This window comes from Diadema antillarum, unplaced genomic scaffold, assembly GCF_040938485.1.
Source record: "Diadema antillarum isolate AM-2024a unplaced genomic scaffold, OU_Dant_1.0 seq00000234_RagTag, whole genome shotgun sequence".
Lineage (NCBI taxonomy): Eukaryota > Metazoa > Echinodermata > Echinoidea > Diadematoida > Diadematidae > Diadema > Diadema antillarum.
Window position 1 is genome coordinate 1,707,317 of NW_027271283.1, and position 72,089 is coordinate 1,779,405.

The window sequence follows — 72,089 nt, forward strand, 5'->3', positions numbered from 1 at the left end:
AGTGATTTAAGGTTAGGGGATACCCACAATCATGCCACGTTGCAGTGTCAGAACAAGTTAGGGTAGCGAGAGAATGATTTCAGACATCTTGTGAAAAGAATTTTTTCGTAGGATTAAAAAGAAATCGGTCATTCATCCGCGGGAGAGCTGCAAATAATGACGGTATCGAAGTGGGTGATATAGCTGGATCAGAAAAACGTTCCAACGAAGCCTATGTGTCGATTGACCCCCGGTCTCCCGTACTTTCCACATGTTAACCAGTATTATCAAACATCTGTACTTTTGAAGGGGACGTCAAAACCGTATCAGGCAATGCACGCAAGCGGCATCATAAGCAGAGTTTCTTATATACTAATCATACCTTTCGACTGATAAATCGAGCGTTGTCAGGTATATCTTCATGGCTACCTCTTCTTCTAATGAGTATATACGTCAAAATGTCTAACAGAAGATGTACTTTCATTTGACCCCAACAGCCCATAATGATTATCAATACATCTCTATGAGGAAACTCGATTAGAGCATAATATGTGTGGTAGCATCAGGTTGGTACTTCAAGGAAATGGTACTCCAAGGTAAGAAAGTGACTCGTTGAGAATAGACATGCAGGTTCGTGTAATATCACCTCCGGCAGCACTCGTGGACTTAACCTTTTTCACCATCGTTGCTGTTGGAAGGAAATACCCAATTAGTTATATTACAAAACACGAGTGCAATAACCTTATTTTGCTTCACATTGTTTTGGTATGGTTACTTGAATAAAGGCTGGGCGGACTAGTTTTGCGAGGAAAAGCTTTCGATAGCGTTAATACACTTAGTGGACTTTAAAAAAATAACTATTACACTTGACGTATTGAAGAGGATCAATTTTGGAGACTTGTGGTGTAAAGTCGATTGGCGCATTCTATACCGCTATTGGAAAATTACGTTACAAATAATTGTTATTTTCTGTTGTGGATATAAGAGAGCACAGAACGAATGTACGATGATTCTATATTTGGTGGTTTACGTACTGTAATTGACGCTTTATAAGTTGTTTGTTTTTTGTGTATGTATTGGGTTTTTTTTTCATTCACCCAGAAGGCGCGATGGGTAACATATTTACTGAATAAATTGTATGTAACATCGTGGTTTTGCACAAATATCGGTATATCGTTGAAGTTAAAGTCGGTACAGTAGATTCTTCAAACAATTTAGGCCTCGGATGGAGGGTTAGGAATTGTTACTAGCTTTTCAAATCCCCCTGCAGGATGTCATTAAGTATGATTTTATAGTTAGAAATATTCCCGATGCATGGACACAAAACAAACCATGAAATGACAATTTGGATTTACAAAATACCCAATACAATATTATTCCCGGGCTGGAATCGTAAAGATCAATTCTGTAAATGATTAAGGTAAATCATAACGCATCTCTCAATCCCCGCTATACACGTACGCCTTGGAAATCATACCCTGGAAGTGGACTTTTAAAGTCATACCAAACTTATTTACCCCTCTGCATCGAAAAAGATGAACAGTTTCTGGGTGAAAGGCTCTGTACAGCTGGGGCATTTTAGTGGAACTTGTCCATATTTAAGATGTATTTCAAATGTGTCAATGGAAGAGCTCACTATTACGTAAGGTGTTAGACTGTTCCATTCTGTTATCACTCTTGGAAAAAAAGAGTGTAGCCTCAACTTTGTCTTGAAATGCTCCTTCGAGATCTTAAATGGATGAGCTCTTTGTTCGGCCGCTAGTAGATGAAAAGCCAAAGAAATCAGTTGACCGGAGAGCGTCAATTCCCCGTACACGTATCAAGATTTGTTCCATGTCTGAGCTATGACGTCTGCCATTGTCTGTATAGGCTGTAGTGAAGGTATGTGTTCAAGCCGTGATGCGTATTGCAGACGTCGCAGGAGACACATTTATGAGATAGACTTGGTGCTCGACGTTGCACGTGAATCTCTATTTTCACAGCATTTTTCTTGAGGATGCCACACGGAAAACATTGCTATAGTCTAAGTATGCATGTAGTCAATCCTCAACCTGTTATCCATAGCTTCGGACCTTCTGTCACTTCCAGCGGTTGAGTTATACATGATTTCCTAAAACCATGTTGGTCTTGAGAAAATAACTCGTTCTTTTTATGTATGCCGCTATCTCATTTCTTACAAAGGTTTCTTTATGTTGCATAGTGTACTGGTTATGTACAGAAGAGTTGTTAAGTCATCATAATGTGTTTCATCCTATGACTTTAATACCTGTCTGGATATAATCTTGAACAACGTTAAGTCATCTTGAATTTCTTCTTGTGTTTAAGCCTCAATACTGCCGAATGTGATAGAAAAAAAGAAGGGAATCTTTGTATGTCCTCTACAGTCAGCCACGCTTAATCTTCGTACACAATCATATATTGTATGATTATTATACTGACGGTAAAAACGAATGGCTGCGTTTTACAACTGAAGCTGTATTCAAATCGTCAGTCACAGGTCGACTTTCAACGTGTAATCAATCAACTCGATTCGTTCTGCCACAGGGATATATTTCAACTAGCTTTGGTGTTACGATTTCCAATACATGCGCGTCACATTTCATGTATCTTGCCTTTACTGAAGTAAGAAACCAATCACGCCAAAGAATATGAACAATCAAACTTTCTTACGCTTGTACATGAACGAGTCAAAATGATCATGACCTTACTGTTTTAATTGGCACCATCTCACAAGCCCATCCTTGGCTAATTTTATCTTAACGTTCGCATAGTTTGCTTGAACGCACAATCCCGCCCAAACCGATCTACAAATCGCCAAATGCCGCGGTACAATGAAAACTTCACTCGCAACTCCATGTCTTACAGAGAAATGGAGCAACCTCCGTTGCGCTGTGACTAAAGATGGGTTCTTCCAAGGACGGTTTTATGATAATTGTAACTGTACCGACTTTAACTTCAACGATATACCGATATTTGTGCAAAACCACGATGTTACATACAATTTATTCAGTAAATATGTTACCCATCGCGCCTTCTGGGTGAATGAAAAAAAAAACCCAATACATACACAAAAAACAAACAACTTATAAAGCGTCAATTACAGTACGTAAACCACCAAATATAGAATCATCGTACATTCGTTCTGTGCTCTCTTATATCCACAACAGAAAATAACAATTATTTGTAACGTAATTTTCCAATAGCGGTATAGAATGCGCCAATCGACTTTACACCACAAGTCTCCAAAATTGATCCTCTTCAATACGTCAAGTGTAATAGTTATTTTTTTAAAGTCCGCTGTTAGCCTTTCTAACAGTTTGAGGACATCTCCAAGTTTAAGTTCCTTTAAGAGTAATCTGACGAAAAATATTTTGAACAGTTATAAGAATTGTTGATTCTTTATTGGTTGCAAAGAAGTGTAAAATCCAACCTTATATTCTATTGGAATTACAGCTAAGCGGCTCCATCCATCCACTACCTCTCGTGTCCTTCTATTTTTTTTTGTCTCTTATCTTCACACCACGCATTAAGCTGCTTTCTCCCCCCCCCCTCTCTCATACACACACACACACACTCACACACACACACACACACACACACATACTATTTTGTTTCTCTCCTCTCTTTTCCGGCAACTAAGTGTATTAACGCTATCGAAAGCTTTTCCTCGCAAAACTAGTCCGCCCAGCCTTTATTCAAGTAACCATACCAAAACAATGTGAAGCAAAATAAGGTTATTGCACTCGTGTTTTGTAATATAACTAATTGGGTATTTCCTTCCAACAGCAACGATGGTGAAAAAGGTTAAGTCCACGAGTGCTACCGGAGGTGATATTACACGAACCTGCATGTCTATTCTCAACGAGTCACTTTCTTACCTTGGAGTACCATTTCCTTGAAGTACCAACCTGATGCTACCACACATATTATGCTCTAATCGAGTTTCCTCATAGAGATGTATTGATAATCATTATGGGCTGTTGGGGTCAAATGAAAGTACATCTTCTGTTAGACATTTTGACGTATATACTCATTAGAAGAAGAGGTAGCCATGAAGATATACCTGACAACGCTCGATTTATCAGTCGAAAGGTATGATTAGTATATAAGAAACTCTGCTTATGATGCCGCTTGCGTGCATTGCCTGATACGGTTTTGACGTCCCCTTCAAAAGTACAGATGTTTGATAATACTGGTTAACATGTGGAAAGTACGGGAGACCGGGGGTCAATCGACACATAGGCTTCGTTGGAACGTTTTTCTGATCCAGCTATATCACCCACTTCGATACCGTCATTATTTGCAGCTCTCCCGCGGATGAATGACCGATTTCTTTTTAATCCTACGAAAAAATTCTTTTCACAAGATGTCTGAAATCATTCTCTCGCTACCCTAACTTGTTCTGACACTGCAACGTGGCATGATTGTGGGTATCCCCTAACCTTAAATCACTCGTTACCATTACACCATTATGCTATAAGTATTTACGTTTACACACCGGCTCTTCTACTTATAAACTATAAAAAATTGAAGAACGAACTCACCTAATCATATAGATATCATGTCTTCAAATGCGTGATTATCAAATCTTTGGATGCCAACCCATCGATGTGAACACTATTTAGTCAAGTCAGACCTGGAATCTGTGTTTATAACTATGCGTGCATTGCATGTTGATAACTGAACCATAGCTATACTTGTCTTTTCTTTCAGCAGCATGCAGTAAAAATGCGCTCACTTTAATGATCTGACTCGTTGCAAAGGCGTTTCATGGTTCATCGCTGTATGGGAACAATGACAAGCGATTTGTTCATTTCTTCAAAATCTTCAATATCGAATACTTCAAGCAGAATGATGTTTGCTTTACAGAGCTAGCAGGGTGCACCGTGGTGAACGTTTATTTGACACTGACCGTTTGCATTTTTTAAAGACTAATACCAGTTATCAGGATGCATTTTTTACGTTTTCAGTAATGTTCAATGAATAATTCACTTAGAAAAATACATCCGCAATTATTATTTTCAGATTTTTCCTCTTATAATGATGTCAGTTGTGAATTAAATCATAGGTCTTGTAAACTGTAACAAAGTTGTACTTTAGCGCGATTTGTGATTTGGAAATCTTCAGCAACTACTATACGTTTGACCAATGCTGTTTTTTTTTTGTGTGTGTGTGTGTGTGTGTTGACGAATGTCTTTGCACGTGCTAAAGCTTCACTAAAATAAAATTCGATGGACGCGTATATATCTTATTCAAACGAGCGAGGACATTGAAATACAGTTATTCCATCTGTATAATAGGAGTAAACAATTAATGATAGCTAAACGTATGAAACCGAGTAATCGGTGAAGTTACCACTGGTTTTAACGTTCGAATTCAGTGTGTATAACATAATTTCATGTGAGACAGTGTGGAGTTGCTTTCAAAAGAACAACAACACCAAAAAAAAAAAAACAAACAAACAAACTTTGAACTACTAATGCAAAAAAAGAAGTGGGTGTTTTTATTAATATGAATGCTGTCAATTTGTATTTGCATTCTTCTTATGACAGTATAACAAACTGGATTTTCTATCACAAGTTTCATTATGAGTATTTTTAAACACAAAAGCAGAAACGCATATTTGCAAAAGGTGACTGAAGATCAAAGTATGCGTGGTTTAATCATCATTTCAAACGTAATAAACATGAACCACCGACGAGCATACTATATAGTGCAATGCGTGTCTAAATCTCGTACAAGGTAATACTTTCGATCGAATCTTTTGTCATCAGCTATTGCCGCGGCTAAATGCAAGATTACGTTTGCCATTATTACAGGATTTCTACTTCTGTTGGCTAACATGAAATAACGTTGATATAAGTCAAATCGTTACACGCCGTGTCACAGTAATACATAAATCATTTCATTTAATTGCAAGGACGTTAAATCTGTTGCTACCTGACTTCGGGAGAAATATTAATCAAATAAACGCAAAAAACAAACCCCAATGCAACTTTTGCCTTTCGTGTTTCTACTGTTACTATCATTTAACTGGTCATGCCAGTCTAATCATAAGGTAGGCTACGTCTGTTTCCTTCTATTGATTTTTTTTTTTTTATATACGTAAATGAAACCTTTTGCCCCGTCAGGCTGACTTCGCAACTATTGTTGCATTCAGAAAACAAACCAGAGAAATACAATGCTCGGTTACATTCTTGTTTTCAGATAAGCAAAGAACTCTGGCGAATCATATGAATTCTTTTTGTTTTAACAGATAGACACATCAAAGACTGCGTAGAAATATGTCCAATAAAGTTGGACAAAGCTATACTCATTCTGATACCATGCCATTGAGAAAGTTTAACGCATCAGTCGCAAAACCAACCTTGCCAAGCTTTACGAATGACTGGAAATATGCTGAGTTATTGTAAAGTGCATGCGTTTCGATAAGGGACATTCAACACAATCTCTGCGACTTCTACTTTTTGCGGTTAATGAAAACACTCTTAAAAATTCAATGATTGTGTCGCTCACAATTGTCATTGATCAAACGTGAACTAAGCTCGGAATAATACGTGTGCATATACTCGAACGATAACTGTGCTATTCCGTCGTTATGTTGGTCAAGATTCCTACCACTTCAAGTCGTGTTTTGCAATGTGTATCACGTAGGATTTTCAGAACCTTGATTTCCACATCGCCTTTTCACCTTTGAAACCTCTCATACGCCTACATTTCTGCAATGCAATATTGTTCTGTAACAATTTTTGAAATGCCTCTCCTAGAGTTTAAGGTGATTGCTTAGCGATACTCTATCCGTAATGATAACTGTACTATGAAAAACAAAACAAAAACGCTTTACTTCAACTTGAAGAGTGAAACGTCCTAACCTACTATATATCTTTTACAGGTATAATCGTTCTAACTGCGAACATGCCCACCAGTGACAACGCAGGTAAATGACTGGAACTGTTGTTTCGAATTGCCGCATTCATGCCAGGGGAGTGTGATGTATTTGCCGGGCAAGTCAAGAACATCTTCATCGCTCGTGACGGTTGCTCTTCCTGCCAAAGACCTGAGATCATACACCCATGTCAACGATTTACATTTTTCCCCTTTATTGGAACATTATTGGATACTTAGTATGTCCATGTCAGAAAAAATAGTTTCCTATCCTTTCTCTAACAGTATTTTGCAATGACGCGTCTGTTCTTCGCAGTGGACATGCCTGGCTGTAGACAAGCTGATGTGCTGAAAACTCACTTCTACTTCCTTGAGGTTCCAGTCCGCCGTTATGAAAATGATGATCCCACTGACCCAACGTTCCCCGAAAGAAGACGAAGCCCTTCATGATTGATTCCTACTCTGAGTCTTTAATGACAGCTTGAAAATGAACGCATCTCGGGGTTAAAATTCTGTTCATTCAAAGTCTTAAAGTGAATTGTGAGACAAAAAGGAAGAATTAAAGTTCTCTGAAAAGATCTTTATTCTTACCAGAAGCTACAGTTGAACACGTATGTTTGAATGTAATATGTTTTGGTGTTCTGACTATTCGTGTATTATAATTCGACACTTATGTTTCTTTCCAATGCAATTAATTAGTCACCACAGGACACACGATTTAGCAGGCGTCCTTGTCGTATAATCACAAACTCTGCATGCCACAAAACGACTCTCATGCATACTGTATATTGAATATACCTCCCATTGAAAACAAGGCATACACAATCACGTAATATCCCATACATATAAACTTTTTCTTCGTGTATAACTTGTGCATAAAATCATGGCGACATCGTAATCGCTGTATACATGGCTATACGTTACAACTCATTCGCCTCGTGAGTCAATGCAGTATTCAAATATTCCGCTCAAATAGTTTTATAAACAACCTCTGTGACGTGAACAACAGGGTTTTCGGTTGGCAATTCTCATTAGACCGATTCTTACAATTATCTTTCTATCATACGCCCCTGTTCTTGTACCAATAGTTTCACCCGGCCCATTTAGGCATGTAACTTTACTATGTACATGTACCATACACGTTTTGTTTCAGCCATCGCAGCATTCTGAAAAGTGCCTGTGGCCGGCAAGAAAAAAAAATGGACTTGTAAAGGCGTGTTAACAGCAAATTTATGGGCGAATATCATCCTTTTGAAATTATTCTATATCGACACCCAAGGAACTGGTGATGATGGTTGGTATGAGACAACGTTGATAGACCAGTGCGTAAGGTTGAGTCTATAATATCAAGCTATTATTGGTCGCTGAGACTTCATTGTGTTTTCTTCATCCAATGGGATATTGGATTTAGCATCAGCGAGAGTTGCTATTAATTCCGACCAAACGTTAGGTTTTGTAATTATTAACTATACGATTTGAATTACTTGTTCTGTTATACGTAGAAGTAACGATGTTGCCACACACACTATACACACATGCAGAGAAAAAACAACTACCCGCCCTCGAAGTGACTCTCGTTTCCCCGTCGAATCGTACTAGCCAGTGGTTAACCTAGCCAAAAATGGCGCAACGATCACTTTTTGCTCACTATTCTAAAGTCAGCGGCACGCGTCTGACACGATATGATACCCTTTATTTCTTGGCGACCTCAAGACCTATAGTGCGTGCATATTGCACAGCTTTTAGGAAAATGATGGCATCCTCTTAATATTGCAGAGCGTTTAGCTCAACCTTGACATCGCTATGACATTGCACCACATATTGAAATGAATGACGTCGTTTTTAAAAGTTGTGGCATGTGTCGGATGAAAATGGTGTGGGCTTGTGCTCTTCATCAACTAATCATCCCGACACTTATCTGTATTTGCATATTGATACCATCATCTACCCAAACTTCCCCCTTGGTAAACCAAAGATTCTTTGAAGAGCCACCAAGAAAGAACGAATAACGATGTCGTGGCATGCTATTATGGCAGGGCAAGATAAATGGTAAGTTCTATGTTTAAATAATCCTGTAAGAAATTCCCCGGTAGTCATTGTATAAAGGTTGCAGGCTCGTGTTCACTATCAACTCGTCATTGGGATATACATGCGTCTATATCTATTTATTGATACCATCATCGGCAGCTTGTGGGCTCCCCTATCGATCATCTCACTTGTACATACGACGCTTACTTGTCCAGTAAATTGACTGATATAGCTAGAAAGTGGCCAATGCAGCCGACAACACAGTCACATCGATGAAATGATAAAGCCTTGCTCTCTCTGAGCTGTTTCTCCGTGCCTCTTAATATTTGTGATTGCACCATCTGTACGCAACGCAACACCTGCAAAATGTCCCCAGGAAGTAAACAAACGGGTAATTTTCCCTATTAAACATCGCCATGACATCAGTTTCCCCCATTGGCTCACGGTCAAAGCTCATAATAGCAGCGGCACGCGACCGGTGTAACGATTGACCTGTTGACCCACCTCCTCTCGCTCATTTCTCGGTTGCCATTTGACCTCAGCGGCACGCGACTTGGGGGCAGAGGTTTCCGTATTATGGAGCTTCCGTTGTAGCTTCATATCCTCATTGAAAAAAAAAAAATGTCCCCTCTCTCGTTCACTTATTGCTCGCTCTCTTCAATTCACTTTCCCATCAGGCAGTATGTAAGGGCGTTTCTGCGAGCCACGACACTATCCACGATCAAACTAAGTGATGGCATTATGTTGCGCCATGTGTGGATGATGTCATTTTATTCTACGTTATGTCTTGGAATCGTTCATCTCACGATGTGCCTCGGCATAGTCTCCCGTGTCTTGTGCGCGACAAGCAAGACTTTGTTTCCTAGGCAGGGTGGTCTCTTACTCTTCTTCCCGGACCTAGTGGACTACCTTCGCGACGAGAACCGTCGGAAACTCAACGCCTAAATCTCTCGGGCTGTGGTAAGCCAAAGGCTCTTTTGAGAGCCACTACACATAAAAACAAACAAACAAACAAACAAACAAACAAACAAACAAACAAACAAACCGAATAATGGGTCGATACGCTCTCATGGTATGTATGAAATTATATAAAATTCCAGCAGGGATTACACCGACAGAAATTTCCCGGTAGTCGTTGTAGAACTGTCGTAAACGTTCGTGCTCATGATCACACTCACACATCTATCTAGGGCCTATATTTATTGATACCATCGCCATCTTACGCACACAATCTTACTTGTACTCGCTATTCTGTTATAGGTTAGATCCTACTACACGCGTCCGCAGCAGCGATTGACCGACGATTGGACCTCAATGGTATTGACCGTTATACTCCCTTTTGATAATCGCTTATACTTACATAAAAACAATAAAAATATATTTCTAAGCGCTTCGCGATACTCACCATTGCGCCACCTGTACGCAACGCGACTTCAATCTTCCCAGAAGTAAACAAACCGGTATTTTCCCACCATGACCTCAGTTACTCCCGATGACTCACGGTCTAAGTTCAGACGGTGCAACGATTGACCTCTTGACATAGACGACACGCGACTGTCCCAGTTCCGTAGCAGGCACAGCTGACCTCGTTACCAATCCTCTCTCCCTCTCTCTCTCTCCCTCTCCCGTCGCACCGAGACCGTAGCAGACCCAGCCAACCTCGTTAATGGCTTTTGACCTCTCTCTCCCTCACTCTCACTTACATCGCTCACTCTCTTCAATGCACCGACTATAAGGATGCTGCTATATCCTCATCATATCATCAAACGGCGCTGCTGCGAGCTACCCTATCACGCCGAATTATTGGCGGACCTCATGTTGTCACTATGTATGCCCACGTCCGTCACGCTATGTTGCGCCATGTGGTGAGAACAGCGTCATTCCACCCACGTTGCAATCGATTATCTCATACCCCCAAAACAACCGCGTAATTGATCATTATGATCTCATACTATGTCACGACATGTTGCGACATGTGCGGATATCTATCATTAATATTTTCTTGCGCCATGCGTTGCAATCGATGAATCATGATATAAACGCGGCCATGATGTCACCCTATATGGTGCAATCGATGAGGTCATCCGTTATGCAAGAAATGATGTCATCATTTACCTAATATAGCCCCTGTTACGTAATACAACTGATGGTGCAATCAATTGCGCAATTTTTCTCGACTTACTACCACCCCAATCTACTCCGGCAGGCTGTGGCCCTCGGTTATAAACCGAGAAAACTCCTGAAACCAGATGCAATCCTGACCATTTGCTCACATGAGTTATAAAACAGAAACACCTCGAGCATCGACTTCGAAGAGAACCGAGGGAAAAAAGCGTAGAGAGGTAAGGAAAGTGGCTAGCTATGTTTAATTTACCCTGGGCCTGCAGCCGGGGTTGGGCTGCAGTACAGTGCCACTGAGCTAGCTGCTGCCAGTGCCGACTGGACATGCACGGCAAAGTGGAGCGAAATCATATCCCTACGACCCCCTGTGTTTACCCTTCCCGGCTCACGTCATATTTTTTTTTTTCGAGGAAAGGCGATTATCTGACTACTTACAGAAATATTGAGATACAAACAATATTTTCTTTGAAGAATTCGACTCTCTCATGCACAGGTTATCTTCGGTTTGAATGCCAAAATCGACTGGACGGAGTCGAGTGTACTGTGTATGTATACATTGGTATGGTAAGGATTTGCGCGCGAGAGTGGTTTCTACGCTAAGAAGTATGCAACACGGACGGAAGCTAGAAAACGACCGTGCCTATTTGATGTCAAGTTCATGGTATATTTGGTTTAAAAATACATATAAATTTATGTTTACAATATTAATTTTTCGTAAATTATATATATCTAAGCTTGAAATATTTTGTTTGAAATTATAAAACCACAAACTTTCACATTATATGATAAAATTGCAACTAATCATTTGAACACTTAAATTGGTTTTTAGAGGCACGGCTGTCAACTTGGTGAGTAGGGCATGCACTACGTAGCATCTTTTTGCCGGCTCTTTCACGATCGCTTGCAGGAATTATTTTTCAAAAATCGCGTACGGAGACAATTTTTGATGTCCAAGCGTATAAATTGGTGAAAGTTTATATTTTTTACTCTTCTTAATTATCAGTACAGTGAAAATCTCAGGACTGCTTCCCTTTAAATTCATTGGGAGGGATATAAAACAAATATACCAGGCCAATTTTTCGAGGCACCGGTTGAAACTATGTGCCTTCGGTGACTTCAGTAGCACTATTTTCTTCGGGGCTGCGCCCCTCAGAAAATAGTGCTACTGAAGTCACCTCATGCGCATAGTTTCAACCAGAGCCTCTCAGGCCTGGTATATTTGTATATTACATCCCTCACAAAATGCATCTCGTCCTCTGATTGGTCGAGAGCACTGTAAACAACAAAACATAATTCTACCATACAAGTGCGCGAAAAAGACTACTCCCTAGGGAAATGGTAAAAACTAAACCACGCTGGTGATTTTCGCGCCTTTTTTGCTTCGCGTCGCGACGCGAAATATTTCACATGTAAATGAATGGGTATCGCAGCACCTTCGCTTCGCGAGAGATTTCATGTACAAATGAATGGGTATCGCGGCGCCTTAGATCACTGCACTTCGCGAGAACCACAAGGCACGCATACACTCAATGCGACACGGGTTACGTTAGAGAGACTCAGACTCAGACTCTTATAAAGCCCTCATTCTACGTTACAACAGAGTAGGCGATATCGTAGATCTATAATTAGACAACAATAAGCAAGCTAGGGTTCTTCGACGTACCGTAGGCCTTTGGGGAGTTCATGCTTCGCCGTTTGAAAGTTGGTCTCGCAGTTCACTAACTCGAGCGACCCACCCAAAAGATGTTGACAAACGAAACTGCAGTAGATAGTAGGCCTGCTCTAACGTTAGCGCTAGTTAAGCCTAACGTTAGTTCTACCTGTCTAACAGACAGACTCAGACTCCGGCCCTATTTCCCGTAATCTCATTCCTAATAATTATTTTTTAGAGTGTCTAACGAGTAAGTTAGAGTCTAACTTGTTCACTGTTTACGTTAGAACACCGTACGAATCACACGAATTTACAGTGGCACTCGATGCTTTAATTGCTAGAATTTTTCCAGTGCCTAATCTAACCTTATACGCTGTTACTGAATGCTACCCAAATTTACAATGTATACTTGCATTTTAACAGGAAATGATAGTCCATATTCATGTACAGACATGACAGCTAGGTAGAAAGACGACAGGAAACACAATCAACTGCAGCTCACAGTCACATCGTTGATCAGCTCGAGCACGCACATCGCCGCACTGGCAACCGAACGTACTTGTTGACAGATCGGATAGGCGTATTGCATGTATGAAGCGCGTAGTGAGTTTGCAGTTTGCGCATGTTTACCAGTACGTTGTACAGCAATGCACCGAGTACGCTTCAGCGGCTGAGCGCGCAGTTGTCTCTTCATAGTACGCGTACGCGCTGCCCTCCTGCTGAGCTGCTTTCCCGAGCGTGAATGACTAGTCAATCTTCTTGAAAAGTAAAGCAAGATGCCCTTAAAAAAAAGGTAAATTACAGAATACCAGCAGTCGAATACTTTTAAATTCATTGGGAGGGATATAAAACAAATATACCAGGCCAATTTTTCGAGGCACCGGTTGAAACTACATGTGCCTTCGGTGACTTCAGTAGCACTATTTTCTTCGGGGCTGCGCCCCTCAGAAAATAGTGCTACTGAAGTCACCTCATGCGCATAGTTTCAACCAGAGCCTCTCAGGCCTGGTATATTTGTATATTATATACCTCATTTCTAGAATCCTCTCATGTGATTGGTTAAAAGGGGAGTCATGAAAATAACTGTGCCCTATTTTTTAGTTACTGTGACCGGGGCCCGGGCACAGTTAGTAAATAGGTTTTAGAGACAGTCGCGACCCCGTACACGTAGATTGCTCATATGTACGCACCAATGATACGACCGCCGCGCATTCAATCAGTGTGCTGTAAAAGAGACTAGCAGACTGGTTTGGAGACAATCGCAACCCCGTAGTACACGTAACGTACGTAGTGATACACATCACTGTACGCACCAATGATGCGACCGCCGCGCTGTCGATCAGCATTGATTACGAGTGCTGTAAAAGAGACTAGAATCTATGTTTTCGGTATCTATATTTCGGAATCTATATTTTCGGTATATAAAACAAATAATGACTGCTTGATATTCGGGGTACAGTTAAAATTATGTAGGCCCTCGGTGATGTGAAAACCGTAACCATGCCCTCAGCTTCGCTTCGGGCATAGCGACTTACGGTTTTCACATCACCTTGGGCCCATAATTTTAACTGTGCCCCTCATAGCAGTCATTATTTGTATACCATTTCCCTAGGGAGTATAGTCTTTTTCGCGCACTTGTATGGTAGAATTATGTTTTGTTATACAACACCTCAGAATGATGTCGAATTGTGATTGGCCAAGAACATGTCACATGACATTCAATAGAAAATACCTATCAAACTCATTGAGAGTGACAGCCATACAATAGGCCCCTGGCATGGGCCTATAGCACGGCTCGAAGGTACTATAGCACGGCTTCGCGGGGGGCTACTAATGCATGGCCGCTCACAGAGTTCTGTGGCTCACACCCGTAGCAAAGCGCCAGCAAACTACATTGTACAGTGTACGTGCTGGCCGGCTGCGCTGCGCTGCCGGTAAGTCTCACAGACCAGGCGCGGCGGAGTACTGCAACGTTAACGTGTCCGCGCAGTTACTTTACCTAGCTAGTTGCATGTATCGCGGCCTGTATACACCTAGCGGTACTGCTGTGTTTTTACTTTTGACTCTGATCTGCTACGTGGACTACAGTGATCCCAACATCAAGACTTCATTTCAAGTTGAGAAACCGTAATTTGATTATTTTTCTGTGTTTTTATACAAAATCATTTTCGGAAATAGACAAAGTCTAGACCTACTACTAGATCTACCGACATCTCAGATCGACCTAACAGTCAGGCCTAACTCGATCTAACGTTAGCGTAGAATGGGTATAGACCCTGCGGAGTTCGTGATTCCTGTGACTGTGTGGTCGAATCATGACGAGTGTTTGAAAGCAGTACACAGGGTGGTTTACAATTCTCTGCCTAATTGTTACATTTATTTTTGGGCCTTCCTGAGTTGGCGGTCACTAATTTTGTATTGTGATTGTGGACAAGGTGTTGTATAAAACGAATAATTTATGATTTTGTTCGTGCATTGGGGCACGTAATACCGCACTCGGCGCGAGATTCGCCACTGGTCTATTCAACGCGGCGCTACGCGCCTTGTTGAATAGACCAGTGGCTCATCTCGCGCCTCGTGCGATATTCGTGCCCTATGCACTCACAACTCATAAATTATTCGTATATTGTTTACAGTGCTCTCGACCAATCAGAGGACGAGATGCATTTTGTGAGGGATATAACAGAAACTAGAGCACGCACTATAGTGCGCGCATGCAAACCTCAAATACGCGCAGCCTGAACTCCCAAGTTCAATGACCTTACCTACCAAAATATCAAAAATCCTTCATGAATTCCCCAAAAATTCTCGGATCAGTACCAAAAGTTAATCGTTTGTTACTTGTGTCATTCTCAACCTTTCCTGCAAGTTTCATCCCAATCCGTTAACTACTTTTTGAGTTATTTTGCACACGGACAAACTAACGAACTAAGTAAAAAACCAACGGTAACGAAAACAAACCTCCTCCCTTGGCGGAGGTGCATGGTCCCGGTGTTACAGGGTGCGTTCGAGCGCTCTCCTAAAGCGAACTGTACCGTACCGTACCCGCGCCAGAGGAGCGTTCGAACACTCCTAAAAGTGTACCGTACCGTACTGTACCGAGCCAAAAGTGGACCACTTCCCGATGTGCTCCAAAAGCGTACCAAAGCGTACCAAAAGTTCGTTGTAAAGCATGCGCGTATCAAGCGCATACGTCACAATGCAAAAACATCATTCTCTTTGTTCGGGACAGCTGTAAGTAGTTCAAGCGAGAGGTGAATGACATTCTTGCTGTAAACAAGCGTGACCTTTTCTAAAAATAACTCGTGAGGTACAGAGTACACTTTCTCCACAGAGCGCTCGAACGCACCAAAATTGGCATGGTACGGTACGGTACGCTTTGGTTCAGTTCGCTTTGGTTCGCTTTAGAGCGCTCGAACGCACCCTTAGTCAAATGCGTACGTGGGCGCACGGTGCAAGTTTCCTATAGAGACCTATGCTATCGACTTCTCTTGGGCGCTTACGCTTTGGCCCACTTTCCCGAGTCCGAAGAAGTCCGATCCACTGTGTCAGTGGTCCGATCACAGTTCGGCTCATGATTCGGCTCAGGGGGATGACAGCTTTAGCAAATTTCTTTTGTGATGTCATAATAAGAAGCACATATGCACGCACCCTGGCATTACTACAGACTGCGTAATGCGCAGAGAAGACAACGAAGGCAACGTTACTTAGCAACACCTACGCGCTTTACTCTTGATGACAGCTCAATTTCGGCAATCTTCGTATCAATGCTAATGGTGATCGGCTGTATCATCAACAGCGCCCTCTACACTACCGGGACTAAGTCTATCGAGATGAACCGAACGGGGGAGCTTTTGCAGTTTCATAATTGCATTTCAACGATCCGGTGCATACTTCTTGTGGTGTAGTTCGACAATTTCAATTTCAATTTAAAAAAATCCATGGAGCGGGGCCAAAATGCCCCAATAGGGCGACTCCCCTGATCATCCCTATTCTATATACCCATATAGATCAGTCTGACCGAGTCATCATTGTTTGCTTTATTTAGGAAATGGGGGGGGGGGGGGAGTTCAGTTTGGTTGGTTGTTTGTAATTTGTAGATGCTCCCAAGTGGCGCGTGCCATATGTAGGCCTGTACTGCTTTACTTTTCAACATCTGGACCATACTTTGTAGCAATAATAATAATAATAATAATCCATATACGTGTATATATATTTTTTTTCGACGGCCGTAGTTCGCTCACAATGACCTTTTTGAGAAGCTAAAACATGTGATTATAGATGTCTGCAGCATAAACATAAATAAGTTTCATTTTAAGGTCATAATCAACTTATTCAAATTTCGCGGTCGCAGGCATATTTACCCACGTCACGAGTGCGTCCTCTTAGATGGCGTCGTAATCGGTCGTTTGGCAAGTTGTGACGTCAATGCAAAAGGTTTATCATAATACATAAGATCAGACTCGACTCTTACCATAATCGCTGATATTACAGAGGGGCGGGGGTGTTACTCAAGATTTTTTTTTTAACACTGCATGGTCTTATCTATAGATTCAAAAACTTTTTTTCATTATTTTGTTTATTTGTTTGTTTTTGTCTTTTTTATGCTGGCAGGCGGGGAGGGGGGGGGGGAGCTCTGAACCTCTCCTAGTTACGGGCCTGATACATCGTTAAAATCGTCGCACAGAATTCAACGTCATTCATTGTATACGTCGTCAATATGACGTGAAAAAGAAGTCGCAAAATTAACGTATACTTTACGTCATTAATACGTCATGAATATAATTAGGTAATAATTCATGTTGGAAAATGTTCGTAAAGTTTACGTCATTAGAAGGTCGCAATTGACATGACGTGATTTATACGTTACAAAAAGACGTTAAAATCACGCCATTTTCTGGTCATTAGCCGTGCGACCAGTTGCGACCATTAATTAAGACGTCTTGTTGACGTCAGTCTGCTATCAGGGTTCGCACAGATGATAATGTTGCTATAACCAGCAGTATGAGTGCACCATGTGCAGGTAACAGTACAAAATAACAAAAGACTTCCATATTTGAAGTATATAGTGTAGAGGAAGTGTAGTGAAAACAAGTAGTGTGTTTTTTCTTGGAGTATACAGTGCAAGAGAGAAAAATATTTACAGGTAAACTGATTGACTATAATCGCGGTATCTCAGCTTAAGTTCCGCGTATGCTATATACCACTGTGATATCACTAAGTGATACATGCCCCCCACATAATAAATTATTATATGCATATTATCTTCTTCAGTTTTGGTAGAACCGAATGACACCATTCAAAAAAAGAATAGGGTTTATGGTTGTGAGATGTACTGTGCCAAGAATTTACAAGGGTGTGAGTTAACTAAGAGATTTTTTTTTTTTTTTAACACTGGTCTAACTCTGAAATGGAAGTCTCTGTATCTTATCTCTCTAGATTCAAAAACTTGTTTCATTATTTTGTTTATTTATTTGTTTGTTTGTTTGTTGTTGTTTTTTTTTTTTGCTGCTCGCAGGCGAGGGGTGAGGGGACCCCTGAACCCCTCCTAGTTACGGGCCTGATACATCGTTAAATAGACGTGATGAATACGTCGCAAATCAACGTGAATACAACGTCATTAATACGTCGTCAATATGACGTGAAAAAGAAGTCGCAAAATTAACGTAAATTTTACGTCATTAACACGTCATGAATATAATTAGGTAATAATTCACGTTGGAAAATGTTCGTAAAGTTTACGTCATTAGAAGGTCGCAATTGACATGACGTGATTTATACGTTACAAAAAGACGTAAAATCACGCCATTTTCTGGTCATTAGCCGTGCGACCAGTTGCGACCATTAATTAAGACGTCTTGTTGACGTCAGTCTGCTATCAGGGCTAGCAGATGATAATGTTGCTATAGCCAGCAGTATGAGTGCACCATGTGCAGATATCGTTACATAGTAACAGTAACAAAAGACTTTCATATTTGAGGTAGTGTAGAAGTAGTGTAGTGAAAATAGGTAGTGTGCTTTTTCTTGGAGTATATAATCAGCTCAAGTTCCACGTATGCGATACCACCGTGATATCACTAGTGATACATGCCCCCCCCCCCCCACCCCCAGGATCGACGGAATTCAACATAATAAATTATTATATGCATATTATCTTCTTCAGTTTTGGTAGAACCAAATAACACCATTCAAAAAAAGAATAGGGTTTATGGTTGTGAGATGTACTGTGCCAAGAATTTACAAGGGTGTGAGTTAACTGAGAGATTTTTTTAAAACACTGGTCTAACTCTGAAATGGAAGTCTCTGTATCTTATCTCTCTAGATTCAAAAACTTGTTTCATTATTTTGTTTATTTGTTTGTTTGTTTGTTTGTTTTTTTTTTTTGCTGCTGGCAGGCGGGGGGTGAGGGGACCCCTGAACCCCTCCTAGTTACGGGCCTGATACATCGTTAAATAGACGTGATGAATACGTCGCAAATCAACGTGAATACAACGTCATTAATACGTCGTCAATATGACGTGAAAAAGAAGTCGCAAAATTAACGTAAATTTTACGTCATTAATACGTCATGAATATAATTAGGTAATAATTCACGTTGGAAAATGTTCGTAAAGTTTACGTCATTAGAAGATCGCAATTGACATGACGTGATTTATACGTTACAAAAAGACGTAAAATCACGCCATTTTCTGGTCATTAGCCGTGCGACCAGTTGCGACCATTAATTAAGACGTCTTGTTGACGTCAGTCTGCTATTAGGGCTAGCAGATGATAATGTTGCTATAACCAGCAATATGAGTGCACCATGTGCAGATATTGTTACATAGTAACAGTAACAAAAGACTTTCATATTTGAGGTAGGTGCCTAGTGTAGAAGTAGTGTAGTGAAAATAGGTAGTGTGCTTTTTCTTGGAGTATATAATCAGCTCAAGTTCCACGTATGCGATACCACCGTGATATCACTAGTGATACATGCCCCCCCCCTCACCCCCAGGATCGACGGAATTCAGCATAATAAATTATTATATGCATATTATCTTCTTCAGTTTTGGTAGAACCAAATAACACCACTAAAAAAAAAAGGATTTATGGTTGTGAGATGTACTGTGCCAAGAATTTACAATGGTGTGAGTTAACTGAGAGATTTGAATCGCAACAACACATAGCAATAGAACTTGAATACCGAATTTCAAATTCTCACTATATAATATGGTGATAACCACATAATTATTTCCTATCATGTCACACAGCACATGGATGCACGTAAATTATTTTCGCGATAAACATAATTGTGGGATAGTTTGCTAATTCTTTGAACAATTAGTCCCCCTCAGATATGTACATTCATGAGCCAATTCAATATCACCCATGGTTCTTACAAGGAAATTAGGAAACCAGAGCGTGACGCCAGGGAAATATTCTAGTAAATAGAATCTCTCATAATAATGATCCAAGTAAAGAATGCAATCTACGTACATATCGCACTTTGCAAATTGCCATTGGAAAAACAAAAATCAGACATTGTTTTTTTTTTTAAATCAAGTGTATGTTGCTGTTCACTCTATATCCTCGTTTCTATGAGTTTACCAAAAAGCACAAACACTCACACACACACACACACACACACACACACACACACACACACAAACGTGACTGGGCTGATCCAACAGACATGATTGCCTCTTCGGCAAACCTATACATTTTCAACGATGCTGTTATCCTATTAGGAGTGTTAACAGTGGTTAACGTGTATGCTTTTCCACGTAAACACTTTCCGTGGCCGGGACTTCAGGCGGTGTGTTGCACAGCCCGATAAATGGAGTTTTACTATCAATTAGGCACTCAAAGCACATACGATTATCAAGTTGAGTATTATATACAGTACACAGTGCGATTAAACATAGAGAAAGGGTTTCATCGGAAACCGGTGTTGGAAATGAAAGTCATTGAACATCAGAGTGTCACATGTTTCTACGAAGCAGTGACATTGGTATAGCGTCAAAAATTTAGATGCCATCACATCACACGTTTCCTACTCACTTACTTAAGATTCACCAAATCATCAGCTCTGCTTTTGACATGATATGAAAGAGAATTGAATTCACCTTTTGTTGATTAACAATCAACTATATAGGCCTACAAATGATAAGATCTGTTAGTGGGAAATTAATATATCTGTTACGTGAAATTGTTGTGTTGCATTTACCTGTATATAGCGATGATATCTTGAAGGGGAACTAGTCGAAGTTATTGAATTTTAAAGCTAAAACATGCTTTGTGTGCTATTCTTTTTTTGCCTTCAGCTAATTTGCATTATTTGTTCCCAACCAAAACTTCATTCGGTAAAAGTATGTGAAACGTTAGAGTCAAAACTTTAATATCGTTTTTTCAAATGTTATGTCCGATTTTGATGAAACTTCTATGACACATATTCTGTTTGATTTTAATCGATTTATTCAAGTCAACTTTAGCATGGAGAGGAATGGAACTTAAAGCTTCAATGCTGTCGCTTCCAAGCCTCATGACTGATGACAGAGACGCCTGTACAACCAGTTAAACGCGGCTCCAGACTTCGGCAAAGGAAGAGCTTCTTCATCCCTTTCTTGAATCGTCGATACTTGAAGGCATAGATGAAAGGATTGATGCACATATTGCAGAAGGCTAGGATGACCGAGAAATAGTAGAAGCGGCTTTCGAAATCGAGATATCCCCCGAGGTTGTAATTCAAATACATGATTTGATTCGGAGTCCAGCAGATCGCAAAGGTTACAGACACGATCAGAAGGGTCTTCACGATGTTCTTCCGAGCTCTGTCTCTGTAGTTTGGAATTCGGGCGGCATCACGACCAGCAGCAGCAGCATTCTTTGGTAAGGCGTTTTGTCCAAGAGGAGCTCTGGTGTAACCGTTAGCGCTTCGGGCGTGACGGCCACGACCAGACATTCTCAAGGCAATTCCGGGGGCATTGAAGTGAGCGACTCTATTCCGTAGAGACATTATTAGCCTGGCGTAAACAAAGATCATCACCAAGAGAGGAAAAAGGTATTGGACAAAGAAGGACATCACCCCTAGGGCGATCAGCGTCCTGCCCGCTATCTTCGTTATGCAAGCTGTCCCCTCAGCGCGAATAGGGATCGTTGAGTATGTCTGGAATCCAAACCCTAGAAGCCAGGGGGCGAGAGCGATGATGATTATTGTCCGCCTTTTCGTTGTGGCTCTCTTGTACTTAATGGGGTGCATGACGGCGAGGTAGCGTTCCAACGTTAGAAGAACAAGGTTGAACGTCGACGACACAATGGCACTCCAGAAAAGGTACTTGCTGTTGATGACAGTGCATGCCATAAAGGCACGGACTTTGTTTTCCTCATTGACCGGAACTTCGGAAAACCAGTGAAGGAACACCAGCAGAGAGGTGACGAGATCAATCAGGGATTGGTTGGCGATTAAGATGTTCATGAATGTGCGGAGCTCCTTCAGCAAGCTGATTACTGCAAGGACGAGCACGTTTCCGAGTATTCCGACTATGCCGAGGATGGTGAATACGATATTAACGACTAAATCCTTGTTTGACGCGTCGAAGTCCCACGTCCAAGTCGATGTCGAGTCGAGAAAGTTTGAAGTCGTCAGAGTGGTTTCCATTTCCATTGTCATTTAATGAAGCAAAGCTTAAACACTCGTTACCGAAAACGACGAGAGGATGTTAAAAGTTTTTGGTTGAGTGCAGGTTTGAGCAATGTATGCCCTGTAATATATATCTGGAGTGATCGAATGCGCACTTCGTTGCGCACAGATATGATAATGAATTAACCAGTAAAGATACATTATACTCATTGCATGGACCTACGACCATGCTCATTGTAACTCCCACACGATTCGCGAGTCTATCGTGTACATGTACTAGGTGTTCCAAAAAAAAAACCATTTCCCACTTTTGATCCTGTATAATTACAAGCTTTGCTTTTTAGTTGACCTCTCTATTCTTTCTTCCTTTTTTTTTCAACTGAAGCATGACTTTGTATTATTATTATTTTTTTTTGCCAGTATGCGCTCTTATGTTTATCGATATCATATATTCATTGCAAAGGCAAATGTTTTGTTTATTATGTAATACCTGATTCATCTTGTGTTATGTTTTTGTTGAAAGAAAGAAAAAAGAAGAATGAAAATAAATGAATTGAATTGAATTGAATTCAGAAACTGTATATCAGATAATACTGACATTGATGAGCAATAGCTAAATAGTGTAAAATATTGTTGGAGGTAATTTGAAAATGAAAGCGTAAGTCAGTTTCATTAAATTCAGCATTAATTTTTCAGTTAGGTTTCAGATTTTGCTCTATTTTCAACCCTCTGTACAAAATTTTAACTTTGCACAGGAGTTACTGGTGTGTATGGAAGTGTGTAGTTGACACCCAGACAATGGTCCTGGACAATGACCAGGATTTGAATGCTTCATTATTTATTCCTGAGGAATTCCACTATCACAGCTAGTCTTTATTCATTATGAAATGTGGTGTATGCAAGCACATGGAAACACGTGCTTACGTTTTTTCATGTGCGTGCGTTTCACCCTTTGCCATGAATTCAGACTAGCAGTGCCCAGAGCAATCCATCATGAATAATTGATAAAGCATTAGTCACGTGCCTTGGAGTAGAGCTCTGAACAGGTGGTATCCATGTCCATTGTTCAGGGTCATTGTAAGCACACACTCACATACACATTATTAGTTCCTGTGTAAAGTTCAAGTTTTGTACAGAGGGTTAAAATTTGACCAAAATCTGGAACCTACCTTTGAAATTAATCATAGACTTCATGAAACTAATATAGGTTTTCATATTCAAATCACCTCCAACAAAATTGTACACTATACAGCTATTACTCACATCAATTACAATTTTGACTGATATATACTTTTCGAACTATTAAGGATCAAAAGTGGGAAATATTTTTTTGTAACACCTAGTAGAATTAATATACTCAGTGTAACATCGCTTCTTGTCAATATCTCACATCTTCCTCGTATAAACTCTTTGATATGTCCTTTCTACCTGGAAGAACTAGAAGGCGATTGACATTGATTTAGCTACATGATGAAATTCTTCCAATGATGCAAGGCACACTTTGCTATATAGGCATATCTGTACGGGTGATTATTTACAGCTAGTAGAACAACTTAAAGGTGCAACTGTGAAACTTTCAGTAAAGGTGTAAAATTTGACTCTACTAAAAGTGCAGAGTTGAAACATGTATCTGTGATATTAATGTGACTAACAAAATACATGGCGAGGGAACATGCAAGTTATGCTGAGTCGAGGGGAAGGTGCATTCCAATGTCTGGTGTTAAACATTTCAGTACTTTAAATAGCAATGATTGACAGATGAGGTCATCTGAGGAATATTGATTTGGAGGGATTTCTTTTTTTTGTTTTTGTTGGGGTTCCGGAGTAATCTGAAGAAAAATAGAAGAAAAAAATCGTTAAAGATATATGGAATGTTTCTAGATATTCGTTTCACCGCAAAAGTGATGTTGAGGGTGTCATAAATCAACACAAATCAACATGCATTTGGATTTCAGGGCCCCCTTTAATGGGTAAGCGATGTGAACCTGGTTCAGTCACTCTTCTTTTCTTGTCTTCCATTATGCATTCAAACTAGTATTCACAAGAATTGGTATTAGTTGGGTCCATTATATTTCACACTTTTATTTGTAAGGGACCTTAGCTTCGGTTCGTCATTCACTCGTCATAGTCTTGTGTTGTCGATTCGCTTTGATTATCATTGCGTTTAGTTTTGTACCAATAGGTTTTTCTTTTGTATTTATGCCTCCGCCACGAAGTGTGTAGCCGGAGGTATTATAGTTTCGGGTTGTCCGTCCGTCCTTCCGTCCGTAATCAATAAATTATTTTGTGGACAGCGTAACTAAAAAACCGTTAAAAACATCCTAATGAAACTTGGCATGTATATTATGTATGAGTAGGTGGATTTGTGCCTATCAACTTTGGGCACGCATGCTCTAGGTCAAAGGTCAAAAGGTCAAGGTCAAATGCACAAAATTTCACTATTTCCCCCATATCTAAGCAATGCCTGAAGATATTTTCTTGAAACTTAGTGTATACATGAACTACCAAATAAAGATTCTCCAGAGAGAGTTTTGTGTCGCGAGGTCAAAGGTCAAAGGTCAATTGAAATGTTAAAATTTCAGTTTTTTTTTCTCTATAAAACCCAAATGGTTCAAGGCATCTTCATGGAACTTAGTACATATGCATGCACTGACTGCAGTGATTATTTAGGGAATGTAGGGGTCATGGGTAACAGGTCGGGGGGGGGGGAGGTGTCAAAGGTCAAGGTCAACTCCTCGAAATCTCACTATTTTCCTCTTATCTACATGCAATGCCTGCAGGATTTTTCTTGAAACTTAGTGTATGAAAGTATCAATAGAGATTCTCTTGGAAGTACTTTGCCATAAGGTCAAAGGTCAAGTGAAAGTGTAACATTTCACTTTTCCTTAAACTTATGAAAGAGTCAAAAATCCTCAAATCCCCAAAATACCCGCACTCTTAGACAATATAGCCATTCATCCAATAAACCTAGTTCAAGGAAAGTGAACATTCAACACATTTGTAACAAACCAGTCATTTTAATATTTTGCCGACAGGTATAATTATGTGAAACTGTCATCACACATGACATTGTACTATAGACCTATTAGGAGAACCATGCATTATGGCGGAGGCATACCAGTGGCCATAGCGACATTTCTAGTTTGAATTGTAATCTGATGATTTTGATGTATTTCTCCAGTAATATGTATTGTATTTCGTTTTGTTGTACAATATGAGAATAAATTCAATTTATTCAATTTTGATGGCTTCCCTACCAAAAGCCCGTGATAGGGGTTAAAATTCTAACCCATTACCCCCGCCCATTTTCATCCTTGAAGGGAATATCTCTAAGAATATGGAACAATTCAAGCACGGTGTATTGTTAACCGCCTGGGGAGGGAGGGATCGGGGTTTAAGGAACCCCAAACCCAGAGAGAAATGTGGATTAAGTGAAAGCAGCAACATTAGTACAAAAATTTAAAATTATACATTCCATCAACTTGATAGCAATTATTCCCCCTGTTTTCTGAAAGCAGTTTGTCAGGTTCTCTTTCATATCGCTAGAAAAGTGAATTTTTGTTGGAATTTTCTTAAATTATCTTCTTTATATTGTTGTCCACACATACGTCATAACCTCTAGTAGTCTCCTCATCCAGCGGTTCCAACCCCAAAACTTTAAGAATTCATAACTTTTGCATCGATTGTCCGATTTTCCTCAAACTTTCACTGATATATTCTACTAATGTTGCTGCTTTCACTCAATCCACATTGCTCTTTGGGTTTGGGTTCCCTTTAAAGGGTGTGTACAGTTCTGGTCGAGGTGAGGATTTAGCTTTTAACGTTTTGCGAGATATTCAGAAACCACTCTATGAGATGTCAAAGAGCATGCAATTCTAAGGGGTATCAAAAGTTTATTTGATGAAAATCGGTTTTGAAGTGGCCGAGATATCCAAAAACAAGGTGAAACAAAGAGATCCTAATAAAGTTATGGCCTGTAGTCTTTTATTATTATCACTTTTTGGGATATCTCAGCCATTTGAAAACCAATTTTCATCAAATAAATGTTGAATCCTTCTTAACATTACATGCTCTTTCATATTTCATAAGAGGTTTCTCATTATCTCACTTCGGAATGTAAAAACACGAATCCCCACCTCAACCAGTACTGTACAGCCCCCTTAAGCCCCGCCTCTGAAAAAAAAAAAAATCCTCGAGATCATTTTTTTCAAAAATCCCAGCTGTGACATCATCCTCCTGTAACAACTTAATTACATTGTATAGACACAGTTTAATAGGATGTGTCGTTGTTGCTGTTACTTGCTGTTACTATAATGCCCCTGTCACCCTTTGACGGATAAGGCAAACGTATAAGAAACGAATGTCGATTTTTAGCATCCGTTAATATCCGTTACGATGCGTTTCAAGTCCTTTTTATCCTTTGGATGGACGTTTATCTTCCGATGATTTCCGTCAGAGCGGCCAAAAAACTTTGTGCATGCACAAAGTTATTTCTCGCCAAAAACGGATAACGCGATCCGACCCTTGTGCGATAGTTGCACGTTTTCTCCTGTTTGTACTGTGCTTTGTCGTTTTCCACGCGTTTCCATCCGCTAGGCCTCCTATAAAGTCCGTTGCTGCAAAAGATGGAACCGATGGAACGGCTATGTACAGCACATCTAACGCATACCCACGGAATAGCCACAGGATGACTACCGGGCAAAACGTCATGTAGTTACGGATGACAAACGGACAGGACGGCCATAAGCGATGATTACAGCATAATTTATCTACAGGATATCTACAGCACATCCACAGTATTTGAACAGGACATGAAGCTGATGTTTAACGAATATGTACCGGCTTTGCTGCAAATGACTCCTGCCATGCAGGACATAATACAAACGCCGTAGGACCTCGCCCTTATCATTGCATTTTAATGCCGTTCTGTCGTGCTGAAGCTATATACATCGATACTGGGCAGCCTTACTGCAGGCAAACATCTGAATTTTAAGAATGCCAACATGGCTCTAAAGAAGTATATTGCCTCCCGGAGGAGGCAGCGCAAGCAACAGAGAAGGCAGATGTGGTCCAGGAAGTTGCTTGGTCCTGAGAGACGCAGGCAATTTGGTTTGTACAGTATATGATCAATTGTCATTAGACAATTTTTAGATTTTTTTTTCTATGGAAGCATCATTATCACCTATAATACACTAGTTGTACTTGTACCATCAAAAAGGGCAACCCTTTAAGATGAAAGGGGCGATGAAGCACATACGATGTGAGTGGGCATCGGCTCAGATAGTGTTGGTTAGTCATAAGTTAAAAGTCGTGATTTTCATTGCTCTGACGCAGAAGTGGTGAACTTCGAGTTGAGAGTGAGACAATGAGTGGAAGATTCATGTCATCAAAATCAAAAACCATGCATGGCTACAAGGTTTGAATCATCAATAGGAAATCTTAATGAGTCATAATTATTACTGTGCTGCATTTGATTTGATGCTTCACAGAAACTGTTTGAGAGAATAGAGACTGCTTCAAGCATTGAGTCAATGTCCAAACTTGAAAAATGTATTGCACACACTGATATTCTGAATGCAGTCAAATATATTTGACTTCAAGAGCCAATACAATGAGTTCAATAAAGAATGTGTGCCTTTACTTGAGGAAATCAAAGTTGATCCGCCATTGATATTTATAAAAAGCATCTGAAAAAAAATACTCTCTTCAAAAAAACCAAAAAAAAAAAGAGTGAAAATGTTCAATCTTGAAAGAGTGAATAACAGAAAAGACTGAGTTTCAAGTGAAATTGGAGTGAATTTTGAGTGAAAATGTTCATTTTCAATTTCACTCGAAACTCATTCTTTTCTGTTATTCACTCCTTCAAGAGTGAACATTTTCACTCTTCCTTTTTTAGAGAGTACAGAAAGCTAAATTTTGGAAGTATATAATTATAACAACGGGCATGTATAAAGTGATTTTGTGTAAATGTGAGAAATTTTAAGATAAGTCTGTACGTGATATTGGGACAAAAATGAAGAAAGTGGTGTTAAAGGTCTAGCAAAAGTAGCCATCATATTCACGAGGAAACTTGGTTTTGATCTTCGATGCCTTTGGCATATTGATGGAAGCTGCTGAGATGTGTAGAGGCAGAATTGGCCGATTGGTTGACGCTCAAAGATAATGCACGTATTCAGCCCGATAGCCGTCACGTAAATGGATCTTTGACGTTCGATGTACGTCTCATGCATCATCCATTTGTTCCTTGTGTGTTTTGTCCTGTGGACATGCGGTTCATATTCGTTTCTCATGCGTTTGCACACGTTTCACTGTCCTGTACACAATCGCCCCAGATGCGTTGTTTGATCGTCTTGTTCGGCCCCTCCACCATGCATGTGCGCTCCTCTGAAACGGAAGCTTTACACTTGACCACTTTATCCATTGACGATTTGAACAACAGATAAGCAAAATATCGCTCGTCTTTCGTATACGGCGGTCCTATCCGGCAAAGTGTGACAGGGGCTTTAATAGGGCCGTTACCTTTTTATACAAATGCTTCTGACAAACATTGGACGTAGCAATGAATGGGATTTAATTAAATCAAATAATGCCCGCATTCAGATTTGTATTTGGTGCTGCGTTACGTGTAACTCGCATTCGCTGTGACGGGGGGCTGTGACGTAACTAACAAAAAACGCTACACGTAGGGTCTAATGTACTGTGGTCACTCGTTACACGTTTTGTATGTAATACGCTATCGGTATAGACTATTCAGGCCTAGCGTACCATCAGGTACAAGGCGTCAGAGGCAGGGTCAGATGAACGCCTTGTGAGCGTTTAAGTAGGTTTGAATAATATGCTCGGTAGCCATTCGTTAGTCATTTTGTTACATTATACGCTGTGGGACGTTGATATGCATTCGTTTCGGCAAAGTTCCAGAAGGGTTGGACGCATTTGGGCGAACGGCAGACGAATGAGAAACGTACATCCATCGTGCCGAAAGTTCAATCAGCGAACGTTTATAATGATGATGATGATAATAATAATAATAATAACAGTAATGATAACAATGATGATAATAATGATAATAATAATAATAATAATAATAATAATAATAATAATAATAATGATAATAATAATAATAGTGGCAACTTGTATAGCGCACAGGTCCACTTTTCAGTGCTCATGGCGCTTCAAAAATGAGAATGATATACATACATGCATATACATGTTCAAACATGTCAACAGAAAAGAAAATGGCAAACAAAACACAAATATTTATCCAATAAAGAAACCAATTAAAAATACAATATTGTTCCGAACATTAATGACATACAGCAATTACAGTCCTCAGTGTGAGAGGAACAGATAAGTTTTAAGTTTGGATTTGAATGTCTCTGTAGATGACAGTTCCCTTAATAAAGGACAAGTCCACCTTCATAGACGTGGGTTGAGTGAATGCAGCAAAATTAGTAGAACACATCAGTGAAAGTTTAGGGAAAATCGGACAATCCGTTCAAAAGTTATGAAGTATCTGCACAGTCACTGCTGGATGAGACGACTACTACTGTGCATGATATCACATGCGTACAACGACATAAGGAAAATAAGAAGAGAATTTCACAAAACTTGTTACTTACGTATGTTAAGGGTAATATTATTCTCCTGCCTTCTGAAAGAGAGAAGTCGGGTATTCTTTTGTTAAGCGAGAAAAGTGAAAATATGTTGAATTTTCTTTATTCTTTCGTTATATCGTTGGACACATGTGACATCACAAGCTATAGTAGTCTTCTCATCCAGCCGTGACTGAGCAGAAACTTCAAAAATTCATAACTTTTGAACGGATTGTCCGATTTTCCTCAAACTTTCACCGATGTGTTCTACTAATTTTGCTGCATTCACTCAACCCACATGTCTATGAAGGTGAACTTGTCCTGAATAGATAACTGATTCCAAAATTTTGGTCCCATAACGGAGAAAGCACGATCACCCCATCCATGTTTTACTCTGGGTGTTTGGAGTAACAACGAATCTTATGATGAACGTATAGACTTCGTGTCGGATTGTATTTTTGCACTGAATTACTTAGGTATACGGGGGGAAAAGAATGAACTGAATGATGTACTAACAACAGAATCTTGAAAATAATCCTTTTCTCTACAGTTAACCAATGTAAGGAACGGAGAACTGGTGATATGGAATCAAATTTATTAGTAAAAGTTAACAATCGGGCAGCAGAATTTTGCAACCGTTGAAGTTTTGTGACATCTTTTTTTGGAAGATTATATAATACACAACAATTGAGGAATTCGAAAAATCTAACAGAGAAGAAATCAAAGCATGAATAAGTATCTCAGCTCCAGATTTAGACTATGGGGGGGGGGGGGGATCAAGAGGGGCACAACCGGCGCACGCCCCCCCTCTTTATTTTTCATGAAAAACAAAAGAAATAAAAAGAAAAAATGAAATGAAACCGGAAGTGGCACCAGAAATATCCGCCCCTGTATTAGACAAATATTTCCTTATGAAACTTAAATTGCTTAGCTGATATCGAACATTCCGCTGAATTTGAGTTACATGACTTCGAAATGACATTTCCTGATCAAATGACACCTAAATTACGGACTGTTTTTGACGGAGTAATGCAAGTGCTACCGATGTTGGCATGACATGATTGTTAATCAACTTTACTTAACATATGCTTTGAACCCAATAACAAAAACTCAGATTTATCATCATTTAGTTTAAGGCCATTGGATATAAGCCAGATTTTCAGGTCTTGCAAACATGCTTCAAGTTTTGCAATGGCGGATGACAATGAAGACACAGTGGGCTAAAAAGACAAATAAAGTTGTATATCATCCGCATGACAATGATAACCAATACAGTGCTTGCGAAATACAATTGATTGCATGTGCAGAGAAAATAGCAGCGGGCCTCCAACAGAACCATGAGGTACACCAAACTTTGTCATAGTTTTACAAGAGGTATAGAATTCCCAATTCTGATATAATGAGATCGTTCACATAAGTAGGATATAAACCAATCAAGGACAGTTCCTTTGATGGCCAAATATCTCAACCTTTGAATCAGAATAGCATGACTGACTGTGTCAAAAGCTGAGCTCATATCAAGCATGATAAGAGCAATGATGTTACCACTATCTAATTCTCTGAACACAATATCTGTTAAGTTGACTAACAGTGTTTCTACACTATGGCCAGGTTTGTAAGCAGATTGAAAAGAATCAAACAATAATTCATTATCTTGCAGATATGTTGTCAATTGTGAGAAAACAACCTTCTCAAGCAATTTACTCAAATAGGGTAAATTTGAAATTGGGCGGTAATTTTTGAGACACTCCTGACCTAAGCCTGCTTTTTTCAAAGTTGGATGAATAACTGCTTTTTTACATACCTGTGGAACTACACATAATCTAAGGCTAACATTTATGATTCTTGTGATAACGGGTGCTAAAACTCTGCTACACTTCTTAACCAAATCTGTTGGGATTAGATCATGTTCACATTATTTGTTTGGTGAGTTCTTAATAAGCTGTTATATCTCATTAACAGTGACAGACTGAAACTCACTCAATTCTGACTTGACTTAACAGACAATGTCTTTTGGCTGTTCACAACAAGTTGGGAAACTCTGTTGGATTGCCACAATTTTATCAACGAAATATTGATTAAAACAATTTGCTAGCTCAACTTGATCACCATGAGTGAGGTGTTCTGGTAAAGGAGATGGCTGTTTTCGGTAAAGTAAAGCATTAGCAACTTTGTACAACTTCTTTGTATCTTTCCCACAATCCGTAACCTTTTTTTGAGTGATATTGTAAGTTAGCATCCTTAATCAAGGCATTTACACATCGCCTTTGTACATGATTCATCTGTTTGTGAATCTCCATTTTTGTGGACCTTGACTTTCTTTCTAACTGTCTGCGAAGCAGTAGTAATTGAGCTATTTCTGGGGTATACCATTCAGTATTAGGGTGGATTGTGACCTTGATTCGTTTCTTAGGTGCCAACTTATCAAGGGTAGCAGTGAGTAAGGTGTTATACAAATTTACTTTATCATCAACATTATTAACATGAGATCCAGCTGATATAAGAGACTTAACATAAGTATCAGCAACAAACTCTTGTGGGTTTACAGATTTCAAATTCTGTGTAATAACAAATGTTTTTTTTTTAATACAACGTTTAGCAAGGTTCAATTCACACATTATTGCTGAATGATATAAGATATACCTTCCACAACACCAGTATTACAAAGTTGTACAGTGTTACCTTTACGAGTTATAGGCAGATCTAATACATGGCCTCGATTATGAGTTGGCTTATCATATTATGTTGAATCATATCAAAGGCTGACAATAATTCAGAGAGCAACTTCGAATTCGAAGTTGATGAGTCCATGGGTATATTGAAATTACCTGCAATCAACAAGTCAGACGAGCAGAGAAGCTGTCTATCAAGAACATTAGAAAAATCATCCAACAAAATCTGAAACTGCACTGAACTAGGTGGACGATATACATTGATGAAATGCAACGATTTCTGCATATAATTCAGAGTCATCTGAACCATTGCAAATTATGTAACATTTGGGGAATCTAAGATTCTGACATCTAATTGACTTATCAAAACAACACAGCTATTCCTCCTCCTCGTTTGCCAACTCTGGGAATGTGCTTAAGGCCCAAAACCACTATTTCGGCGCAAATGGTCAAAAATCGTGTCGCTTATGTTCCTTCTCACCTAGGAGAAATAAAAAGCTCTTTCAAAATGCTCCGGTGATTTTATGTGATGCCAAGGGACATATAGACAAAAACTGAAATCATTTCGAAGACGAGATTGTACCACTAAGCCATCGGTGGAGGGTTAAGTTCGGCCAACAGGCTCAAAAGTGCATGTCGCCAACGATGATTTTTTATGTTTTCTCAACTTTTTGGGAAAATATGAGCATAAAGAAGAAGCTTACTCACAGTTTCAGAAAAGTAGCCGAACGTTCTATGAAAACCTAACACAACTTTATAAGCTTATCATTCTTTAACAACAAACTACCTGATGGAAATGTGTCGCCAGATCTGCTGAAACATACGTTACCATCTTTGTACTGCAAACTTGGTAATGCTATTACAGTGAATACTACACAATTGTATTGTTTTTCTGACCAAAAGGGGTCTAAGTTTATGTTAAAAAATATTTCATCACTCAGCTTCAAAAGACATGCGACTGCTAATCTCGCAAATATAGATTTTAAAAAGGTAGATGTATATAAGAGAAGTAACATACGTTACCATCTTTGTAAAAAGTATGAAGGTGCATGGCTCTGAATGATTGTTCTAAAGTTGAGACTTATGGAGTAGATTGTCCTCATACCCATGGGTGGCAAAAGACTCATTATTATGTTGCTAACTTATACGATTTAATCCACAAGTGTAACATACGTGATGTAACTTACGTTACCACCAAATGACAGAAAGCTTAATTACACCATTAATTACCACCTAAATGTATATTTCTCGAATCTGTGCCGTCGATTTGAGGCCATGGGATAGCTCAGCAACCTCTTTTACTGGCATCTTGAGCATTGGCAGCGCGCAAAATACCTTTACATGATGTGTTGAAAAACTGAGTAAGTGTTTGATTGTTGGAAATGTGTTGTTGTTTTTCATAGAATCATGCTTTACTTCTGTTTATTGTGTGTTTATTAAGTTAGTAGATTCCACCGTAAAAATCCAGTAATTACTTTGCTGTACAGGCTTATTCTTTTGAAATAAATCACTCAATTTATTAAGTAACGTATGTATCAAATTTTGGTAACGTAAGTTTCAAGATGTTGTCATGTTAATAACAGACAATCTACGGAAAAGCCCATTTAATCTGAGACAATTTAATTGTTGCAGTTATGATGTTGATGAATTTCTACGTCAAAACATATCAAATTCATTTACAGCTGTATGTTCTTGTTTGTTTGGAGGATGCAGTAAAAGGGGACATAATCATAGTATCTTTAAAAAAATCGTTTGGTGGGCGTTGATGTTCAACTTGGCTTTAATGATGTCATATTTCAGGTATAAGCAATGAATTTAACATTGTTTTAAGAAAATTCAATAAATAGCTAATAAGATTAGAGATTACACAGATCTCTAATTCAAAACTAGTGGACCAGGTCCCTGCATTAATGTAGTAACGTAAGTTTCTATAGTTTTGGTAACGTAAGTTTCATCAATTCATGTCATTGAAAAAGGATATTTTAGAGAATGTGCGTGGATAAAAATAACATTTAATTGTTCTAGAATTATTGTTGAAGGAATTCTGTAGGGAAATACGTCTTTTCTATTATATTTATCTTCGGTTATCATAAACCAATATGGTGACTTACTCCCTGACTATTTTTAATGGAGAAAATAAACTCAAATTTCTGTCGTAATGTCGTTGATGATCTCAAAGTGAAGAAAAACACAATTTGAATGAAGAAAAGGCAACAAAAATACAGTGCATTAGAGAAATGTAATTTCAACTACATTGTATTACTGTTACCATCATAGATTAGACCTACATGATAATAATAATGATAATGATAATAGTAATTATAGTAATATATGTTTCAGTAAGCTATATGTTTTAGACATTAACATTTTTTGTTCTTCCTTCTCGTTGAAGTTAATACAGTTGCAGTGGGGAAGAGCAGTGCTAGGATTAAAACCCCATATATAGGGAACGTGTTAGCTGTAATCAGAATGGCGAAAAAGCATATCTCTAAGCAAAGATTCAAGAAAAAAAACTTATGCCCGTCTCATAGTTAACAAAGAAAAGAAGCAAAGTTACACATCTTTTTTTTTTTACCCTACCACATCAGGGTTATTATAGGGGAGGTGGTTCAGGCTCCCCCGCCCCTTTGCGAGCAGTCAAAATATAAACAAAAGGAAATAAAAAGAAAAAAAATGAATCGCGGACTCACCCTCCCCCGTTTGAAATAAAAAAAAAACCAAACATGAAATTGGGTTTGTACTGGCAGCATCGAATTGAGCTGAAGCTTTTTTTTTTGTATTTCTTCAATTTTCTTTTCTTTCTTTTTTTTTTCTTGCTTGTCAGTCGATGAAACCCGGCAAAAGAAATGAAACCAAAAAAGAAAAAAAAATTCACGGGAGCTTTTTATTTTTCTGCCCGTTAGGAGATTAAAACTGGAAGTGGTCGACTTTTTCTAACTCCTGACCCCATCCCCCACCCCATAAAAATTCTACTTACGGGCCTGCATGCCTATAATCATTATCAGTATCTTTGTTGTGCATGTATAGCAACTTGTCCTTTCACTTTTCTTTTTAAAGATTCAAAACATTTTTCCTGGAGACAATTGAGTATATGAATATAAGAACGACCCAAGTCCAATTTTTTGCCAAATTCAGTTTGACATGGGAAATTGTAGCTTATGCATGGACTCATCTTGTGTATAAATGATAAATCCTAATTACCCCCGGAAGTGCCTGAAATGAATGAGTTAAATCTTATATTAATGTAAGAATGAAGGACTTGGGTCATTCTTACATTCATATAATAGCGCCCTCTCTCATCCTTCTCCCATCTCTATAGCAGAATATCATGTATATGAATCAAAGAACGACCCAAGTCCATATGAATCAAAGAACGACCCAAGTCCACCACACAAAATGGCCTCTCCACAATTAATGTAAATGTTAATTGTCATAATAATATATGTTCTAATTTGTATATACAATGTTGCCTTCCCATCACAGTTAAATAGAATATTATTGGACAAATAAAAAAATATGAAGTTTTTTTTAGTTTACTCCAAATGATCTTCCATGGACTTGGGTCGTTCTTATATTCATATACTCAATTTCAAGATACGGCAAGAATTATTAATGCAAGACTTGTTATTCTTGTTATCCTTGTGGATTATACTGTTTTATGCATACATAACAAGGAAAATCGAGTACATCATTTTACTAATGACAATTTCATTCATCCTACCCAGTATTGTGCTAATGAAACTGTGTAATTTGACGTTATTTCATGGACCTCATTTTGCCATAGTCAACTTAGTAAAGTGGTCATTTATTTAGTTAACAAAGAACATTTCTCGGTTCCTTCTTTCCCTATCTCTTCTTTACCGAGTTCAGACATTTTAAATACAAGCAATATGGCGTTATTGTTCATTATGAAGCACTTTAACAGAGTAATCATCGCGTTTCTGCCGTTTCTTGTTTCATACAAGTGTTAAAAATTTTGTGAATACTTGTACTATTTTATTGCAACTGCTATTTTCAAACTGTTCCTGCATAGAGTAACTGTTGCGACAGCTGATGAGTCTGCAAAGTTATGGATTCGAAACATATCTTTCAGCAGCATGAAGATAACAAGTTACAAGACATCAATATGAAGATAACAAGTCACAAGACATCAAACATACGAAAACTTTCATTATGATAAAATTAAAGTGAAACCTACGTTACCCACCACTCGTTTTATATTACACGTACATCATGACAATATTTTCATCCGTTAAGGCACGAAACAGCATGTTCCCAACTCTTATCATTTCAATGCCATAAATTCATAAGTATGAAGCCAATTGTCTTCAAAATATCAACAGTTATGGATTACTGTTCTACTGAAGAGTTTATACGAGGACATGTTATAAAGTCTTGCAGTTTTACAACTATTTTAATTGTTATTTTTGAGAATTGTATCGCCATAATATTGCGACATCGTGTTATAATATTCGTTCACTTAGAGTTGAAGAGAAATTAGTGTAAGAATATATACAAAAACCAAAAAGAAAATGTTCCAAAATTTGCTGCATATGTAGTAGTATTGTCTTTGTAACTTACGTTACATTAACGTGAAACATACGTTACGTGGAATCTAACGACTATATTTTTGCGCACATAGTTTCACATGTTTCATCGATGATACTCAAGAATTAGCTGGCAATTTTGGACTGATAAAAATGTTGAAAATATTTTCAAATTATCGAGAAAACAAATTAACATTACCTGTCTAAGGTTTAACACAATAGGACATGCTGTGTTCAGTATAGCATACAGGTCATTTGCCATCCTTCCCATCTGCAGGCAGCATTTACAAACATGGCAGCCGATGGTATACTTCACATCTGACGCATAATTATCTCAATCATAGAATGTAGTCACCAATCTTAATGCATTTGAAATAGAATGACATGGTAACGTATGTTACATGATGAAATTTACGCCCCATGAAAGAAATTATCACACCTTTAAAATAAAGCAAAACTACGTGTTCATATTTTTCAACTACAAACTTGAATATTTGTCTCGTGGATTGGTATAAAAATGAAACCTATTCTAACAACTTTAATTTTCCCGTTTTGTGATTGTCCAATTGTGCCGAAATAGTGGTTTTGGGCCTTAAACGTGAAGCCATGTGATGTCAATTGACCAATCGGAGCAGCATCGTTAGGCGTAAGCCATGTTTCACAAATAGCAATAATACATATATGTTTGTTTACAAACAAAATACAAATATAATATTCATACATTTTATACATATATGAATATATATATATACACATATATATGAACATATATATATATATACATATAAATAAATAAATATATATATATTTTATTATTATTATATACAAATATAATACATATGTTTCACAAATAGCAATAATACATATCGTAATGACGATACGTGGTCATTTGCTCAAAATTTTTAATATATATCCAAAATCAACGATTATGGGCTCCGTGAGCACATCTCTCTGCGAATCTAACGAATTCAACATAATTATGATAATGTATCTCCAAATTTCGAATAAGTTGGACATTCGTTGGCTCAGTATACATTGCTCATCGTCGAGTGCAAGATGTTGATCATTCACCCTGCCGGTAAATCTGCCTAGAAAAAAAAAAATCACAAACACAAAATCCTTGGGTAAATCCCTGATCGATCACGGCTTCTTTAAAGAAATTGCACAATAGCGTGCATTTAGGTTCTCTTGAACGGCAACAAAAGGCGGGCTCATGTCCGTTAAATCGATAGCAGGCCGGAATGCATCATGCAATGAGATGTATAGGCCTAGCAGCAGACAGAACAATAACGTTCTAATGTAAATCTTACGAGGAGGAAGAGATTTTTCTATTTGTGAAATGAAAATAGATAGCCTATAATGCATGCATATTTTATATAATGCTGAGTTGCGACATACTTTTTTACGAACACTTTTTCTTCAGAGCGAAATTCAGAAATTAACGCTTTGCATGAAAGACGCGTTGTGCTGTAAACTCGGTGTGATGAATGATGATCCTGAAAAGCTTATAATAAGATTCATGCTGCAAAGTATACTTAAGTCATACTGCAAAAAACAAACAAACAAACAAACAATTAAACAAAACAGCAAGAACAATAAACAAAAAACAACAACAAAAAACAAACAAAAACAAACAAACACTAAAAGAACAAAGACAAAAAAAAAGCAATTCGCCACCTAAAGTTCATTTTTAAAACCACCAACCGAAGGCCAAAATTGAAAAATTGAAATGATAATCACACCGTGATCGGGATGGGGGAGCTCCTAAGGCAGGGGGTTGGCAGGTGGAGCATTACCAATACTAGAAAAGCACTCCGAGAGTTATTTTGCACACGGACAAACTAACTAACGAACGAACGAACTAACTAACGAACGAACGAACTAACGAACAAACCAACGGTAACGAAAACATAACCTCCTCCCTTATCAGTGGCGGAGGTAATAAGTCCAACGTGTTGCCGCTACTGCATGACTGAAACACTGCTTGAAGATGCTGATTCTTTTTTCTATATTTTATATCGTACACTTCATGATGGTTTGACATCAATACAACATGAGGATCCCATTTTTAGCCATTAGGGGATAACACCCAAGTATTAAAGGCCAATTGAACCCCCCCCCCCCCCACACACACACATTCACACACAAGCACACACTCCGGAGACGGAGGGATAGCGCGCGTGTTCCCTGAATCTCCGGTAGTGGGGTGTTTATCCATGGAAGGTGGATCCCACCTGTCTAGACTCGAATTAAAGGGGGACACGCGCCCCTATTTTCTTTTTATTTCTTCTGTTTTGACCAAAAAAAGAAAAGAAAAAAAGAACAGAAATAAATGAAGAGGGGGCGCGGGCCCTGTGCGCCCCCGGCTGATTGTAATGCAAATGAGGGAGTTATAGGGCCTACTGTTACAACTGGCCGTACAGGACCCAGGTCTAATATGTAGGCACCCTACACAACATCTTGAAATTTCTGGGGCCTGTTATATAAAAGTTACTATTGTAGTAATTTTGCCATCCAATGGTAACTACCATGGCAACAATACTCAACAGCCAATCAAAATCAAGAATTCCATGGAAGTAACCATTGGATGGCAAAGTTACTACAATAGTAACTTTTATGCAACGGGCTTTTTCAGTTTTTGTTTTTGTTTTTCTGATGGTTCCATTCATAATAGTGGTCGTACACAGCGCACCTCATTAAAGGGGTTTTGTCGGAAAGTACTCGTGTATGTGTGGGTGTCCCCCAAGGTTCGATACTTGGGCCACTTCTGTTTTCAGTTATGTTAAATGATCTCCCCAATTCAGTAAATAAGTGTGAAGTAATGTTCATGCAGATGACACAGTTCTGTTTTACAGTGGAAATGATGCCCAGGAGATTGAAACCGTGCTGAATACTGAATTGTACAATGTAAACCCGTGGTTGAGACAAAATTGTTTGACGTTGAATGTTAAGAAAACTCAGTTCATGGTGATATGAACATCAAGAAAACTGCTATCTGCTGATCGGCTGAAACTTGAAATTGATGGTAATGAATTGGATAGAGTGAGGGAATATAAGTACCTAGGAGTTTGGATGGATGAATCAATGAGATGGCAAAAGCAAGTTGAAGAATGTTGTACAAAAATTGCCACACGACTAGCATTGCTGAGACGCCTGCGGAAGTACCTAACCGAAAAGTAGCGCTAAAATCCTGGCAAACTCATTAATCCTACCGTATTTTGATTATTGTTCTTGTGCATGGTCAAACTGCTCACAAACCCTTAAAGATGTGCTTATCAAACAACACAAGAAAATGGCCAGAGTGGTAAGGAGAGTGGATCACACAGTGCCAACCAACTAGGTGCTTGGAAGGTTACGTTGGATGACCCTTGAAGAGAGGTGGCGTTTGAACACTTGTAGGCTGAAGCAGTCTTTAAGACACTTCATGGCAACATGCCCGAATAACAATTGTGCAAGAACTCATCACGCCCCTTGGTAACATACATTCATATCGTACGCGAAACACAAGTTATAATGGTCTCATAATTCCACAAGTTAAAACTCAAGCAGGAAAAAAAATCGTTTTCACACTATGCATCATGTATTTGGAATCAGCTCCCCGCTGAAGTCCGAAACGCCACCTCTCTTCAAGCGTTCGTAAGAGCATACATATCTCACTTGGGGTAGAATTCGGTATTTTTGATATTCCTGTTTAATGTTAAGGTATTTTTTTCTCAATAATATGAGCTTGTGTATTATTATCGTGAAGGATTGATTTTGTATTTCTTCATTTATATAGAGTATTGATATTGTGTTGATGTTATGATGTAAAAACGAATGTCCTTGATTTGTTATTTTGTGTTTGTTGAACTGTTGTATTATGTCATTCTGTTGCAGGGCCCCCTAGGATAACAGTATTTAAACCACTGATGGGGCTACCCTGGGTAAAGAAAACTGAATAATCAGATAAATAAATAAATAAATAAAAGACATTTAGGAGGGGCATAGTCTATCTGACTGCATGCTCATCATTTTGAACTAGGCCTATAGCTCCTCCGTGCACTACTGATAGAGTCAGGCACGAATAACATAGGCCTATATTTTGCACTTTACGGCAGAATATTGAATTTTCGTCACTTTTGTATCACCGTCAAAGGAAAATAGCGAGGTGATGACATATCATCACCTCACTCATTTGCATAATTGTTTTAACAAACTGATAGAGTTGAACTGTTGGCACAGGTGGCAAAAATCAGCTAACCTTTGATAACATTTTCCTAACTTTGTTGTTGGTTTTTTCTTTTATTTGAAAGCAAGTTATTTCTGGTCCAGAATTGCTCTTTTGTCCTCCTAGCCAGTGCCGTGTACTCACTGATCAGCGCTAGCCACCCATATGTCTCCGAACAACTTGAAAATCCTCTGCTGTTTTCTATGGTGGCTTAAAAGGGACATTGCAAACACAAAGACTTCGGCAAAATTCACAATAATTTCACAATGAATTGTGAATGTTTTCACAATTTTTTCGCAAATGGTTCACAATTTGTGCAAAATATTTCTACAAAATATAAGAAGAAATTCACAATTTATTCACAAATATTTTACAAATAATTCACAAATATTTCAAAAAATATTCGCAAATATTTCACAAAATATTCACAATTTTTCGCAAATTTGTCGCGAATTTCGTCGCGAATATTCATCCACTGTCCTGGGTGGTATTGTGTCCTCCCATCCGCCATACCCAGAAACGTGCACCACATACACATGTGTAACGTATAACGTTGCTAGCTACTCGACTCATGGCACGCACGACTAACCTAGAGGGACGGTGAGACGATAGATGAAATCTAGACTACTAGCTAGAAGATCAGAGATGTTCTAAGTCCATAGCGATGGCCATGGTGAGTACACACCCACATGTAGAATTCTAGTCAACATTTCCCAATTTTAGTATGTAACATAAGGTCAGCATCCTTAACATGAAAACTCAACCCTCATTCACCCATATTATATATATATATATATATATATATATATATTTGATTTGATTTGATTGTGTATACACATAGCTCTCCGCTGTGGATTACAACAAATTTGAACGACGCATGTATAACCATATTAATTACCAGTATTAGATCATCATTCAGTCGCACGACATTTCAATATGTATTTAAAAAAATCAACTTATATCAAACCTACATAATTGCGTCATGGCGTGTTAAAGAACATTAATCCTGCGAGACTCAAGAGCTGAAAGAGAGCTTCCGTGCACAATTCATGTTAAGGGAAACGGATTACTCTTTAAATAAAGTTCACATAATAATACTGTTCAGACATGCCATGGTTCCATTCTATTCCTGGCATGCACTCAGATGGGTCATCGATATAGTTTATCACACAGATTAAGTTTATTAGTTAGTGAAACACTCATGATCAACTCAATGAAAAGATCATGGTGCTGGTATAAAACAGAATAGAAACTTCTGTTATGTTTGTATAGATTATATACCTAACGGTTATGCTATTACAACTCTCAGGTAGAAAGAAAATGCTCACTCATTGGCTGCAGAAAAGATTGTTTCACACTCAAATGTGGTCTATTGTTGGCTTATAGTTAAAAACAAAATAGCCGGAGATATCGAGTATGAATTCCTCTACAAACTGCATTTTGGTTGGAATATGAACGCTTTTCTCATGGAATTTGAAGCCACTATTATATTTGATTGGGTGCATGTACAGAAAATAGGCGATTTTTTTTTAGTGAAAAGAACTCGTAGTCTGGCTTTGCGAACCGTTGGACAGAGTTTGAGCTAAAGAAGCCCCTTGGAAATGTGAAGGATGAAAGAAGGGTATCTCACCTATCCGGGTTATTGGAGATGAACACCTCATTTCTCCCTACTATCTTACAGATCTTTTTTTTTTATTTTGAATTTTGAATTTTCACACACGTCTCAATGGGGAAATATTTACCCGTGTGAGCCTTATAATTAGCATATTGGTTTCGTATATATAACGGGGCAAGTCTTTAAGATCGGGTCCGTGGCTCCGCTCCTTTTTTAATGCAGAACCTGAAAATATACATGCTGTAATTTAATAGATATTTGATATCAGGAGATATTACATATTAGGAGATACACTGTGTCAACACACTGCCATAAGTAAAAGCGAGCTTTTTGATTTGAGGGATTTAATACTTACAATTGTTGTGACTCAAGTCATTTTAAGGAAACCGAGACATTTCTTGTAGATACCTTTTTTGACCTTTTTTCACATGTCTGTCATGTTACGAAAGAACAGAAATCGAAATGAACACATACCGGCTTCATGATGTATGTATTTCAAGGCTCCGTAACTCTACCATGCATCCTACCCGACACCCAAGGAAATGAGCTTGTGTTGACGGCAACAAAGTACTCGCCGATCATGAGCGTGAATGAATACCTGAAATTTAACGTGCCGTCATCAATAATACCGTTTTAATGTAAGTAATTCCGCTACATCAAACGCATGCAAAATACATGGTACATGCGCGGTCTGTTCAGTAAGGTCTGAATAAGGGACATTATGAGCTCTTTGCAATATTGCTGCCACAGATAGCTCTGGTCTGTCTGATTGACCTATATCACTTGATTTTTGGGTTATCCAAAAGTGTGTTTGACTTTCGTTATAAAGTCATAAAATTCAAGCATGAAACAATGCGTCACGCGCACAGATGAACAAATAACCATTCACATGGTATTAGTGTGTTAGTATCTTACCTATATGCTCTCAGCTGTATATTCTTATTCATCAATAGTAATTGATTGTCAAATGGTCCACATCACTTGAATGCAGATGCTACTGAATCATGTCATAATGTATCATAAAATATGGAACTGACGGTGTAACAACTATACTTCTTCGCTTCGTATCTGAAAGTCTAATGATAAGACACAGAATGACACTAATTTAGCGTGACTTCGTCTAAATTATTTGATTATCTGCAGTATGTTGTACTTTACACTGTACTATATTTCAATTAAACCCATTCACTTTTGTATCACTAATAATGTACTTCTATATACGATTTGTAAAAATGAGACGTTTCGGGCTTCCCAAAAGAGGAGAAACAGGAGAGATAAAATTGGCACAGAAGAGAAAGAGAGAAGGCAGGTCAGATAAGCAAGAGGGAGAGGGAGAGAGAGAGAGGGGGGGGGGGCAGTAAAGTTGCCACAAACTCTCATTGTTTACGTCAACGTGAGTTACTGAGAAATTATCTTCTCATTGGGCGAACTTCTCGTTTTCCCTCCACTATCTTTCCTCTCGATCGCTATGAGGTACATTTAAAACAATAAAAACTAAACTGTATCACTAGTGAGAGACCACAACTCTCTCTGCATTAGACCATGGCCTCCAAGCCATATATTATTTTAGTACTCCTTCTTCTCTGTTGTCCACTATAGGGACTTACACTGAGCGGTGTGAACGCACCGTCATTTGTATAGGCAATATCTAACCACCTGATATGCTTAGCCACTGTTTGCACTGACTGATCTAATTCCATTGTACTAAATCATAAAATAATATTAATGCTATTGGGTATACTAAACTAAATGTCACACTTTCCATGTTATTTTAATCCAACACATGTTATATTCATGCCATGGTAGACCAATCGCTGAAACACGCACACATTACCAATGAATTAATCTTCAAATTCCATATTCGATACACTGAAGGAAATTATCATCTGAAAGCACACAAATTCCTCTTCTCTATCCAATCAGTCATACATTTTTGAGATAAACGATAAGAGGGAATCCTATATAGAATTGGAACATAAACTTACCAATTGGGGGCTTTGAATTCTCTGGCTGCAAACTTGATTTAACAATGGAATCGACTTCTGTTCAAACGGTGTGATCAACTTCTCTCACTGAAACTTTTGCGGAGACTGAGGTGCTTGGCACATCACTGGCTGCTGTATACCAGGCGATGGGTGATGCAAAGATGTTATGAGTATGACTCATTATACTTCATGGAATAAGGGTGCAACTTGCTCTCACGTTGACCATTGGAACTTCTAATGCGACGACAATGTCCACCAGTTAGGCAGTTGCCTTTATTCATTCTATAAACATTGTTTCAATAATATATCAACATACAGCGCTAATTAGTGATCATGAATCAGTAAATTTTCTCACTGCAAACCACTGCAGTGACACATACAATTCTCAGAGAAATTCAAAGTTTATTTTCTGAATATCAGTTTTGAGATGGCGGAGATATTCAAAAGCAAAATAAAGCAAAGCCGTCCTAATAAAAGATGGGTTCCACCTTTTATTGGTATCACTTTGTTTGGGATATCTCAGTCATTTCAAACCAATTTTCATCAAATAAACTTTGAAATACTTCTAGAATTTGATATCATGCTCTTTCATATTTCAAAAAAGGTGTCTCATTATCTCAAAAATCGTCATGAAAACATGATGAAAACCTCAAACCCCTTCTCAACCGAAACTCTACCTTCATTCAAGATTTGTCTTGAGTAGAAAATCGTGCGGCAGGGGTGGAGGATTCATACAAATAAGAGGTCCTTACTTTTATTCTGTCGATAGACATGTGGCTCCTCTGCGTTCAGCCTACTGAACCGCCGAAGCTACTGAAAAATATTTGCGACGAAATTTGCAAGAAATTGTGAATTATTTGTGAACAAATCGTGAATTCTTTATGAAAAAATTGTGAATATTTTCACAATTATTCTTCGATTTCGTGGCACAATTCACAAATGATTGTGAAAATATTCACAATCATTTCACAATTTATTTTGAAAAAATTCTGAACAAATTGTGAAAAAATTGTCAATTTTTTGTGAACATTTTGTGAAAAAAATCGTGAAATCTAACAAGATATCGTTCTTTGTGATTTGTGAATAAATTGTGAAATATTTTCGCAATATTTGTGAAAATATTGCGAATTTCGCGACAAAATTCACAATATATTGTGAAATAATTGTGAATTTCGTCGCGAAATGTAAGACACCTCTTTGTGTTTGCGGCGTCCCTTACAGGCTTTCATAGTTTTCCATGAGCGAGATCGCATCGAAGGAATTTGATTTGAAGCTAGTTGACCTTTGACCACCATTGGAACGTGCAGAAGGCGTTCTTGGTGACCAGTGATTACATAGCACGATTCTATCCGCGCTCTGTCCGTTGTGCGTATTCTCTCTCGTTGTTAACTACACTAGCTGCGCTGCAGCGGATGCGTATTAGGAGCGCTACTATCTTGTATATGCCGTAGTGCCGTTTACATTTCAGATGAAGACTGGAATTTCAAAGCAAGTTCAGGGAGCAAAGATGACCATTATGCATGTTTAGGCGAAACTGGTTGGAGATTGTCAAGGTCAGCTAGCTCCACGAGCTCAAAATGACATTGCATTTCTTCGTGCGGATGGTGGATAAGGACTGAAAATGAAGAAGTTTCTGAAAGGCAGCAAAAGCAAAACTACGGCTCCTGCCGCAGCTCCGTCGGCGAGCCAATCGTTACAGAGTCAGGAGGCCGAAGCCCCTGGCTATGTGGTCAAGGAGAAGGACCTATCCAAGCTTCACAAAGCGGCGTGGGCAGGAGACTCGATAAAGGTGAAACAAGTGATAAAGAAAGGTGATGTGAACCCCCTTGACAAGGAAAACAGGTAACGTGTAACTCATAGACTTGGAGATGATTATCACTCAGTCGGCATTTCTAGTACCCCAGGCCTAGAACCTAACTGTTTAGTGTTAGATCTTGAGGAGTTGATCATGATCTAAAATTTTAACCGTTAACTGTCTGTAACGTTAGATAGATCTGAGTCATTCTGACGTTAACATAGTTAGGGTGTTAGCTGTTAGATCTATAAATTTCAATAAATTAAATAAATTTATCTAAAATCACTCGGGTCACTGCACTGCCACTGGTCTGTAACTAGACTGGGCTGGTGCAGTTGAGAGTGAGTGGGGTGTATCACTGGACGCTTATTTTTTTGTGGCTCTTAAAATTCCATACCCAGAGGATAAAATTTCGGCCAATAACACTAACGTTACTAGGTTAAATTACTAACGTTGACACTTAACAAGTAGGTATTCACAAAGTCCTGAAAAATTACGAATTGTACGAAATAATGTCAATTAATTATGCCAATATGCACTCCGATATTTGGAAAATACACATGTTCATGTCAGACTTCGAATTTAGTAACCCCTCCTAAACAAATCTTTTTTGCGCGATGCCATATATGTACGATGTATCGTTAGCTCTAACTATGACCAGCAGCCCAATATGCATAGCGTAATGGGGCTGCGCACTGTAGCATTCAGGATCATGACAGAGTAAGTAGTATAGCGGACAAATATCAACTTAAGACCGAAAAATTTCTTCAATTTGAAGACTTACCAGTGAAGTTGAAGTATTGACAACAGGGTTCGTACAACGTTAAGTTCTGCCAATAGCAGGCCTCGAATTTCGCCAGTTTTAGGGACAGGCAATTTTTGGTTTTAGGGGCACTCTCTCTCAACATTTTTTAAGGGCAGCAAGGAAAAGTTGCAGTAAGCATGGTAATTTTGAGAGAGGCATTGCGGCAAGTAGCCTAGATAGGGCATTGCGGCGAATTGCCTTTTGCCTCCCAGGTAATTTGAGGCCTGGCCAATACTATAGTCCCTTTCTGTTCGAATTGATGACTTAATGTGACTTGATCTAGAGGAACCTGGGACTCGCTGGAGAACTACACTGAATTGACGGCCAGCGCATGCGCACACCGACATCATATCCAGTCAATGGATTTGGGTTGATGTGTGCGCATGCGCTGGCAGTCCATTCAGTGTAGCTCTCCCAGGTTCCTCTGGACCGAGTCATATTAAGTCATCGAACAGAAAGGGACTATTGGCAGAACTAAACGTTGCACGAAGCCTGTTGTCAATACTTCAACTTCACTGGTAAGTCTTCAAATTGAAGAAATTTTTCGGTTTTAAGTTGATATTTGTCCGCTATACTACTCTGTCATTATCCTGAATGTTACAGTGTGCAGCCCCATTATGCTATGCGTATGGGGCTGCTGGTCGTAGTTATGTTAGCTCTAACGTTATGATATAACGTTAGATAAAATTGCATTATAATTCCAAACGCGATTTTCCTAATGGAATTGATGTCTTTCAATCTGGTCCATGCACCAGAATCACAATTCATACCCGTGATTCACCATACACATCATTTGCACGGGGTAGGCCTAGACGACAAAGAGAAAATCGGCAAAGGAGGCTGAAATTTTGTATTGCATGGTTAAGGTTAGCCCGACCAGACACTGTGATGAAAGTTCGGTAATGATTTATGTAATACTTACATTGTATATTATCGTTGAATTGACCTTTACATCAATTGCCACTCTCTTATTTGCATCTGCAGGACACCTCTTCACCTAGCCTGTAGCAGAGGACATATTGATGTAGTAGATGCCCTTATCATAGCCAAGGCCAAGCTGAATTTATGCGACAATGACCAGCGTTCCCCACTCATGAAGGTATGGCCCAGTGGCTGAGCTAGACCTGTATTCACCTTTCCGATCTCCCGTGTGTTATGAAACTTGAAGCAGGAACATCATGCTTTTTTTTAAACAACTTTTTTTTTTTATGTGAATGTGAACCGGGGGGCCTCCCAGGCCCCCCGCCAGATCACGGCCGTCGACCGCGCGATCGCGACGAAAATTGGCACACACATTGCCTATGATGTAATCTAAAATACCTTGAAGTTAATTTTTCAAAAAATTATCATTTATGCTAAATTATGCTAATTTATGCATAATGATACATGAAATCAGACTCTCTGGTGTAAATCACAAAAAGCTCAAAACAGGCACATTTCTTTGTGTAAATATTCCTTTTAGTGTCCTTAGCAAATGCAATAAAAAGAATTGTGATATCAGAAAAAATTCGTAAGTATTTTATTGTTTTTTTGAATTTCTTATGTATTTCATTGTTTTTTCGACTTTATGTTTTTCATTGTTTTTTTCAATGAAATTTGTCCGCGACATCGCTCCAAACAAGAAAATATGTTATTCATTGATTCTAATCGATAAAACACCAAAATAATCATGCTTTTATGAAATTTGCCTGTAAGCACAGTTTGCATTGAAATTGTACATGAATTCACGTTATTGAGCAATTTTGGGTCTGACATGCATGTACATATTCATGCGTAATTTCGGAACCGCGCGCCCGGGCATCACAAATTTGGTGCCAAAAGATGCGGGAGACTTGAAAGAAAAAAGTCATGAAACATCGTGGCGATAACTTTTTGTGATTGCGATACATGGCGCGGAATGTCGAGGGGGGCCTCGGAGGCCCCCCCCCGGCCTAGTTAGGGTTAATATATACAGAGGTTGTATGGACACAAGTGTGTACTATCTTCTTCTCTATTGAATCTTACAAGGTGCCAAGTTCTTTTCTTTTCCCATACAATTTATTGTATATTTTCTGTCAGTTTCTGTGAACCTGTGTCCGTGAATTTGTGGGAAACAAGTATTTTTTACTATCTGCTGGTTTCTTGTGTCTTTATGCAGGCTGTCCAGGGTAATTTTGGAGTTTGTGTGGAAACGCTGCTTCTGAGCAAAGCTGACCCTAATCTGGTGGACAAGAATGGAAACACAGCACTCCACCTCGCTGCCAAGGCAGGTTGCCAAGATCCGACGCTCTTTCTCCTCGAGCATGGAGCTGTGGTCAATGCTGCAAACAAGGTGGGGAGGAGTCCCATAAGGACTAACAAGAACTAGTGCATCAGGAGTACGAAAAAAGATATCCTAACACCGATGAAATGAGACTATTTTCATGGGTTATATTTGTGTCTTTCTGCCTGGGCTAACATGGTTTTGTAGCAAGGCATTGTTCTAATTTCTTGTTTAAAAGTGTTTTCTTTGTAAAGCAATCTCCTGTTCTGTTCCCATTGTGCAGGATGATACTTAAATTGACCACTTACGCATGTACATGTACAACATAACGCACTGTAATGTAAAATGGCTTTAAGAGTGTACTGTAGCTAATCAGAATCGCTGAACTGAGTTGTGTGCTCACTACTTTTTGTTTTGCAAATGCATGAGTGTGCGAAAAATTGCACAACTGCATTGCGTGCCATCCTGTGGCAGATTACAGATTGCTCTGTGCAGCTGTGTATGAAGCACAAATCCAGGCAACTGCTTTGATTCACATGGTCACCTGCATGCCAAAGAGCGGCCTCATTATTTTACAATGCAAAATTTTACCAGCAGATTATATCGTAGATCATAAACCCATTCTATAAATCAAATAAAGCACAGGTGTAAGTTTTTGATGTTGGTGGAGGTGCAGTCCACTTTCGGGTACTGTAAAAGTGAAAATTTTCGCAGTGTTGAAATTTTAGTGCATTTCGCTCAACCAGAAACTAGCGCAAAAATAAAAGCATGCAAATTTTTTTGCTTGCTATATGTTCTTGTATGTGATGTCTTGATTCAGCGGAATTAAAAACATGCGAAACTCTTCTTATCTGGCCAAGTGCGAAAAATAAGTCACGCGAAAATATCCACATTTACAGTACAACATATATTCCCAATGTTGTGCAGCATCCTGCACCATTGTAAATACCCTTGAGTGCGCTGCATCTCGACTAATGCACTCTCACCTGTGCTTATTTGTATTAATGTTAAACAGATCAGCAAAGTCAAGGTTAATCAGTGCATATTTACATCTCAATATAAGAATAACAGAAATGTGCTTTCTTGTACAGTGCATGTCCCAGACGGATTTTGATTTTTTTTTTTCTTTCTCTTGCTTAACTGCCTGAAAATGGATTAGGGAGGCAGCACAGCTCTTCACCTTGCTACTGCCAACAAGCATGATGAAGTGGTGGAGATTCTCTTGAATGAAGATGCCGATGTGAATGCAACTGACAATGAGAACAGGTGAGAAAGCCCATAACTAACAGTTCTCGTACAGTTCTCCAACAGATCAAAGGAGTTCCCCTCTTTATATGATTTTGATGTCACTGCCATGATTCCATTTGTCAATTTTGTGTAAAATGATATTCAATTTAGTTGATTTTTTAAGTTCTCTCTACTCTATGCTGGAAGCATTGTTTCTTAAACATCCCCCACAGATTTATGTTGAATGCTCAGAAGAAAGCAGGACAGTGTTATTATTCTGAAGAAAACATGTGATGAGTTTGGTGAAAGTGACAACCAAGACAACAACATGTGTAATTTTACTTGCACATCTATCATACTTCATAATGTTGTAAGTTAATCTATGGAGTCCAATAGACTGCCCGGCAGAAGGGCCCATGGTGTCCTCAAAAGGTAATTGTCCTGATACCAATTCTGCCAGTACTTTTCATTTGTATTACAAGAGGTGGTATTACTTCAACTGTTTGTTATTCCGTGGGTATTAGTTGTCACAAGAAATTTTTGGAAATAAAATCACCAAGGAGTATAGATTATAAAGTGATTACAACTTAGAATTGAATTGGAAATCTGAAATACCACAATACAGTATGAACCCAAATCTTATTGGAAACATTTAGATGGCAGCAAAACTATGGACTTCTTGTACAATGTTGCATGTTTTTCTTTGGTTTGTTTATTTTTTTTTTCCCATGTAAATGATTTGACAGGACTGCATTGATGTGGGCGTGTCAGACTGACCAGATAGGAGTGGTCAAGCTGCTTCTGGAACACAAGGCGGACATTGACATCAAGGACAGCAAGGGCTGGACAGCTAATGACCATGCTATAATGGGTGGTTTTCATGGGTATGTCATATTCTACCTTTGTCACACAAGTTGCAGTCAGCTGGGATGTAGTGAAGGACAAGTGTGCATATGTTTGTGCTGTAGGTTGGTTTTGCAGTTTAGTGAGGACCTCAAAAGATGAATGTGTTTTGTGAGAACAGGTATTTGTACAAGAATTTGATGCAAAGTATACATCCTATGTCATTTCGAGAGAGTGACAAGGTGATGATGACATCATCGCCTCATCAAGTTTAATTAATTTTGTAATAGCGAGATATTTTACAAGTTTCACATAACTTTCCTATTTTATTTCCTATTTTTGATGAACCTCTTCCATTTAGTTTATTTCATTCAACTTCAGTCATTAAAGCCAATTTGAACAGGGTGTTGAATTGCTTGCCATCAAATTCTGTAGCTTTAATGTTGCCCAATTTTTTTTTTTCGCAGTGTCTATTATTCCATTAATGCGAGTTTTGTCTCTCTGATTAAAGTCTGCTTGAACGTGGTATGGATTGACCTTTAACACCATCCTCTCGACCCCATCCCCTCCCAGGTGCTCACATTTGATTGATGAGCACCTGTCAAGCCGGAGACCTCCGTCTGCTCTGAGGTCCACTGGGGGGATGTTTGGCTCTACGGCTGGCACCGACGCCCTCGGCTTCAGCTTAGGCGGACCCGCCGTCGACAACTTTGGTAAGGCTATGCAATCTCCCTCCTCTGCACTGACAGCAGAGTGTGTGCCTGGATTATGGCAATTTGAAAAGATGTCCAAAATAAGAAAAGAAACTCACCTAGCACATCTTATTAGTTAGGATTGTAGTAAATGAGATTCATAATACTTTGAGATGCATGCTGTTGCCTATTTGATTCATTATCCTTTTTTAGTTCACCTGAGCCAAAGGCTCAAGTGAGCTATTGCGATCGCCCTTCGTCCGGCGTGCGTCGTGCGTCGTCCGTCGGGCGTCGTGCGTAAACTTTTTACATTTTCATCTTCTTCTTGAAAACCCCATGACCGATTTTCATCAAACTTGGCAGGTAGCATCCCTAGGGGGTTAGGAACTCAATTTATTAAAATGGGCACCATGCCCCACCCAGGGGGCCCCCAGGGGGGCCCAAACCCCCAAAATTAAGGAATCTGTAAAAATCTTCTTCTCTAGAACCAGATGTGATAGAGCTAAGTTAATACTATGAGTTAGTACATTGATGTCTGTAGTTTCAAGTTTGTTCATGGCAGAATCAGGGGTGCCCCCCTTGGGACCCAGGGGAGGGGGATGGGAGGGGTTCTAATGGGGCATAAAGTGTACATTTTCATCTTCTTCTTAAGAACCCCATGACCCATTTTCACCAAACTTGGCAGGTAGCATCCCTAGGGGGTTAGAAACTCAATTTGTTAAAATGGGCACCATGCCCCACCCAGGGGGCCCCCAGGGGGCCCAAACCCCCCAAAATTAATTAATCTGTAAAAATCTTCTTCTCTAGAACCAGAAGTGATAGAGCTAAGTTAATACTACGAGTTAGTACATTAATGACTGTAGTTTCAAGTTTGTTTATGGCAGAATCAGGGGTGCCCCCCTTGGGACCCAGGGGAGGGGGGGGGGGGGGGGGTGAGGAGGGGCCCTAATGGGGCCTAAATTGTACATTTTTATCTTCTTCTTGAGAACCCCATGACCCATTTTCACCAAACTTGGCAGGTAGCATCCCTAAGGGGTTAGGATCTCAATTTGTTAAAATGCTCACCATGCCCCACCCAGGGGGCCCAAACCCCCCAAAATTAATTAATCTGTAAAAATCTTCTTCTCTAGAACCAGAAGTGATAGAGCTAAGTTAATACTACGAGTTAGTACATTAATGACTGTAGTTTCAAGTTTGTTTATGGCAGAATCAGGGGTGAGGAGGGGCCCTAATGGGGCCTAAATTGTACATTTTTATCTTCTTCTTGAGAACCCCATGACCCATTTTCACCAAACTTGGCAGGTAGCATCCCTAAGGGGTTAGGATCTCAATTTGTTAAAATGCTCACCATGCCCCACCCAGGGGGCCTCCAGGGGGGCCCACACCCCCAAAATGAAGGAATCTTTAAAAATCTTCTCTAGAATCAGAAGTTATAGAGCTAAGATAATACTATGAGTGAGTACATTAATGACTGTAGTTTCAAGTTTGTTCATAGGAGATCCAGGGGTGCCCCTCTTGGGGGGCAGGGGAGGGGGCCTCCAGGGTGGTTGGGAAGGTCCAAATGGGGGCCTGAATTATACATTTTCATCTTCTTCCTGAAAACCTCATAATGGATTTTTGTCAAACTTGGCAAGTAGCATCCCTAGGGGGTCAGGATCTCAATTTATCAAAATGAGCACCATGCCCCACCCAGAGGGCCCTAGGGGGCCCCAATCCCACCAAATTAAGGAATCTTTAAAAATTTGGGCCCTTATTGTACATTTTCATCTTCTACTTGAGAATGCCTGGTCAAATTTTGGTAGAGCTGTGAATTATTTAGATTAGTGACTGCGTGAAAGGTGAACTTGCGATACTCAGGTGAGCGCTAGACCAGCGGGTCTCTTGTTCTGTTTCTCTTTCTGTGGCATTTTCAGTCATGTGCTGAAACTCCTTCAAACTCATGTGTATTTTTGGCCAGTCCAGAATGTAAACCCTTGATTCCCATTGCAGTGAGTGACATTGAGTGCAATTCAAATGAGATGCAATTTTGTGTTCATGCTTGTCATATCTCACATTGGAAGCTTCAACTGAAGCGAGTCAATATTAGAATTTACCTTTGTTGACCACTTGTGATACACAGAAAATAAAAATAGCATATCAGGGCCCTGTTTCATGAAGAGTTATAATTGATTATGTAGTTGAATTCAAACTTAAGTCTTTGGCAGCCTGTGTGTTAAGGAAATCTAAAATTGATTCTATCTTTTGATAAAACGGGGCCCAGGTGTTTTTGTATTCAACTTTAATTTACATGTCAACCTAGACTGAATATCTCACCTTTTCCCCTTTAACCCATTGAGGATGAGTTCCGGGTGTCTATGGGAAATGCGTGTTGTAGCAAAATCAGTCCATCCTCAATGGGTTAATGACTGTTGATGGGAGTGAGCCATCATTTTTTAAAGCATCCACAGCAATGCTCAAAGGAAAGAGGTAACAATGCATTATTGTAGGAATGACCAGAATTAATTTATTAAAATTCTCAGTATAAGTCTTTTGATATAGGTTTACCCCAGTTGTGAAGCCATGTGATTTTTCTCTCTTGCGCAGATGATGACGATGAAGACATATCAGACGGAAGGTGAGTATACTGGTCTCTATCTTATTCCTATCAGAAAAAGCATTTGAGTACCATATGTCACAGACTACAGACTCCTTAACCAGGGAAATGACTCCAGTATGTTCCCATTTAACACAGAAAATTCATTTCCGTGCCTTCGTGGCTCAATCTTTTCAGTAAGATTTTGAATATTCATTCTTAGTGTTTCATAAGAAAAGATGTATTGTATGTATTAAATCTCTACTTATAACTATCCTTAAATTGGAATTTTGGTAGTGGTATTTGCATCCTATTCAAGTACAAGAGCAATATGAGTTTTTATGTCATTCTCAAACTCCCTAGCTATGCTGCACAACTGTTACCAAAGGGTTTTCCAGGCTTTATGTGAGATATCAAAATTGACTTATTGAATGCATGACAAATTCATGCCTTTTTGTAAACATAGAGGATGTTTCACTTTTAGGTCTTGGTCATCATTTCTAGGTCTCTCATTATGATTGTTCTTCTTCCTGCAGAGTATCAGCTGCGGACTCATGGGCTGCCTCTGAGGTCGATGACCAACCGGTCAAGCCAAAGGTCAATGAGAGAAGAGTAAGTAAGCCAAGGTTTTGACTTCACATACAGTATATCTTCTGTCCTTTTTTCTCAATGTATGTCTCACTGCCAAATTGATGCAGTCTTTCATACTTTGCTGCTATGGCAGTACTGTCAACACTAGTACGCTTCTGAATGTGGTCAGAGCAAACTATGTCATGGCACAAAATGTGAACTTGGACGCCAGCAAACAATTATTGGCACTGCTTTTCTCATTCACGTGATTGCGTCCCGAAATGTGTGGACTAAGATTTGTTTCACCCTGTCCTACCATTATATGCTTTTCAATCCTTTTCCTTCTCCTTTCTTTTTTCTTTTTTTTTTTCTCCCATAGCCAAGTAAACCAGTGAAGCTGACGAAATTCATCAATCAAGAGTCAGACAATGAATCCATCCGCAGCAACCTGTCAGCCCGCTCCGCCGCCTCGCGGTCCCGCATTCCCCGTGCCGCCTCGCGAGAAAGTCTCCGCAGTGGCGCCAGCTCACGCTCGATGCAGTCCGAGGCCAGCGCCAGCAAGATTCCCAGAATGAAGGCGTCGGAGGGGAAGTCCGCCAACAAGGCTGCAACGCCCGCCAAGCAAGTGGGGAGGCAAGGGAGAGCGGGGCAGGAGAGCATGGATGAAGTGACCCCCAGGGGGGACTTGTCAGCAACTCCTACCCCTAGGGACAGCGTAGCATCAGCTGCCAAGGTTAGTTAATGAGAAGAGAGCCCAGGGAAGTATGCAGACATTTAAATTTGCATTCTTTTTTAAAGCTGTTGCATTTTGCAGCTAACTTAAATGCTCAAAAAACATCTAGCAATGTAGTTTCGGGTGCACTTTGATACTCCAACAAGTTACAAAGTTTCCTTCTGTTACACCCCACCCAGCTATTTATGTGATGACATGAAATAGTGCAGGGTAAATGAGTCTGACTGGATAAAACTGGCAGCTGGGGAAAAAAGAAATGGAATTCAGTTGCGTGCTTCCTAAAAGGCAAGATGTGATGGATGTGTTGGACAAAGTAGCAGCTGCTGGTAAATCTGCTCACACTTGACCGAGACATTTGTTGATTCTGTAAGCATCGCATTTCAGCAAACTTGAGAAGGGTGGCTCAAGGTTTCGTCTTAAACAGTGAGTGTATAATCTGTCTCCTTACTGATCCACCTGTCCACCTGATACCGAGGAAAAAAGAAATGGAAACAGAATTTGTATGAAATAGAGGTCATAGAAAGTATTTTTCACATGTGAAGATCAAATATTACATCCGAAAAAACACTCCCATGCCTCCAACCTCATTATGGTGTAAAAAAGGTTTTTTTTAACATACAATGTTTTATATTTCGGTTGTCTTGCATACATGTATCTGCTGTTGCTGTTATGTTGAAACCATGCTTTTTTTCACACTGTAATGATAACAATTTTACAACACAATTGAAATGAGATGAAAACACTGCATGATGTTGCTAATGTGCTCTGTAACAAATTTGATTCTTTAAAAAGATGAGGGATATATTGCTTAACAAATTTTACACCATGCTGCCAATGAAGGAATTTGAAGAGATGCTTTGTGTACATTCCATGCTTATTGCAGAGTTTTAGTGACTTTGATGACGATGAAGACCTCTTTCCGCCATCCGATGCTCAAGAAAAACCCAAGGTACATGTACTGGACTATGATTTAAAAATGTCTCATTGATGTGATTAGAACGGCCTAGGATTTTGGAAATGACTCAGATACTATTTTACCAATATTGCCTCATTAAAGGTGTAATTAACACTTGGCATCCCCAAGTGAGTTATTTTTCTCCCCTAAATAGATTATATTCTCCACTAATAAATTATATTTTCCCTGAAAAGCACAACGCTGGGGGAAATTATAGTCTTCTGGGAAAATATATGGGCCTAACTTCCAAGGGACTGTCAAGTGTTACAATGACAAGGCAATATTTGTTATAGTCTTCATATGATTCTCATCTTTTCATCCTAACCCTGTGTGCAGCAGGTCAAATTCTTGAATTGTATTGCCTGATGTGATGTAACTGCTCGCAGTGTAAGGATTTCAATCCTTGCTGTATTTGTCATTTGATTAGCATTATGACTAATCGCTGACTAGTTTATACCACGGTATGTAAATCATTTGATATAACGAAATATTCACTGCACCTTCAGTCATTATTAATTATGATATAATGTATATATGTATTATGATTATAATGGTTTTTATCCTTTTGATTGATGAGATTTGCTATGTTTAATGAAGGACAGCCCATTATGTTTGTTTGGTTGTTTTATGAACAGAAGACATTGCATGACTTTATCGTAGTCATATTGCATGCATTGTGCAGATTATTATTAGTATTTTCTTTTCTTTTTTCTTTACTTGAACAGTGTTGATGTAATTAACAAAATTAATAACATGCAAGTGAATAGTGTAGATGAAATTGATTAAGTCAATGTTTGATTTTGTTGTAGTGAGATAATTCTGTATGTGTTCTGTTTTATTTCAGGTGAATCTTGCTGGAAAGAAAAAACCAAATGGTGAGTAGGAAAACTGTGTTGCTTGTTGTGGTGATAAGAATGTATTGAAGCAGACTAGTGAGTAGTAATTGTCAAGAGTAGTTTATGACTTGTAGCCTTCTTCATGTTGATCTAATTCTAAAAAGACAGGGAAATGTGACTGTGATATGGTATACCAATGTTCTATGATGTAACTGAAATCATGAGCCATTCAGAAGAAAAAAACAAAACAAAACAAAGAGATGGCATCCCTTACAGCTGTTTTTTTTTTGTTTATTTTTTTTCAAGGCACTGCAGGATTGAAATGGGGTCTTTAACTTCCTGATGCACTTCTTTTTTTTTGTTTTTTGGTATGAATATTCAGTGAAGATACAGTATTATTCAAAATAGGTTTGAAAACGGTCTTAGTAACATGTCACCCCACAAGCACAAACCTTTCGTGGTTATGGTTTGACGCCGTTCTGACAATGGTGGGAGTGATGCTCTTCAAATGCCATGGCAACCCCTTATCCTGCTCCTCAATGTGTGCTCTTTGCAGTCTCAGCAGTGCTGAACAAGCTGGGCATGAGCGATCTGGATGACGACGAGGATGACGATGAGGATGACTCGTGGCTGAACGATGCAAAGGGTGGCAGGGAATCTTCCACTGTCAAACGGGGGACAGAGGTATGGTGAAATGGAGAGACTTTTATCAAGTTTGAACTAGAAGTGTGGTGTTGACACCCCTTTTGTTCTCAGTTGATGATACATGAACAAGTTTCCATGAACAAGTTGCCTTTAGTAGCACGCAAGATGTGGGGTTTATATGTCTATATGTCTATTTGTAAATCGCTATTAACAGGCTTTTCTCTCTTCAATTTCAGATTTAAATATGATAAGTTTTCTGAGTCCCTGAATTCAACAATGTGTTTTTGACGGTTCTGAGTTGTGTGCTTCACAGGGAAGTACTGTCTATTCAGAGACTCCAACCCCAAGCACCTTCTAATCTGGAGATTCTCCTGCCTGAAACCCCTAGCAAACGGGAGACTCCAACTTGATGTGCGTGAAGCGCGAAGTTCCTTGTGGCCGGGGTCCAGCTCTAGGATTCTAGATGTTATCTCATGCTATCTAAGGCTTATTTTTCAACATACGATGACACTAAGTAAGAAATCATTTCAAGCGGGAGAAATTAAATCTCAAGAGGGAGAACAGGAGATTTTGCAAAAATGGGCTGTCGGCGGGAGATCTCCCGCCGACAGCGGGAGAGTTAGAGTCTCTGTCTATTCTTGTAGGACAATCAGTTGTTCATATTTCCATTTAGTATCAGTGTACTTGTGACATAAAAGCAGAGTGAAATCATATAGTTTGCATCCAGTTCTTTGCCTCCTATTCTTGTATTTACAAACACTCACAAATCTAAGTGAGCACAGAATGACTTACAAGTTGTATATGCAAAATTTTAAACTGCAATAACTAGATCTTTATTCATTTTTCTTGTGGCGGAAATTTCAGGTGTTTTCTTGTGCATCTGTTAAGTAATGGTAGATGATTGTTCCATGTATACTTATTGATTTTCTAGCCACCGGGACCTGTGAAAGTGGAGGAAAGCGCCGAGAATGTGGAGGATGATGGTAAGAATGTAACCTATAAAGGAAAAAAGAGAAAAATGCTGCTGGGGCGACAAAACCTTGTATCTCAAAGATGTCAAATGTTTTATAGGAGAACGAAAAAACATGGCAGCCAGAGCACCGTAGCAAATGGGATCACCTTTCCTGTGGCATGCCATTGTGACTTCATTTTCGGGGTAAGACAGCTAGGATTTGGACAGAACATCATTGAAATGTTTATCTGATAATTAATCCAAAGAGGAGATTTTCACCCAAATTTGAAATGCAAGGTCTTGTAACCCCAGCAACAGTAAGTACCTTTAGTAGTCAAATTACATGTACATTGTATTTTGTACTTCTGATGGCAATGTGTTTAAAGTTTTGCAACTTTGCTTATCCTCATTTTTAAATCAAGCCAGTCAAATTTATTGTAAACAGTTCATGACTGAATCGCATGGACAATAAGAAAGATTGTTAACTTGTTGCTGAGGTTATGGAAACCCCTGATGTAGTTTTGGTGACTGCGAGAAAGAAGCAAAGCAGTGTTTTCCTTTCACTTGACAATGAAAGCTGCAAATGAAATACTTTCTGATAAGACTTGGGTAAGTAATTTTGCAACCTGTATTTTAGTAATGTCATACTGTCTGAAATACTGTACACTCGTACATACCACGAAAGCTTCACAATGGCAGAGTCTAGCCCCATGCACCCATGTATATGTTGTCAGTGCCCATCTGCTTGAATTGCAAAATGTTTCTTGTGATTTTTAAACATATCTTATTATATAGTCTGCGTGAAAGAGAATGATTATGCACCAGCTCACTTTACCATTCAGAAAAGACTAATTGGGGGGGGGGGGGGGGGGGGGGGGAGCATCTCATAAAGCATTTTGTCCAACAACTTTGTTAGACAAATTTGCTCCCAGCCAATCAGGTGCAAGGATTTCAGTAGCTTTAACAGTTTGTCAGGTGAAATACCTGACAAAACGCCATATGAAATGCTCCCCTGATTAACAGTTATTGTCCTTTGATGTACATTGACTTAGATTTGTTTTATGTATTGTCATTTTGCAGCAGACTCTGACTGGGACTCAGATGTAAGTATCCAGCACCACATTATTTTACTTATTGTCTGGAGTTTGTTTGATGTTTTGTTTTGTTTTGCTTTTGCTTTGGGTTTTGTTTTTTTTTTATTTGTTTGGTTTTTTTGTGTGTTTGTTTTATGGCACCAAGTTAGCACCCAGATGCAAGCTTTGTTGTACTGTTTTCAGTCTCTGTTACTGTAGTTATTGTAAATGTTAAATTGTTTTGTATTCAGTGTTCCTTTGTTTGTTTATTTGTTTTTTTGACCGATGAACCTCAAGAAAAATGTGAAAATCTTTGGAAATCAACAGATCTGGTTTATTTTCTCACTTTTGACAACAGTGAAAGTGTAGTGTTGCCTCATGCATGGATATATCTGCATGTATTATTTTTTTTTTTTCTTACATGAGGGAGCAGAATGGTTGTAAAAACTGTGTTTTAAAGATTAGATTAGCATGTCTGGTTTAAAAGACAGCAAGGACAAAAAAAAAATACAACATCTTCAAAATGCTTGAACACTGTACAATTTGTAGCTTGGGTTGCAAACATGAACGCAAGTGCAGAACCATTACTTCCTTAAAATCTTTCAATATACTTGTATCTTTTCAGGATGATCTCTTACCGTCTGATGGAGGCACAGCAAAAGGTCAGTCATTGTGTTAATAGTCCAATGAAAATTCGCCATGAAGAGATTCAGATTTGTTATTATTATTATTATTATTATTGTTATTATCATTATCATCATCATCATCATTAATATTATTATTACTACTACTACTGCTATCATTATCATTATTATCATTATGTGGCATTTCAACTTAAAATACAAATAGAAAATAATATTACATGATATCTAGAATTTTAAGTCACTCATAGTGGCAAGAGTGTTAGCGCTGCATTAGGGTAGTGTTTGAAGCAGTCAACAAAGCAGGGATGCCAAGTTCAAAAAAATTTTATGAGTGAGATTTTCATTACTCGACATCTCGGCATGCGAATATGCGCGCGAGCGAGGGTGTGGGAGGGGTTTTTCCCCCCTGTGGCCCGAGTCCCACGGTGGGGAGCTTTTTCAATTTTTAGCTCTTAATGGTGTGATCAGGCGCATACTTAAGCGACTGTAAGACAAAAGGGAAACATACCTTCATTTGCAACTATCACTTTAATCTTTTGAGCTATGCTCATTATAATAGGCCCAAGTTGCAGACTTCACCCAATGCGTGAGAAAAATGGGTGTCATGCGTGAGATCGTGAGATGGCCCCTAAATGCTTGAGTCTCACGCATTCTGCGTGAGACTTGGTAGCTCTGACAAAGTGCAATGATAAACCTCGTATTCTCGAATGGAAGCAAATTATCTGCCATATTCGGGGATGATAACTTTCTGTTCTCCCTGCGATGAACACTTAAACAAGCTGTGCAGTTCATACCATGCTGTTTCTTTTCCAGTTGCACAGTACATGTCATGTCATGTGTTGAGACCTGTCTGTTTGGCATGTTGAATGTCTTTATCATATAAGAAATGAAATGAAGTAAAAAATCTGATTGAATGATCAGCAACCGTAATAGAATATAAGCTGGCAAGTATCTTCCAAAAGTGATATAAACTGGTAATACATCAGTCAAAGAAATTGTTAAAGATTAAGGTTAAATGATGCAGAACAATTGTTAATGCTTCTTGAGATGTATACTTTTTAAAGTTATGACCAGCACATGGCAGAATGTTCTCTGCAACCATTCCAAGATCCAAACCAATCAACAACAGTCAAATGTTTCTATGGCAACACATCATGGTATCAATCTAGTAAATGTATGGCTAAACTAAAGCCATGCGACATACTTGTCAATATTGGCCATGCACTCAAAGAATATTCGACATAAAGAAAAGTCAAATATCCCCTTACTGTAGTCAAACTTTGTTTTGCCGTTGCCTGTGGGTACCACTCACCTTGCTTTGTAGATTATATTCTTTTGTGCGATATGTTCCTAGCTCCCTCAGAGTACTTTGCTTTGTGCAGGTACAATGTGTAGTTAGGGTTAATGGTTTCATCATCTGTTTGTCATTGTTGATATGATCCAGGGGATGCTGTTCATGTTGGTGGGAATCCCAAGCCAATTAACTCCAATACTGCCAAAGCAGGTGGCACAAAAGGCAACCCCAAGCCTGGCGGCAACAAGATGTTGGAAAGCAGTGACCACTGGGACACCGATGACGACCAGGAAGCAAAAGGCGGGGCTGATGACAGGGATGTGGATGGTGATGAGGAGGAGGAGGAGGAGGAGGAAGAGGAGAGTGAATGGGAGCAGGAGCGGAGAGCCCAAAAGCGGGAGCAGCCGACGGTGAGATGCCCCTTCAGTGCTACCTTTTTCATTGCTCTGGCCCAAAATGTTCAGGGTGCCAGCGATAGCATGTCTGCTGTGTGACATCCAATAATGTATCTTGCCATAGTCATTCACATTCCAGACTTATGTCCAGCACAAATAGACATGGAGAAAAGGGGGAGGGGGAGTCATACAAACCTGTTTGGCCACAACTAGATTAAGTGCAAGCTCAATACATGCTAACTTGCTTTCGTAATGGATAGATGCAAAATTTATTTGAAGTAAGTGCAAAAAATGCTTTCAACAGTATCCATAATTCTGTTCAAGTGAATTTCCAGTGATTAGAGTTAAATACATCTTGTTACTTCCAGGAATCGATGAATCAAGCCAGAAGGGGAATGGAGTTGGAACGGGAGCGACAGTGGGAAGATGATCAGCGTGCTGCCAAAGAGAAGATGATGCGAGAGGCAGAGGAGGAGCTGCAGAGGGAGAAAGAGGAGATGGCAAAGCAAGCCGAGATGGAGCGGCAGAGAAACGAGGAGGAGCGGCAGAAGCTTCAGCGGGAGAGGCAGAGGGTGCAGGAAGAGAAGGAAAGAGCAGAACGAGAGCAGCGGGCCGCAGAAGAGGAAAGGAGGCAGGAGGAACGTAGACAGCAGAGAGAAAGAGAGGAAGAACTGAGGAGGGAGAAGGAGATGATGGAAGCAGAGGTTGCTAGGGAACGCCAGAGGCTGGAGGAAGAGAGGCGGAGACTGGAAAAGGAGAAGATTGCAGAGGAAGCAAGGCAGAGGGAAGAGGAAGAGGCAAGAGAGAGGAAAAGAAGTGAAAAATTAAGCATGGAGAAAGAGAAGTTACAGTTGGATCTTGAGAAGGAGAGGAAGAAGATCGAGGAGGAGCGCAGATTGGTCGAAGAAAGAAGAGAGGAGGAAGCACGAAGGAGACAAGAAGAAGAGGAAAGGATGGCTAAGGAGATGGAGGTGAAGAAGAAGAGATTGGAAGAAGAGAGGGAAGGGGAGATGAGACACATTGAAGAGGAGAAGCAGCGCTTGGCAGAGGAAAAGCGATTGGAAGAAAAGAGAAGGGAAGATGAGAGGCAGCAGATGGAAGAGCAGAGAAGAGCTAACGAGCAGAAATTGGAGGAGGAAAGACGGAGGATGGAAGACAGAAAGAAAGCGGAGGAAGACAGAAGGGAGAAGGAACGGAAGCAGTTGGAGGATGAGAAGAAGCAGATGGAGCTCATGCTCACTGCAGAGAGAGAAAAATGGGAGGAGGAGAAGAAGCAGCAGGCAGAGGAGAAAAAGAAAATAGATGACTTGAAGAGACATTTTGAGATATTGAGAAGGCAGCAGGAAGAGGAGAAGAGGAAGATCCAGGCTGAGAAGGAGGAGGCGGAAGAGCGAAGGCATTTGGACGAAGAAAGGCTGAAGAGGGAAGAGAAGCGCATAGAAGAGGAACGAAAGAGGCAGGAAGACCTGAGGAAGCAACTTGAAGATGACCTCTTCAACAAGCGAAGCAGTGAAGAGGCGGACGACGGGAAGCGTAGAGCAGCTGCCCAGCACCTCGAAGACGAGAGGAGGAGACTGCAGGAGGAGAGGGATCGTGTGGAGCAGCAGCGGAAGGAATTTGAGGAGCTGCAGATCAAGGGCAAGGCGGAGCAAACAGCCCTGGAGAGATCCATCCGGGAGGAGCGATCTAGGTTGGAGGAGAGTTGGAGGGAATTGGATCAGAGGCGGCAGGAGATGGAGGTGACCATGCAGGACAAAGAGAGCCAGCGACTGAATCGTACCGATGCCCTGGAGGATGAGTTGAAGAAGGAGGCGGATCTCACGACAAAAGCAAAACGGGAGCTGGAGGCGGAGAAGCAAAAGCTGCAGGAAGAACGAGAAGAGCTGATGAACCGCACCAGGGAGATTGAGAAGAAGCAGATAGAGCTGGAGAACATGAAGCGGATGATGCGGCAGAAACTGGAGGAGCAGAGGCATCGGGAGCAGAGCTTTACCATGCAGCGGGCCCCGGGTAATCCGGGTAGGGAACAAGATGAGCAGCACGACCCCAGTGCAGACCACGCCCTCGACCTCTACCAGAGGAACATAGAACGCCGCCTCTTGGACGAGGAGCGGTCGGACACCGTCTCCTCCATGAGTCAGTTTGATGGACTAATCGATGAAATGACTCACGAGATGGAGTCCATGAAGATGGAGAAAGACCAGATGGAAATGTCGGCCAGTGGACCAGTGCTGTACAGCACCATGGGCAAGAGTCTAGGGGTGACAGGGGGCACGGAGACTTCCTTCATTAGGATGAACAACACATCTCAATTGGGACGACCTTCAGACACAATGTAAGTCATATCAGTATACAAAATGCTAGTTTTAGGCATTGGGTGCTATATGTAATGGGAAGCATTTTACTGTATGCTATTGACTGTAACTGTGACTTTTGGTCAGAAATGCTTTTCTTGAGGTGAGTCTCCAAAACATCAATCCATTTTATTGGGATGCAAAGTACTTGTTTAATCGCAATAAATAATATATACATTGAACACTGTAAAACAGCCAGGTGAAGTTACATGTGTATGTCAATATTTGACTCTTGGCAACACATAGTTCAGTAATCTTATTTGCTTCATACTTCTAAGAGATTGGAGGTCTTGGACTCATCATGAAAATGACAACTTAATCACTTTGAATAGATTTATCTGCCATATATCATACTTAAGAAGTAAGCCATATGTCAAGAAGACACTTTGAATAAAACAAGGGTCAAAAGTAATTGCATGAGTGATAGAAACAACATTCTATTTCCTTTTATTTTATTTCATATTTGCCAACGAGTAAGATTTTATCAGATTCAGTAAGATTTTTTATATTAAAAATTGCAAAATAAGATTTTCTCTCAGAGAAATAAGATTTTTTTAAGAATATTTAGATATACCTGTCATGTGTATTTTCTGAAGATTTGACTGAAAGTAAAGTTTTTTACTTCTGTTTGCATATAAGATAAGATTTTTGCTATCCACGAGTATTAGATATTTCATCTTGAATTGTTGGCAGGTATGTTATTTTGTTATGGTTATCACTATCATTTTGTATATCTCTCATAATCAATGATAAGAAAGAGGATAATAAGTATTATCATTTATGCTGCATTTACTGCCCTTGCAGTAACTACACTTACTACTGTTGCTACTGCTTCTACTGCTGCCACTACTACTGCTACTACTTCCACTATTACTACTTCTCTGACTAATACTACAATTCATACTCCAGCTATTACTACAGTGTACTATCACAACAGTTACTGATGTTGTTACTGCTTACCCATGATCAGCACTACTACAGTATTTCTGTAACTGTCGCTGTTATTACAACCATTATTATTTGTATCATCCTATGAATCATATCCTCATCAGTATTATCATCGTTGTCGTTATAAGTATCATCATTGCAATTATTTGTATCACTTCCGTCAATATTTCATCCAGCACTGCTACTGGGAGACCTCTCACTCATTCTCTACCCCCGTCCCTCCTGAACCATAATGCTGGCAACTCCAACAAGCCTGCACAGGTGAGATACAGGTCAACACGTTTTGCAACTCAAACCTTTAGAGAACTTTTGAATTCAACGACAAGAAACAAGCGCACAAACTTCACCAACATGTATTGGCACTTTGGACGTTTTTGGAACCGATCTTTTTTTTTCTCTTAAATTCCACACTGTGGATAGGAGGATGTAATATTTCTAAAAGAACTATGACAGTTGAAATTTTCTCTCAGCACACAGCAGGGAAAAGAAAAGCAATCTATACATTTCAATTGCTGCATTGACATTAGGCCATAGTGTGTGGTCTATCTGTTTTTTATTTATCAATTTTTTAAAATCTGAATTGGTGTGTTTTATGAAATTCTATGGTGTCTTTAAATTTCACAGCCGGAATGGATGGCAGTCGTGAACGAGGCGGATGGTCTGGATTATACCACCAGTGATGAGGGCAATGAGTCCAGCATGGAGGAGGATGGCCACCATGGCACCCTCCCAATCCTTGCCTCCACACCCATTGCACCCCTTTCCCACAACCCTGGTACCTCGCTCAATGCAAGTCTTGGTAAGTCGCCCGGAATGATGGATAGTTGTGCCCTTCAGATCACTCACTAGGGCAGAATGTCTGTTCCTATTAACCCGTTGAAGACTGGTCCAAGTATACTTGGGCAAGTGTCTATGGGAAATTCAGGTTATAGCAAAATCAGTCCGTCTTCAATGGGTTAAAACATCGCACAATACGTGGTATGAGGTTGAGCAGCAGGACCCCAATTGAATTTTCATGGACTTCTTTGCATGACTGTGTTCATTGCTATAGAAAGAATAAGCACCATGCCATCTATCTAACATCAGCCACTCAGCAGTGATGCTGTCATTGATATCAATTTAAATCTCTTTTTGAAGGAGAAATCCAAAAGGGGCTGAGTGGAGAGACATCTCCTCAATGCCTGTGGCCAGTCAAATTTTGTTTTCCCCTCAAACAAGAAGATTAAAATGTGCAGGAGCTTGGATGTTCTCCCCTTGAATTTCATTGCAGAGGTTCCACTATATCTTAGGGACAATAACTTCTACTAGGTATATTTCATTGATGATGATTGTAGAATTTTCTGACAAACATAGATATCATATGATATGTGTTTTTGAGACTCTAAAACTGTTCATCAGTGATGTAACATCTATATTTGGACAGCCATTTCTTGTTCGCCTTTCCAGTCAACTTTGTTGAGAAGTAATTGGTAACGGCACTGTTTCTTCTCTTTCTCCACGGCGGACATTAGATGCGTCGGTGTCCATTCAGGTCCAGCAAGCTCTTCGCGATCAGCGCCAGCGGGCTGACCGGGAGAAGAGCGCGAGGCTGAACGCCGAGAACCGCTGCAAGACACTGCAGAGCGAAAAGCGAGACCTCTACAAGTGAGTCGAGTCTGCAACTCTTTCTGCAGTGTGCGTGGATGGAGTAGGACCTCCCAGCGTTTTTAAAGGGAAAACACAGTTCTCATGTGACTGTAGAAATTGTTGATTTTTGCACTGAAAAGGGATACATGCAATGTAGATAAATATCGCAAGAAATGTGTGAAATGACTCGATGATAACACAATTAAAGTTGGGTTTTGCCAAAAATCTGAAATATTGTCCCAAAATGTAAGCTAAAAGTGTTTTAATCTGAGAGCATACCCAAACCTGGCTGCTATGGAATGTTTTATGATTGATTACAAATTAATAGCAATATCCATCCATCTTCTGCGCAAGAGTAAATTGCATGCTCCTTATTGGGAAATGCTATTGCTAGGGCACGATTGATCAACACATAACATTTTATGTACCTGTTCCCTCTTCTGAACAAGGAGGGCACTTCATGAATAAAGTCTTGTGCCACAACTGGATTCATTTTACACTTTTGATCTCAAAATACTCCAAAACAACTCAGAATCTCGGCAAATTACGTCAGGTAGATCAGTTTCTTGGTAGACCTTTGTAATTTATAAGTGGGAAGTTGAGAATACCTGATGATTCTCTTCGGGGGGGGGGGGGGGGGGGGGGGGGATGGATTCTGCCGCCACCCCCACCCCCCGAGATCTCGGCCGTCGGTGGTGCGATCGCGATGAAATTTTGCATGCGTGAGACCCATGTCATAATCTACAAGATTGTGTCATGAGATTTTTTGAAAGAATCAATTTCTAATTTTAATTAATTAATTATGCAAATTAAGCTCAAGATGATATTTTAGCCTAATTAAAAGCATTGAGAGTCTAATTTTTGATCTGTAAATCTGTTTTAGCATATTCAACAATTGTACATCACAAAAACTTCCAAAACTCATTTCAATTCTTATGTATTTTATTGTTTTCAGAATTTCTTATGTATTTCTTCGTTTTTCAACTTTTGTTTTTTTCTTTGTTTTTTCATTGGAAATTGTCACTGACCACTTTTCTACCATAATTAGCACAAAATTAATCAATGAAAGTGATTAATTGTAAAAATAATTAGGTTTTTATGACTTTCATGACAGAACACTGTTTTCCATAGGAAATATACACAAAATCACAAAATTGTGCCCGTTTTGGGGCGACATTCCGTGACAAAAATGGTCGTGGCTTTGCAAAAGTATGTGTGGACGTTGCAAATTTGGTCTCAAAAGTTGCGCGAGACTTGAACGAAGAAAGTCAAGAAGCCTCGCGACGAGGCCTTCTCGCATTACAGATTTATAGCGCGAAACGTCGAGGGGGGGGCGGATTCCGCCCCTGCCCCCCCGGCCCTTTTAGGGTTAAAAGATTCGCAACGCACATATTTATTTCTGCAAAATTGTATGTTCAGGAGATGCCAACTGATACTATTTTGCAAAATATTGTACTCTTTTCTTTTTTTTTGGCCAAATACTGCAGGTTTTCATGGGAAAATACTGTTTTTCCAAATTTGTTTTTCCACATGTGTGTACAGGAAAGTTAGAAGATTGTTTTTTCACCCAAAATACACCTTTTCAGCCCTCAGAATACTGCTATGCTGTTATAAAAAGGCATCTAGATATGCATTCTGGATTCATTTTTGTGTGTGTGTGTGTGTGTGTGTGTGTGTGTGTGTGTGTGTGTGTGTGTGTGTGTGTGTGAAACCTCTTTACCATCGTTTCTCTTGCGGTCCGTTCATCATTACTGTGTGTCATCTCGTCTCTCCCTGCAGCAAGCTGACTGCCGTCAGTGAAATTAAGGCAGCCCTAGACTCCAGGCTGCTGGACATGGAAGCCCAGATTAGGTCCATGACGTAAGTGAAGCTGCTGCGTCCATGTCATTCGATACATAATAGTCCAAATTCGCAAACATAGTTGAAATCAAATTTATGCTGTTAATCTTCTTCTTGAAACTTAAACTGAAATTCTTCTTCTTCTTGTATGGCACAATGTGCCTAGTTGATACTGTTTGCCGAATATTGCTGGTCACCTGGGCTGAACCACAAGGGATTGGCATCATTCGCCCAATTAAAATGTAGTTCATGGACTATTGGAAACAAGCACATATCAGGACACATTCACTTTTTGATGTCTGTAGTATACATGCATCTACTCAGATGAAGTTTTCAGTTGTTTCATGAGCCAAATTTTAAATTGCCTTCATGAATTTAGACCAATATGTTCAGAAAAGTAGAGCCTTATTGCTGATATCCAGTGGAGTGACATATTGTATGTACTGGGCCTGGCAGGAGGACATGTTTTACGTAGGGTGGAGGTGTTGCAGGGACTGATAATTGGAAAAATAAGACTCCATTTTTGAGAGGAGATTTAAAGATGAGCAGAAGGAAATGAGAAAGTAATTTCATCTTATGTTGTAGCCCCATACTACGGAAGCCTTGAATTTTAGAATGATCGAGGTGGAAAGAAATTATGTATCTGTGTTCACCAAGTCTTCCAGGTCAGTTTTGTCAGTGGTAAATATTGTCTTGTAATTTGTACTGACCATACTAAAGAGAAGGAAAAATGAGTGCATTCATACTCGTGTCAGCTGCTCCGCATTAGCTCCCAAATAATGGCATGTTAAGTCTCAAAGGTAATGTTTGATATAGGGGACCTTGTAACATGTAGTTGGTGGTTTGTTCATTGTGACTTGTGGTTAACAACATCAATCTGTTCCTCTACTGTGATCAGTTCAAAATGCCCAAAGTCTCAACTGTAGGTTTAACCGTCTTCCAACCTATGTGTAAATGTTGAAAAGACAATAAATCATAATTGCCTTAGTTTTGAAAACACTCACATGAACAATGGCAGTGCCCCAAAAGTATATATCATTTTTTCAATTCAGATGAATTGTCCTGATTGCATGTCACAAGTCAGTGCAGAAAATTGTCTTTTTGCTTCCTCCCTAAAGTGATAAGGCTCTTTAATCATTGTGTACAGTCTAATATGAGTTTTAAAGAATTGCATGTGTGCATTTTTACTAGCCAGGCTTTACCCCATGCTACTCCTGTCTTTTTCTTTGCTTTTTTTTTATTGCAGCCACAAATTGGACCAGGAAACCGAGAAACGCTGCAGTGCAGAGCTGATCTTGAAGAAAACCAAAGAACAACTCATCAAGAGGGAGGAGGCATTTGCAAAGTAAGACAAATCTAATGATATTTTAAAGAATACAAACATGCTGCAGTAGAGCTATTGCAAAAAAAAGTTGGCCATGTGTCATGTTGTAACTATTACCCTCTGCAGAAGCAGTGAATGTTCATTGCTGCTTGTAGCCCAGGAGTGTATTAAAATGATGTGGGAGGATGTGAATTTCATGGGGAGCTACAACATTTTCACATGGCCCCCTTTCATTACATTATATGTTAAAGATACATGTCTCCTTCATCCAGGGTAGCCTCTTCAGTGTTGCCACTGCTCTACTAGAGGGCCCTGCCATTATTATTAACCTAGCATTACCAGGTACCCATTCATACACAGTACTCTGGGCATAGAGGGACATGGTTGGTAAAAAATCTTGTCCAAGGACATAGGAACTTGATATGATTTGATTTCCTATTGAAAGTCAAGGATCTAATCCTTTATGCCAAAGTATAGTCATGTGATAATGTGCATACTTATTATCTTGCTATGTGCTTATATTGAACAGATTGGAATAATAAAGAATAGCTTTGTAGAAGGGAAGGTATATTCTACTTTTAAAACTGGAAAAGTCAGCTGAAAGAAATTTAGAAAATATGTGCTATATTTTCATTTCCAAGTTAATTTCAACAATTTTTGCCGCTTTTGTAGAGAAGTGGAGGCCAAGCAGAGGGCGGAGCTTGCCGCTCGCACCATCCAAGTTGACCTGAGGTCAGCCACCAATCTGATCAAACAGGTGAGGTCGTAGTAGGTCAAAGGTCATTCATTATTTTGCCCAAGAGATTGGACCTGATTATTTCCCA

The 72,089-nt window shown here is 39.4% G+C and overlaps 2 protein-coding genes across 2 annotated transcripts in view; one reads left to right on the plus strand and one right to left on the minus strand.

The window, feature by feature from the left end:
- Positions 1–21,161: 21,161 nt before the first annotated feature.
- LOC139729362 (galanin receptor 2a-like) lies at positions 21,162–22,307 on the minus strand. Its single transcript, XM_071640289.1, has one exon. The coding sequence runs from the start codon at positions 22,305–22,307 to the stop codon at positions 21,162–21,164; it is 1,146 nt and encodes a 381-aa protein (XP_071496390.1).
- Positions 22,308–46,522: 24,215 nt separating this feature from the next.
- The window catches only part of LOC139729327 (uncharacterized), a 75,863-nt gene continuing 50,296 nt past the window's right edge, over positions 46,523–72,089 (plus strand). Inside the window, exons 1-23 of the mRNA XM_071640253.1 lie at positions 46,523–46,743; positions 48,486–48,600; positions 49,639–49,812; positions 50,903–51,009; positions 51,717–51,854; positions 52,387–52,526; positions 55,089–55,119; positions 55,614–55,703; positions 56,032–56,380; positions 57,264–57,329; positions 58,180–58,210; positions 58,728–58,855; positions 59,748–59,799; positions 60,849–60,871; positions 61,467–61,503; positions 62,930–63,179; positions 63,563–65,509; positions 66,653–66,737; positions 67,101–67,275; positions 67,988–68,120; positions 69,882–69,962; positions 71,188–71,286; positions 71,938–72,022. Coding sequence (XP_071496354.1) covers positions 46,523–46,743; positions 48,486–48,600; positions 49,639–49,812; positions 50,903–51,009; positions 51,717–51,854; positions 52,387–52,526; positions 55,089–55,119; positions 55,614–55,703; positions 56,032–56,380; positions 57,264–57,329; positions 58,180–58,210; positions 58,728–58,855; positions 59,748–59,799; positions 60,849–60,871; positions 61,467–61,503; positions 62,930–63,179; positions 63,563–65,509; positions 66,653–66,737; positions 67,101–67,275; positions 67,988–68,120; positions 69,882–69,962; positions 71,188–71,286; positions 71,938–72,022 — 4,557 coding nt within the window. The remainder of the gene's footprint in view (positions 46,744–48,485; positions 48,601–49,638; positions 49,813–50,902; positions 51,010–51,716; positions 51,855–52,386; positions 52,527–55,088; positions 55,120–55,613; positions 55,704–56,031; positions 56,381–57,263; positions 57,330–58,179; positions 58,211–58,727; positions 58,856–59,747; positions 59,800–60,848; positions 60,872–61,466; positions 61,504–62,929; positions 63,180–63,562; positions 65,510–66,652; positions 66,738–67,100; positions 67,276–67,987; positions 68,121–69,881; positions 69,963–71,187; positions 71,287–71,937; positions 72,023–72,089) is intronic.

Coding starts and splice junctions, on each gene's coding strand:
- LOC139729362 (XM_071640289.1), bottom strand. CDS start 22,307: ATGGAAATGGAAACCACTCTGACGACTTCAAACTTTCTCGACTCGACA.